At 47.9% G+C, this 71,455-nt stretch overlaps 3 protein-coding genes across 13 annotated transcripts in view; 1 reads left to right on the forward strand and 2 right to left on the reverse strand.

Annotated features, from left to right (window-relative positions):
- Nucleotides 1–2,578, forward strand: part of grh (grainy head) — a 182,089-nt gene extending 179,511 nt beyond the window's left edge. For all 5 annotated transcript variants that reach the window (XM_089552267.1, XM_089552271.1, XM_089552269.1 and 2 more), the window contains one exon: nt 1–2,578. This exon is cut by the window's left edge and continues 2,325 nt beyond it. The gene's annotated coding sequence lies outside the window, so the exon portion shown is untranslated.
- Nucleotides 2,579–4,248: 1,670 nt separating this feature from the next.
- LOC149335686 (uncharacterized) lies at nt 4,249–20,334 on the reverse strand. Of its 7 annotated transcripts, XM_089552276.1 has the most exons (6): nt 20,182–20,334; nt 16,967–17,890; nt 6,686–6,735; nt 5,685–5,729; nt 4,684–4,709; nt 4,249–4,378 (listed from the first exon to the last, which is right to left on the reverse strand). In XM_089552276.1, exons 1-5 carry the CDS (start codon nt 20,325–20,327, stop codon nt 4,699–4,701), a joined length of 1,176 nt encoding a protein of 391 aa, XP_089408402.1. In that variant the 5' UTR covers nt 20,328–20,334; the 3' UTR covers nt 4,249–4,378; nt 4,684–4,698. The 7 variants fall into 7 exon arrangements, with proteins under 7 accessions (XP_089408402.1, XP_089408404.1, XP_089408399.1 ...); XM_089552278.1 differs by lacking the exon at nt 5,685–5,729; XM_089552273.1 differs by lacking the exon at nt 4,684–4,709.
- A 14,792-nt stretch (nt 20,335–35,126) lies between these two features.
- Nucleotides 35,127–45,586, reverse strand: LOC149335687 (uncharacterized). Its single transcript, XM_089553859.1, has 3 exons — nt 45,328–45,586; nt 42,384–43,938; nt 35,127–35,568 (listed from the first exon to the last, which is right to left on the reverse strand). The coding sequence occupies exons 1-3, from the start codon at nt 45,584–45,586 to the stop codon at nt 35,208–35,210; spliced, it is 2,175 nt and encodes a 724-aa protein (XP_089409985.1). The 3' UTR covers nt 35,127–35,207.
- Nucleotides 45,587–71,455: the final 25,869 nt, after the last annotated feature.

Raw genomic sequence — 71,455 nt, forward strand, 5'->3', positions numbered from 1 at the left:
AGAAAACAAAATTTTTCATGACGGCTCTCCTGTGAGCTTGTTTCAGTTTTGTAGAGAGAACCATCATCTGTTGGCCAGCGCACAAGATTTGTACTACTGCAGAAACATTGGCTCACATGGGGACACCTTGACAGCAAAACATATATTGCTGGCTCAGAAACAAAGCTTAAAATTCTTTTTGAAGAACGGTACTAAGAGGGAAGCACTTACCCACTGTGGTAAATGAGAACGAATGAGTGAACAACAACCAATGAGTGGAACCAGTGAAATGAATATAACCTGCTACACCTTATACATCCCACATATCACTGTTGCGTACCAATGCAAACGCATGCCATCTTCTTGCCTCCGCTCGTTTCACGCGGGCCAAGCTACACCTGCTTTGACACAGTGTCTTCTTTCTTGAGCTTTCTCGCACCAGCGTGCCTTCCGCTTTGACTGCTTAGCCACAGCTCATTATTTGAGTGCAACTTATGCATTTCCTGTTATGCTCGCATATGTGCCCTTATATTCTTTATGTTATAATATGTACCCCCCCTCCCTTTGAGCCAAATCACTATAGGATCGTTGAGTCTAGTTCACGTTTATGAGTCTTGAAAAGGTCTTGCGCGTTTGTCGCGTCTTGTTTTTATAGGATGCTATATATTATATATATCCTACACACACAGCCACACCCACATATACACACGGCTTATACATTCCGCCACTGCATTGCAAGCCTGCATGAATGTCTCGAGCGTGCTGCACTCTGCTGCACTGCTTGGCTTTGCACTGGTTTTACGCTAGCGGCTGCTTTTGCAAGCTACTCTGGTTGACCGAGAACTGCTACTGCACAGCATGTAAACGTTGCATCAGGGTATTGAAGAGTAATGCTGGCTGCACTGAGGCATGAACTACTTAATGCCGATTCTACTTACAAAATTTCAACTTTTCACCCAGACAATGTCCCATGTTGTATCGTTGCCAACACCTTTCTGAAATGCACGTCGTGCTGAAGCAATACTCAGCCCCGGCCAAAGACGCACAAGTACTTAAGCTCATTAGTGTATGATAACTCTGATTCCCATGAACAATGTGTGCTCTCAAACCGCATCAGCACCAAGCATTCTAGAGGGAGTGCTTCACATTGCTTAAGAAGTGCGCAAAATGTTGCAAAGTGTTCGTCGCTGTCATCGAAAAGTTCTTGCATATCCAAAGTCATCATAGCAATAAGTGCGTCATAAGTTATTCATTTGCTAAGATACCGAAATGCTCTAAATCTGTGCCAGTAGCAGCTCTGCAGACTGTTTAGAGGTGTGGTTCGTTCACAGAATGCTCATATGTCTCTGCTGGGCAAAACACACACTGCTTCAACCAGTACCTCAAAGGTCAACAACAGACAAAACATAAATGTGCAATATATATACCCCTCTGCGCAATGGTCCATGCTGCTTATTACAGCTCCGATCATTGGCAGCAGGAAACAAGGCAGCTCTGTGGAGCTCCAGCGTATGTCAGCTACGGTGAAAAAGAGAGATTCCAATCAGGCCTTCTCATTTTTTTTATTTCTGAAAAACTGATGTTTCGGGAGCCGGCTTTTTAGTATCATGACCCAAGACTTGAAGGCAGGCTAACAGTAACAACACGTTTTACAACTCTCTTATGCAACCTATGTCTAGTTTCGCAAATCTGCAGGCTCCTTCATTACCTGTGATACAAGTGTCAATTTTTTTTTTTTATGGTGAGCACCGCACACCCAATCATAACTGTTTCCCCCAAAAGGAGACAAAAAACGAGTATTACTCAGAGCCAAGGTCCCACATTCAGCTTGCCTTGTCCTCATTAGTTTCCGTTTTTTTTTTTTTACAAGCATTGACATGTAGAGCCTGTTGCATTTTTTACATGAATGAGTTCTGTCTATTATGTGTCTTTTGTGGTGTTTATGTGGTGGCATGCCTTGCCGGGGGGATTTCATGTCACTTTGAGGCGATCCAGCTGGCGAAAAGAGAAAATGTTGATTAGCATGACCTGTCTCCGCGACTGGTGAAAAAGCACCATGGTTTGGATGGAGCAGGCTGCGATGCATGGCAATGTGTATCGTACATCTCAAAGGGTAGGAATAAAAAAAAAAACGGGGGGAAAATGAAAACCCTTTGTTTATATATAAGTGCCATATTTCCACCCAGACATTTTATTTCGTTTCTAGCGTGTGTACTTGACTCCACAGTCTCGCAGGCCCTTCTTAATGTGTGCAGCGCAAGACAGTCGTGCATTGCATCTTGACGTGTTCGCTGCTTGTCGAGTTTTGTGTCATGTGGTACATGGCATGTTGTCATGTTCTGCTGAATTTTGTTAAAAACGATGACAGTGGGGCTGTGACAGCTGGGCCTTTAAGAAAAAAAAGTACTTTCCCAAAGTCCTGGCATGCCGCAAGTGTTGTGTTTTATATATAAAACTTGGTGTACTCCACCATGTGACGTCCTTGCTCTTGAGGATCTCTTGCCCCCGCATTGTATTCATTCGTCTGTGGGAACGAGTATATCTCTACTTACATTATCATGCAAACCAATAAAGCTTTCCACACCTTGTTGCTCTCAAAGGCCTTCTGTGCTTGTTTCAATTTTGTGACAACCTTTTGACAGCATCATTGCTCAAAATTAGCAAGCAAATGCCAGTCCCGCATGGTTGGCGGTGGAGATAGGGACAAGTTCCTTTTGCCTTAATTTTCTTGATTTTTCTTAGCGCATTTCTGCTTTGGAATTATGCACAAGACATTAGTGTACACAGATCACATGAAAATGGCCTATGCTTAGTAAATAATCCATCATTGAATTTCTTCTCCCAAACAGTTTCGGTAGCGAAGTTGCAGCGTCACGAATAAGAGATTAAGCGAGACACCCCTAACTGGAACACAATAGCTCGTCCAGTCTCAATCAATCTGGCTCCTAAAGTAGTTTAGCATACGAGTTAATGGGAATAAAAAACAAAGCAGCGATTATATTGCAGCTTTTGCATGTCTCGCGTGATTTGTACTTGCAACACCGCAACTATCATTTGGCAACCTGAAACTAAAACTACAGAGTAAAAAAAATTCAATTACAGATTATTTATCCAGTAAACATGATCCATGGTTACTAATGCCATACGTATCATTACTATGCAAACACATACGGGGAAAAACAAACTGTCTCCACCCCTTCAAGTAATGATGTGGACCTTCCACAAGCTATGTCATCACAAAGGTGCAGTGGTCTCAACATTCATAGCTCACCTACCACTGTAGACGTACAATCTATACTCCGTTTCATACATAGCAGGCAACACTGCCAAAGCTAGCACGCCTGTTCGCTCAGGCTAAGTCTGCACGCAAAAACACAAACATATTTTGTAGCAACAAATCTTAAGTGCTGTGACTGGCATCTCCTGGACTTCGTTTTACCTCTTGCCCCATTTTCGTCCTGTGACTAGAGATTTCGATAAGCAAAAAGTCCACGTGGCGGTATGATACGCGGTTGGTAGGGCGAATGCTTCTACTAAATCCGCGCCCAAAAAGTACTTCACAATCTGTTAAAATTATGGCCAGAGAGCCCGAACATTGAGTGCCTCACAGCTTTGACCACGATTTTCATTGCTACTACATCATTTTACACCGCTCTTTGCATTCGTCCAAACAATGACTGGAGTTTCGAGAATAACAAATGATACTTGGCGGCGTAATATAGTTTCGCGGACGCACTACTTCAGCAACCTCCGCAGCGTTGCCTGCTATGTATGAAATGGAGTATAGCACTGCAGAACACTATACACATTAGGCGAGGTTCCTTATGATGCCATGTTGCTAAGCAACAAAAGCATAAGGATCCAAGATCAGTGGGTTATCTCATATAAAGATGCTTGACTAGCAAAATAGTGTTACCACAAGGAACATGGCACAGGCACCGTGCACAGTTGCCTAAACCAAGCCTTGGTATATTTTGTTTACTGCAGCAGTGTGTCAGTCATGACACCACCTCTTCAGTTTACACTAACGAGGTCAACAACCTACCAGAAAGATGTCCATTTGACAATACGATGTGAAAAAAAAAAAAGAGATCGAAAACCACCATTCAGCTTCATTGCTGAAACAACAAACTGAAGGCCTCGTACAACATGCCAGACACTGAAATGTAACATTTCATTGCATCTTACGCAGGGATGGGAACAGCCAACGAAGACGGTCACTCCCAATATTCCATTCATTCTATATACTCCTGTAATAAGGTCACACAGTTTCACAGGATGAGGAGGAGTTTATTTCAGGAAAAAAGGTGCACACCATACACAGAGCTTGGATTAATCCCAGAGTGCAAGTGGTGAGAGATGAAATGGCATGTCTGTATTCATTTCCAGGTGTATGAGCCTGCAGCAGAGCCATGAAGAAAAAAAATCAAATTTAGTTAGACTTCAGGGAGCAAATTAATCTTGCAAATATAGGAGACGCAAAACAGCATAGACACGAACAGTCTTGAAAATTAACCCAACATTTAATTATAAGTGACGAGTGTTTGATAATCAAAATTCCCATGCTAGATGGGTGAGAGAGTTGGTAGATCTGCAGTTTCTGCAGTCATCATTTCAATAAATGGGTTATAGCTTGCAAGTTTTCGACAACACTAGAATGGCCCCAACAGTCGTTCAGAAGTGACCAGAGAGATGCCTACGTACTTGACAGGGCCTGCATCACACCACAGCTGAAAAGGTGAACACTCATGCAGTGTATTGTAAAGCACAGCAGTAGTGCACAGAATGCTTGTCAAGTGCTTGAGCAGGGTATCTTACAAGCCCCTTTCCAGGATCCCCAAGGCCACCATGCTAGTGCTTCAAACACGTCTCAGTCAGTTTTCAAAAATATCCACCTGAGGGCCATAATCACGCACTTTAACACCGTGATTTACTTTTCATTTCTACATCACACCAGAGCTGCATTTACTTGCTCGCTAATTAAGTATGCGAAACAGTTTTGGTGCTGTTATGTCGAAGACTGCAGTGGGAAGTTGACGATTTGACAATCTACATAAACACTACTGCCATTTTCCTTTTGTCTTGATATGGGTTACTATCCATACGTGTTGCCATGAAGGCGTCAAAAACATTTCAAAACTGAAAAACCTGCAGTACAAATGAGTAAGCCAATTTTATTATCTAAAAATTCACGGGGACACCTCATGTGCTGGCAATGAGATAGCATCGGAATATGTTGATGCCTTTACATCTGAGTTTTGTGTCATTCTTTCACGGCTGCGTTTGCGGACCCCTACATGCCTGAGTGCACACAGTGAGATATCTCTGTGGATCCTCAAGCTGATGGTTAGATGTTTCCCTGAAAGTGTCTAAAGGTGGCAACACGGACACAATAAAGACTCATCAAAACATACAGCTGTAACTTCCGGTCCTGGGAATTATGTGACGGACAAATGCCGTTTTTTTTATCGCCGATGGGGCTTCTGATGCTCTCGCATTACTGCAAATGGACCAACTTCACCGTTAGTTTCAATGTGCCGACACTGCCACGTTAGCTAACATCAGATGGTGATCACACAAACAAGCAAGGGCATGAATTGACACTGCAGACAGAACTGCTTCTGGTACATTCCAATAGGAGGGCTAAATATGAACCCTTGAAACATGACACACAGCACTTGACCCAAAAACAGAACAATCCTTACGTTGACCTTGTCTTCGCACCTCAGTGACCCTGCCACCCATCTTAGCTGCAATGGTGATACAGAGATGGACACTTATGTCACAACTTCTGGAGAAAGTAGAGTTGACTCAGAGTTGACCTCAGAGCACTACCGAATAATCCTGCAGTTTTCTATGTCTTTCCAATGATCACTACTGCCCTCCCCACCATAGCATACATGTGTGCTGAACCCAGCAGCTGAGCAAGGTGCCAATGCAATCTATTCTACACACAAGTGACTCAACTTATCCGTAATTTTACTGCTTTACCTTAATGGTACTGTGGACAGTAATTTATGCGGTGCACCGTTGTGGTGGCTCAGTGGTTATGGCGCTCGGCTGCTGAACGGAAATACATGGGTTCAATCCCGGCCGCAGCGGTCAGTTTGGTGGAGGCAAAATGCTAGAGGCTCGTGTACTGTGCGATGTCAGTGCACTATAAAGCCCAAGGAGGTCGAAATTTCCGGAGCCCTTCACTACAGCATCTCTCACAGCCCGAGTCGCTTTGGGACGTTTGGGAACGAAACCAAACCAATTTATGCAGTGCTATCTTCAGGCAATACTTAAAACAGTGATAGTAACTATTGGTTTTTTGTCTGAGCAGAAAGCTCCCTTTGAAACTTTACATAAGGAAAATAATGGAGCGCAGAATATACACTGAAGAAAATTTATTGGTTGCTGCAATAAATTATGATACATAGTTCCCATCATCCTATTCTACAGGCCACAGCACCAGATTTCCTTCTACAAATCTGTTGCACTACGGAACTCAACAGCAGGAAGCACGCACATGTGCGGCACGTTTGGCGATACTGGTCCAATTTTGCAAGTTAAAAAGCTTTCAGGTGAGTCCCTAGTACGGAGACCTGCAGTTGATCTCTTAAAAAGTTCTCTCTCATTACCGCGATAACCAGGCTCCATTGCTCTGCCTTTTAAGAACAGCACGTTCACTTCACTTAGTTCCATGAAAATGATGGGCACGTACCAGAATTGTAGCGGCCAAACCCACGTGACTGTTCACCGAGGAAGCGCTGCCTGCAAGAAAAAAAAACAAAGGCAGTGCGACATGAAGCAGTGGGAGAGAGACAACCCGGTTCTCGCCTGAAAGCTGTTGCACCAGAGGCCACGGCTGGCAGACCAAGACAAGCTTGCACAGATGGTGCATTGGTAGGCACACTTGGGAAGGCATGCAAACGCCGTTGCAGGGGACAGGGGGAGAAAAACCAGTCCCCATTTTCGACGAACTTGTTGTCGACGTCCCAGGCATGCAATGGAAGCGCTTGATGCCCAGACAACGTTGCAGCAGCTTGTCACAATATGGCACATATCTTGTCGTATGAATGACGTCATGTGCCGATAAATGTTTACATGACGCAACCGTGTCAGCAACTGCCGACACATGGTTGCCCTCGAATTCCACATCCATTCGGGCACCAGGAAGAGAATTCAGGACAGGCCGTTTTCTATATCAGCACAGCTTCTGTGCCTACATGTATGAGCGAACCTAGCTAAAGGCACATCATGTACCTCGCCAGGCCAGTGCAAGCAGGACGCTTGCTCAGCACTTGCTTTAGACTTCAGCGTAGGCCCAAGTAAAAAAGAGATTAGAGTTTTCCACGCTTCAACCGAAGTCGAGCCCTCCTTTGGGATATTTTCACCCATATCCTACTTGCCATATTACCTATTTATCAATGGTCCTTGCATCTGAAAGCCAGCTAGAAATTGACGTTCACTGCAGCACTGCTCAACAGTGCTTCCAAAGTTAACAGAATGTGGCCAGGAGAACAACGCTCAACAGAATACTAATCCAAAAGTCAACTGCTCCAACACTGTACTGGATTGTGTAGGCCAGCTCCGTTATAGCCGGAGAACTCTAAACACAAAGGGGAAACGGCCACTTCCACTGGCTCCTTCCACTTGCACCAGGATTGAATATTAAGACGAGGTAGTGACACGAGCTTCCACTGAACAGACCAAACGAGAGAGCCTTGCCTGGAAAAAAAAAGGTGCAGTGAGACAGTCCTGCAGCTTGAGGAGTGCAGCATGACGCATAAAAGAGCAGCAAAGGCGAAAGCTTTGTCTTCAGCTGAGAAGTTGTAATGTCCCTCACAGGATAGGGCTACAGCTGGAAAGCTACGGGGCACGTTGAACAGCGGATGTATTTCTTGTAACGGTGCATACTCCTCCCCAGGTTCCAGTTGCTGGATTGAAGTTTGGCAGCCTGAACACCTTCTGGGCATCCCAAAACCTGCTTGTGGCCGCAAAAGAAAATGTACGAAAGAAGCTTCGTGTCGACTGACCTCGCCAACATGAGGAGACTGCTGAAACTTTCAAAAGAAGTTGCACTTGCTTGCCAAATCCCTTCCATTTCCTCTTGATGCCACTTCCACTGGCCTGAGCCACTGAAAGTGTTGGGCAATTAAACTGTTGTTCCACCCAATGAAAATATCCAGTAACATACGAGTGTTGCCAAACCCAGGACTTGCCCTGCAAAAAAACAGTCTTGGTTGTAGATGCCAGCCATGTACGGCAAATTATGGGCTGCTGCTCCTGCGACCCGTTCAGAATTGACCACAGCTCCGATGTTCAATGTGGTTGCAGTGTGCCCTCAAAAAGCAAGACGCCTTCATCCTGTTGAGAAACAGAAGTCCTTGAAGTCATTCCACGGCCTGTTTTTGCCAAAATTTTTCCGCCCCGTCTTGACCCTACGTCCATGGCTTGTTTTGGCTGCTGAAATAAAAAATGCAGACCTGCTGCTGCTCGGAAAATGAGCTAGGGTTGGAATTCCAATGTCTTCGGTGATGCCAGGCTACACACTATCCTCGCAGAATTTCAACATCCGCAATAAGTTTGGCTTTTTTTTTCAAGTTTCTTCAGTGCCTGTTTAGGAAGTGATACACAACGCTTGCTTGCAATACCTCCCCAGCAAGCTGCAGACGTGAGACGCCGTTAGCTTGATCTCACTATCCGCAAAGATGACAGTGGCTCCTTGTAAACTAACGCTGCGTGAGCACAGCAGAGCCTCCAACACAAGTGTGAGACCCAGAGCGCTGAGGTGTTCCGTAAAGTTGGGCTTCGAAGCACATTGACAATAGGTGTAAGCTCCGTCATTCCAGTGAATTATTGGCATATCCATCTTGCACAGACCACGGCCTCAGTGCTCAACACACAGAATTATTTTACAGAATTATTTGTTCTCACAACACTGCTATTCACAAATGCCCACAAACTCAAAGGAAAGCCATCAGCAGTGCTAACGTTTCCAATACTGTTAGCTCTGCTACTTTGACTCCTTTGCTATCAATGGCTCTGGGTTATCAGCTGAAAATCAGCCTTAGTTGCTGAAGGGCAACTTGCAGTTTGTGATGGCCAAGGTCCGCACACTCACTTTTTCTTCAAATAAATCTCAAGGTAACGACTTCGAGGGATGATGGTAGGGTTCTGTTCTTCGAGAATGTGGTCGACTTCTGAGTGGTGGTCGATGACTGCAAGGCGCCGAGGAAGTTCATGCTCAAGGTGACGTCATGAAAGAAAGGCCTGTGGCTCTACGAAGACTGCACGGTACGCGTGACCTATGACCAGTGCTCTCGCTGTGCATCGCCCTCATAGCATGGTAATGTGACCCTCCAGATGTGTGCAACGGCGGACCATGCACGTTGCTGCCACTTTCGGAGCTTAGCACTGAAATATCCATCAATGACCAAGTAATCTGCCGGCACCACAATCTAGCGGGCGTTAGAAGCTTGACCAGAGAGTTGACTCACATCTATGTCATGCAGTCAGATTGGGGTTCTGTCATGTCAAGCTTGAATTGTGCAGTGCAGTGCAGTGCTCAAGCTGGTCTTCGCAAGATGTAGCTATTCCGATGAGATGTTTCTCAGTTGTTGCTTGTGGGTCATTGTGTCATCATCAATGGTGGATAGCTGTTGCTTCGCCAGGAAGCAACTCCATTTCCTAAGGTTGCTCCTTATAGTTCCATTTTTGGTGGCTTAGGAAGACGTTGAGAGACCGCAAGTGGGCAGAGTGGATGAGGGAACAAACGCGGATTAATGACATCCTAGTCGAAATCATGAGCAAGAAATGGGCTTGGGCAGGGCATGTAATGTGAAGGAAAAATAATTGCTGGTCCTTAAGGGTGCCGGAGTGGATTCCAAGAGAAGGCAAGCGTAGCAGGGGACGTCAGGAAGTTAGGTGGGTGGATGAGATTAAGAAGTTTGCAGGGATATGGTGGCCGCAACTGGTTAAAGACAGGGTTAATTGGAGAGACATAGGAGAGGCCTTTTCCCTGCAGTGGGCGTGGTCAGGCTGATGATGATGATGACGCAGTGTCCTCCAATGGCATCTACATAGGTGCACTGAGGCATTGAGAAACAGAGGCTTGACCGCAATGCCGAATGTGAAGAATGGGTTGGCATGCATACCTCACGGCAGAGGTAGTCTTTGGTCTCTTGCAGGTGATGTCCATTGTGCAGCTGAGGTGTGCCGATGAAAAGGTCAAAAAAGCTCGCATGCTTATATGGGCACTGTCGAAAGGCATGGCTGGCCCCCCTAGTGGACGCATATGGGGCAGCTGTTTAGAGCTCTCAAAGGTCAGCTTTTTTGCAGAGTGTCAAAATAACTATGAACGGGTGGGTGGGTGACTACGGTCACCGGGAAGTACATACAGCTCACAATGCAGGCTGAAGAAGTGCCTTTGACTGTGTCTTGCAGTGGGGCCAGCCATGGCCTGAAGTTCTTTTGTTGATGTTATAAAAAGCCTGTAGGATGCTCCACATCTGCTGGATTTGACTTCCACTAGTGCTGTGAGGTGAGCCAGCTGTTAAGGATCACAGCAGATGGCGTAACTCTTCATGGGCAATTTTGCAGATAATCTTGCACAAGTTGATGTCAGCAGCAGCCGAGGTTTGAACAGGATGTTCACACTGATGAGTCCTGGTGCCCAAGGTTGTGGGGACGCCTTCGTCCCCTGCGTTCACTTTCCCGCATTGCACCCCCTACGGTAGTTAGCTCCTCCGCAACGCATTCTTCTCAGTTGGGTTACTGTAACAGGGGAGGACGCTCGCGTCGCAGCGACACCAGCGCCACGGATGGCGTTTTGCTGCGCGCTCGCGGGGAGCTACGGGGTCTCTTCTCCCTGGGCCCGGGAAGCGTGTTGGACGTTCACGCGCAAAGCTCCGCTCTTCGCCGCGGGCGTCCTCGTGTGGAAACGTGTTCCCCTCAGCTCGTCCCATCCGGCCTCGGAGATATTCCCTTTGCCCTAGCGTGGGCGAACGTTCGCTCGTAGCCGTGCTGGTGAGTCGGACACCCTCGATTCCTCAGTGTATTTTGTTGCTAGCTGGCGTTATTGTTGTTATAGCAATAAATGCCTTGTTTGTGTCAGCCAGTGTGTCGTTCCTTTGTTCCCGCAGAGCAAGGCCCGCCGTGGTCGGCGTGCGCTCGGTAGCGTACGCGACCATGGGGTGGGGTCCGCGCGGTTTTGAACTGAGTCAGCCGCGCTTAAACGGGGAGAACGGATTTATCTCCCCAAGTTTAAACCCCACAAGGTCTATCCAGTGACAAAGGGCTCCTTCTTGATGCCACACATCAAAAATTTGATCCCTCTATCAGCCACATCGGGGCTGGTGTACCACCGAAACACATTGTGTTTCTTTGGCATACACAACGATTGCCTTGTTTAGATGCTGGCAAGTCTGAAGCAGCAAACTGGCTCTTTCTTTGCGGACGATTCCTGTGAATGCGTACCACAGTTTTTCCTTGAAGTTCTCCCTGTTTAGCAAAAAAAAAAAAATTGGCTGTGACTGAACTCAGTTATGCCTGGATGTGCGTAGTGAGAGGTACGGTTAATCTTATTGTTTAACTTGGTTATCTGTACAGTTGCATCTTTATCGTTTATCTTGGTACGTCTCAGTGTTTAGGTTTTGTTGTTACCTATAGTTAAGTTATGGTTACATTACAGACTAGACATTTTTAAAGTGTAACGCATTCATTTTCAAAGTCTTCATCTCCTTGTTTCACAATTGCCACAAAGATGGCCTGGTGAAGTAGCAAGCAGCCTTCTCAATGGCTCCGACACAGTACTGCGTCGGTCCTGGACGACATGGTGAACTAGACGACGAACCATCCTCATCTGAATCCACTCGCCCGGCCGCTTAGTACTAAGACGCTTCTCGAGACGTGCGGCTCGTTCTTCCTCCGTCTCCTCGGCTCACTGCCTCATCTTGGTTTCGTTCTGACGATGAAGCCTGGCATTTTTCAGTGCCTACGACTCACTTTCCATATCTACTGACGAATCCCACCGCGTTGCCCCTTCCAAATATACAATGCAATGCCGGCTTCTCCTTTATTGTTGCAACGCGATTTCACCTGCTCCTCCTCCGACGTCATGCCAGATGGCGCGGCAAGCGGCGCTGCCAGCTGCGGTGGCTGCTAGGCAACGGCTCAGCTCGCGGTGCGGCCACCGGCCATAGCAAAACGGCGAGAATACGGCCAATGTAGCTCTCGCTACAAAAATTCATGGCTTCTGTGCCAAGTGCACGCTAGGCCTTCTGAAGCACAAAGATCATCAGCTCTGCAGAGCTGTATCAGTTCAGCGCTGACATATAGCTGAAAAGGTTCAACCAACCTTAGGCAGCTTCACGGGGCCAAAGCCTAATGTTGAATTTCAATGGCAGATCTGGATCAAGTTTTTCTGCTCTGCTTGGAGCAACTGTATTCCAGTGGCGAAATGGGAGTGTGAGTTGTCTGTTCCAATTGCAGATGGAGGTCAGGCACCGATCCCGGATCGCTCCGTGGAGCAGCGATATTTTCCCCATCGAAATCTGCAGATTTGACCGAAACCTTGCGTGATGTTTTCTTTTCCCTCTGCGTCTGCTTCCCGTCATGACCGACTGTGGCGGCTTCCTTCCAGTCGTCGCTATGCGGTGATCCGGGCAACATACAAGGAAGGTTTTTGATGTTTTTTTTTTAATTGTTAGCCACGTGCAGCGCCATCTCAGTCGAAATGCGCCAGGTAGTTCTCCCCAATTAAATTATTTCTCATTTTGTTCGTGTCCGCACAATAAAAAAACTACTGTCTTAACAGAATGTCAACTCTTTGCGACCACTTTCTAGACCAAAATCGTTGACCAGTTCGAACCTCCCGCACTCTGTGAAGTCACACATGTACTTGCTAAGCCTAGTAGCTCTGTAAATATGGAAGCAGTCTGAAAATTTATCGCTAAAATTTTGCGTTGCGGGCATCTTCAGACAAAGCAGAAGCTTTGTGCGCCTTTCATTTGCCATGAACGCGAGAGACAGAGTGGTGGCGACGACGAATCGGTGGTGAAGCGACGGGCGTCTCCATATTGCCTGAACGTGGCGCTTTTCTTGTACTAGTGTCCCTGCAGGAGCACATGAATTCCATTCGTGAAATAGGAGGGAGCAATCTCCGCCAGAGCTACTCGCTCTGTTTGTGATCTAGAGGAGCGCTCGCAATCTGCCATTGGAATTCATAAGTAAGCAGCACGTTCCATCTCTGGAGCTTAACAGGTCCACAGCTCGTCCACCAGATGTCACGTGGCAGCAACAGAACAAAAGCAAGCAGACATGACTGCCCAACAACAGCAGTTCTTTGGCAAGGAGCTTGGGTAGAAATTCTGTTGACGCAGAAATCGCCTCGAAAATCCTTGTAGGGAGACCGGAGCAAAGCCACCGCTTTCTTGCATACTGCCATGCAGAATGCAGGAGATGCTTGATGATGCACTGCACCAGAGAAGCAGGGGTTCGTCTAGGGTGGCACTGTACCCTGGCAATGAGAACTGCTCATTTGCAGTAAGAAGTCATAAGAAAAGATGGCAGCTCATGGCATTTCACTGGTGAGTGTCGAGGCATGGTCAGGTGGTATATGCCTCCAGCATTGGAGTGTAACTGCATGATCCCAGCCTCCAGTCACAGAATCCAGACTAGAGGGAACTGCGGGGGAAAACTGAGGCCGCAGCAGGGCTATGATGCAGCAGGTGGCCTCCTGGTGTGCCACTGACTTGCGGTCCTCAATGTTCACCGAGGCCATGACGTCTCCTCCTCAAAGCCATCATGGTTCTGGCTTGGCTTTCATAAGCCACCACTACACTTTAGCTCACAAGTTGTTAGCAGCACTGTGAAAGGTAGAGCTCTCTTGTCCAACCAGGACCACAAAAAGACAACAAATACTCCCTCGAATATCTGAGTAGTGTTGTGACTATTTTTCAAGCAATTACAGTAACTGAAAAGGCAGTTCAGAACGGCCTTATGAAAGTACAGCGAGCGATTCACCTGCTGGATAAATTAGCAAGAACGTCCGCACGAACACACCACTTCCGAGGCCTATGAAAAGGTGCGCCATCAGTCGTAAACATGGCATCTGCAGAGTCTCCTGTTCGCAGCAGCTCGACACTGGTGCTCTTTCCTTCCGAGTGATGGAGCCACCAGTCGCAGGGTGAGAGGCACGGAGGAACACGTCTTGAAGCACGCGCCATTCTGATTGGCTCAGATCGCCGCAGCTTTCACAGCACTGCAAACTACTTGTGAGATGAAGGAGAGGAGCACCGGAATCATGTAGACCTGGTCAGCCATGGTACAGTTGGTGAAACAGGACATCCAGGGGGTCTCACACGGGTCCTTCCTGTTGGCTACTTCAGGATGAAGGAGAACTTCGAGTGAGCAGTAATCTCCGAAAACTTTGTGAATTTTTCATTCACAAACTTGGGGAAGTGGGATGTTTGGACTCTGAGCAAGGTTGCGGTAACTGAAAAGTTGCTGTTGCGAGGCCTCCGGCTACTTGTCATGCGCAGTTTCCCGCTGATCCTGAAGCTTGATGAATCAGCAACCACAGTGACTCCTAGCTATGCAGCATAGCTCCGGCTACGGTTTCCAGCAGCTGTGGAAGTGCACCAGCATCTGACGGTTGCAAGGACGACGGCCAGCACACATGTTGAAGAGAGCCCAGGCAAACACTCATCTTACTTCGTTCAAACTGGAGCTCCAAAGAGGGCCGCACCTATGGCATGGTTTCGAGGGTAGGGAGAGATGCCAGGATTTCTGCAGTGTCCGGTGTGTCACAAGTAAGAAAGAGCCACAGAGCTAGGTAATGCTGACACACCACTGCGGTCAGGGCACGTAGAGAGAGTAGATGCAGCACGTGTATCAGGAGGCTTTTCTAGCCAAGGAAGCGACAAATACTTGGAGAAGGACCTAAAAAGCAGCCGGTGCTAAGCTTTGCTGTTTAGTGCATAAATTTCCGCCGACAGCCGTTTTACTGCGTGCTGTGCTCCTCTAGGCTGGGTTTGTCTGACATCGCAGCTCAGACTGGTTCTGGCGCCAATCGGTTTCCTGCTCAGCAGCGTGCATGGCAGATTCTGCGCAGTGACAATGAATTTCACGCTACTGAACACGGCAAAAGCACCTTCGTCAGCCGTAACACTCGCAGTACAGCTAGAGCGCGCTCCATGCCGGTTTATGTGCAATAGCATAAGGAACTCGTCGGCTCGTTACTGCATGTATTTACATGCAGTACATGTTGGAGTGGATGATGTCACATGACCAAGCATAATGCATGGTCACGCAGAGTCCCCATCTAGACTCAGCAAAAAGACTGAGAGAGGGTAACATCATGTACCATGTGACATCACCGAAATGGGAGTGACGTTACCAAAGCTGAAGTGATGTCAACAAACCGGAAGCATTTCAAAAACATGTCTTTGTGGGTGCCGTGATGTCTAGGAAACGCTGAGTAAATGCTAAGTCATGCTAAGAGATGCCGACGAGACCTTTGTACTATTGCAAGCCAGGCTGGGCACTGCATAGGCATCTGCTAAATTTTTTATGGCATGGCTGTGACATCACGCTGAGTGCGGCCCCATCACCTTCTTCTCCTTAGTTCTATCTTAGGCCGTGCGATGGCTCCGGCATCGTGTCCAGCTGTGCCGGATTACTGATGAAGTTCGGCTCAGGAGGGTGGGGACTCCACAAAACCATTCATAGATGCGCTGCTCAGCTTTTGTCAACATCAATCTGCAGCAAAGAGTTCTTTCAGCCACAGAAGACTACCCACCCTAGTCCATTCCATGCACCGAGCAAACTGGTGAGTGCATGGAGCATAGCAGGCAAAATTAGGCAAGTTCCAGTTATTAAAACCAATGTCTTGCAACCAAACTAACCACAAAGCCTGCCATAAAAACCAAGCAGAGCCAGTGACATACAGCACTGGCAGCACTTTGAGAGAACACACATGCAGCTAAAAGCAGTCGTAGTGCCGTCACATTGGCCGTGCAAGCTTCTTCAAGCTTGAGAGCGATTTCATCATTCTCCTTAAGAAATACACACCAGCCGTGGTGGCTTCGTGGCTGTGGCATACGGGTACTGAGCATGAGATCATGGATTCGAATCCCGGCCATGGCAGCCCAATTGTACGGGGGCAAAATGCAATAACGCCTGCATGCTGTGCAATGTTAGCACCAGGTGAAGAACACCAGGCGACCTGAGGTTATTCCCAAGCCCCTCACTACAGCAACTATCTCCCTCCCTTAACCCCCTTTCCCTCACGCCGTGGTTCACGGCATGGTTCCGTAGTCCAGCCACCCCGAGTGACGCACAGCGTGCCTTCCCATGGAAGCAGCCCACCTCACCCAGGAATTCAACGTGAGCACCCCTGCAAACTCCACCCTTCCACGGAGGAGTGAAGCGGCGGCCCCTGAAAATGAGCTGTCGCTGACAAATCAGCTTACTGCAGATAGTCGCAGCTAGCATCGATGATCTTCCTGCATACGTTATGCTTTTCTAGAACCATTGTACCAAATAGGTAAGCCACTAGCCCTGTGCGAGTTTACGTTACATCTTCCCAGAAAGGCTCAGGCTAGCACCAAATGCACTACAGGCCAGGTTTCCTGCAAACGAGTTGCCCGTGCAGCATTTGGAAGCCTTCCAAGGGCTTTCGCCGATTCATTTCTTGTTTTGAAGAATGAGTGGAGTGGGTTGATGCAGAGACAACACACACTGCAATCCAGGCCATTTGGCTCGTAACCTTGCATGAATGAACCATAAAACCCCACTCTCTAGGAAATTTTCCAGGAAATGTTCACGTTCACCAGACAGGTTCCGCAAACGAGCAGGCTACCAGAGGATCTAGAATCATCGCGTTAAACAGCCAAAGAGGCAACAGCAATCCATATTTCCAGATATGCAGCTGAAACTTCCATCAACACAGCAGCATCCTGAAAGCACTGAAAGGTAAAATGCAAACTGTGAGCCTCACGTTGCAGCAGCGGAAGCCCTGACAGCTTCATTGGCGATGGCAGCCCTAGCCGCAGCGTGGGCAGCGTCTCCGTAGCGCTCGCCACCATTCTGTGGATTCCACCGGCTGGTGTGGCGCTTCCGATCGGGTGAAGGGCTCCTCGACCGGCCAGCCCGCCGAGTCCTCTCGACAGGTGGCGGTGCACTGCCAGCGGCCGCACTTACTGACAGCAAATTTGGCGCCGCAGCTGCCAGGGATGCAGCAATGATGTCAGGTCGTGTGGCATGAAGCACGCGGAGCGCAGCGATGACATCCTGCTGAGTAGGTCCTGCTGCACTTGCTACCTGGCCAGCATCGCGGGCCTTGACCCGATCCCGATGCAGCTTTCCCTCCTTGTGTGTTCTCCAGTGGATCACCAGTGTTCCACATACCGAGCAGAGACTTTTCATCTCTTCTTCAGTGTATGTGGCCTTGGGCTCGTTAGGGTGTCGGTCGTCCAGGGTGCAGCCTTGGAATGGCTCCTGGATCGCATCCGGTGGCATACCTTTCTCAGGGCGGGCTTGATCACGCCACTTTTCTCGTGACACGTACGAGATGGGCACCTCGCCGATCTGCACCGTCCATGTGCTGACCGAATGCATGGCAGGCTTATCCCTTGATCCTCCTTCGCTACCCGTAGCAACGGGAGCAGCAGCGGGCCGGCGTACTGCTGCTGCAGCCCTTGCTGCAAGCATATCCCTCGATGGATAGTTGTTTTCCGGGCCAACCGAAGATGGCGCTGCCCTGAAAGAGGCCTGGGCCACAGGCCTGGATGTGGGTCCAAAGCTACCATGTCTGCCAGCAGGTCCCGCTGCATTCCTGAATCCAGAGGGCCCACGGTTGTTGAATGACCCACGCACTGGGTACCCGCCGCGGCCCGGATTAGCATACCTCCGGCTTGCCATCCTGCGCAGATGCAAAACGAGGCAATAGTTGCAGAGCTTGGCATAAAACTACTAAACTGGCACTCAACTTATACAGGCCTTGCAGTGTAATGCCAACATCCCTTTTTTTTTTGTTTGTACAGTAAGACCTCATTCATTCAACCCTCAATAATTTGGGAAAATAGATTATTCAGACACTTTGTCGTTCAACAGGGCTTTTTGGCAAGCTAGTTGGTCCATGAAGTCAAGAATGGAAACAGCGCAAGAGAAAAGGATGTGACATGACAAAGACATGACAAAGACGTGACAGCGCCTGTGTCGTCGTGCCACATTCTTGTCTTTTGCGCTGTTTCCTTCACTTGACCCTGCCGTTCTCCCTAGAGGTGTTTAGTTTTACAGCAGGAAGCTGATCATTTCTGAGGAATTTGGCCACGCTTTGGTTATTTCAGACACATGGCAGAGCTTGTATGTGCACAGGGTGATGGATGCGAGTGATGATGGGTGAGCGACCCATTAGTCCGGCCACTATAGTCCCTTTCCCTGGCAGGGGGATGTTAGCACTCCACAACACCTAGTGCTGCCAACCGGCCAAGTTGAATGCATGGTGGAGGCCTTTGCACACGGTGACAGCCCGCGAAGTGAACCGCATCTACTGTTTCGTGGCCTCACAGGAACGGAAAATGGCAACGAATGTTTAAAAAAATCGGTTTGTAGCATCGTAGGGTAGCATACTAGTTTAATCACACCCATGGCTAACATTGAAGATGCACATATCTTTGATACTATCTTTCAATACACTTTGTGTATCGTTAGTAAGTATCGCTTGCCAAAAATGAAAGTATCAGAGTGTCAGTATCGGAAATATATTTTTAGAGCATCGTGTGTTTTAACAATACTTGATACTCAAAAAAGGAAGTGTGCCGCAGATAGAGGAACTGGAAACTGGAGATAATTTCCTGAATAGAGTGAGAAAGGCTTAACAAACCGATGCAGTTTGCAAAGCCCTTCGATTGTTGTGTCGCAAAGGCTGGCCAGAAAAACCGAGGCTTCCTTCCCATCTCGCCCCTTATTGGCAAGAGTGCGCCTTTATAGTTGAAGGCAACGGGTTGCTTTTAAAAGGAACCAGACTCGTAGTGCCTCAGTCCCTGAGAAAAGAAGTGCTAGAAGTTTAAGTGTTTTCCCGGAACATAGACTACCTCAAAATGACAGCGCATGAGCCGCAATCTGAACCGCTGAATTCTTGGCGGGACCATATCAACGGACATTTTTCCTAGTAAGGAAACAAGAGGCTTAGGGTCCGTTTCGAAGAGTATGTCCAGACCTCTGAGGTATACATCGAATCTTTCGGCAGCCCAAGTCAAGGCTAACGTCTCCTTTTCTATCTGCGCATAGCGCTCCTCAGTTTTCGTGAGGGAACGCGAGGCGAACGCTACTGGGCGTCGCTCACCGTTCCGTTGCGTTTGAGAAAGGACTGCGCCCAGGCCGAAAGACGAAGCGTCTGCCGATACAATAGTTGGAAGGCAAGGGTCGTACAAAGCCATGCATTTCGCGGAGCAGATAAGAGATCGAACGCAGCGTTCTGCGCTGGGCCCCATATCCAGGCCCTATCTTTACTCAAACAATCAAGCGTCTTATACTTAAATCGAAATACCCCTGTCCGTTTATTGCAGCCAAATATATACAGGCAATGACGTCACGGTTCTCACGTGACTCGAACGCAGACGCATATCAGCACAGTCACCAAATTAAACAATGCGCAGTGAGGAACACAGGCACCTCGACAGTCCGAAACATTTTACATACCTGTGCGCGAGCTCGGGCATGGCCGCTTTTACGGTGCTCGAAATGCTAACATCAGCCCCTGCGCGTGTTCAACAGCTGGTTCGCATTTAACGCAACGATCTACACGGCCTCCAGCTGTTCCTTTTATTCGCTTTGCCATCAAAGAAACAACACGATACAAAAGACAGATAAGAGCCCAACGACCGCCAAGCCCAACGATGGTGTACAGACAAACGTTGGTGTGCGCAAACAGAAAAGTCGGAAAAGCGCATGCATCGGCCTAACAATTGAAATTTAGCTCAGACTGACGGGCAAAAGGCATTGTATGCATCTTTTTAAAACAGGCACCACAGTAGGCAGCCACTGAAGAGGCACTGATACACCGAACACAATAGCCGAGCATGATCGCTGTGCAGGTGTTCCGATCAGTCCATTACATACTAACAATTAGCAGCGTAGCGAAGAGGCCAAATGAGAAAAGAGGCTTTGTACTTACACTGCTAACGTGCAGACGTTCGCGCCTGCGCTTACCTGACTTCTTTCCCAATGGCGACGGATTTCGTTGGCTTTGGCTTTGTTTTCGAACGAGTCAATGCGGATGAGCTGTGCTGGAGAGAAAGTGAGGTGAGTGCCGCGAGAGCACGCAACCCATGACGCAACCCTTGTATGCGCTTCATGCTAAAGATCCGCCAGATATCTCCAGTCCATTTTGATTTAGCATAGAGTTTCTTAATATTCCGAAACTCTAGATTCTAAACGTTTCTTGTTACGTAAAAAAGAAGCTTAGCACAAGAAAAAAGTTACGAGCTCTACAGTTCTGATACGTGGATTGTTTGATATAATCAAGCATTAAAAAATTGATTTCGTTTACAGGTACGATTCACCAGCGGAGTAATACAAGACGCCGCGGACCGCGGCCCAGTGTTAGCAACTGCTCTTTTTATAAGTTACCCTTCATGCTGCCTGCTACGCGTACAGCATTTGCTCAGCCTTCGCGACTCTTGAAGAGCTGCTAAGAGAAGCTCCAAAATAGACCTTGGAAGCTCGCCTAATCTTACATCTTCACGTTCCCACAAATGACGCAGATCGACGTCTTTATGCACAGCTGCGCGCTGCGAGCACTGCTGTCACTCGCAATGCAAGCGACCGCGCAGGCGACGTGACCATAAGCAGCGATGTAGCAGCAATGCGCATTCGCTGATGCCTTCGTTTAGCACTTAATGAACAGACCCGTAATCTGTCACTTCAATCTACCTATTATTTAAGCAGTGGGCTGTCGCTACATAGCACTTGCGCCGTCTGCGCTTCTGCACCTACATCTGAAGCGCGGGCGTGTTGCTCAAATAAACGTACGCCGTAGAATGCTTCTCATAGCTTAACGGGCGCATTGTTCGAGCTCAAATTTAGCACAGAAATGGCATTCGGTCGGCAGAATTGTTTCATGCTGCATCTGTTTGGCTTGCTTGCCTGAATCGATCAAAAAAAAAGTCGCATATTCGCATTGTCTGCGGCGACAGCGAATGAAATCATACTGTGCTGTCAGCAATCACACCAGTGGCCCATCTCGTTTGTTGGCCGTGGAGATTAAGCATGAGATTAACAAATTAAGCCTCCTCCATGAGATTAAGCCACTGATCTCCACTAGGGGAGCTGGATGCCGCATCGGGCACCCGAAAGATATTAACTCTATGCCCGATCGAAAGTGAAGCCACCGGAAGTAAGCGGCCTTGTCCCGGAAGTCAGCCTTTCGCAGTGCATGAAATCGGACCTCAGCACGGTTTTTCAGTTCCAGCTTTGTTTTCCCACTTAGCATTTCGTCTTTTCGTCGTTCTCGTCTTTTAACATAACAATGCCTACCTGTTGCGCCGTCAACTGAGCGAAGAGACCAGCGAAGTCTTCGGGAAAGACGTTTCAAAAATAAGGGTCCATTGCATCGCAATGGGACGACACTAGCAGACGACAGGACGTCGCTGCACGCAGCAAGTATGGAGCCTCGTCTACTCGGCTCGGTGTCGTCTCGTTTGCCTAGCTTCGCCAACTCTGCTCTTTGCTGTGATGCTTGTTCCCACGCTCAAGCCCAAGTTATGCTATCAATGGGGGATAAATATAAGAAAGAATAGGTGGAAACATTCACCAGGCATCTGACTTTGCAGCGACCATTTTCCGAATTATGTGTAGACCGAACCGGAGCAAGGGCTAGGTTACTATCTGGTGAGGTGTCGAAGGTGTTCGGTTGGTTCACGTTAGCGCCTCCATAAGGTATGGTACTGCTTTTTCGACGGAGCGTGTCATGTACTGCTTCGTATTGTAGCAAGTTAAGCCTGAATTGGCTTTAATTCGTAGTGCTTGGTGCAGTTGACTTCTAACAGCGCTTCTCACGCGCACTGCAGCATTCGTCTTTCTTGTCAGTCGTTCCTCTCGCGCCATAGAGTTTCTTACTACTACCTAGAGGGAAAGCTGGCGGCGCTGCACTTCAGCCAACATGGACGCTCAAAGCATCATGGGGCGGTGAGCTACTTGTTGCGGCACAGTCGTAGTTTTTCGGGAACACAGTGTGGCAGTACTAAGGCGTTTCATTCCGAAAACGTAGTTCGTGTGTGCGCAGACGACTTTCGCGCGAACGCAGTGTGCAAAAGCCATAGTAGTGAAGACGCGACGACACACGACGCCAATAAAAGGTTTTACTCTTCCGAAATGCCATTAAAAAACCTCTTAAAGTATCTAAACAACAACATTTTTTTAAAAAACATATTTAATTTTAAAAGTGCGCCTGTTAATTACGAAATATTAGTTTTTTTAGTGTTCATCACTTGGCCAATAGGAAAGCTAGTCATGTCTTATTTTAGGCAAACTTTGCACTTAAATGCTTTTCTGCTCGTTTGTTGCAATCATTAGACAAGATATTGAATGTTAGGACGTTTGTAGCTATCAAACAGCTTTATTTTTTTATTAATTTTTGGCCAAAAGTTACAGTTCCGCAACAAGTAGCTCACCGCCCCATGATGCTTTGAGCGCCCATGGTGGCTGAGGTGGTCACGTGGGGTCTCCATGCAAACTCCCATAGACGGCTTGCCAGCTTTCCCTCTAGGTAATAGTAAGAAACTCTATGTCTCGCGCTGTGCTGGATGGATGGATGGATGGATAGGAGCGCCCCCTTTGAAACGGGGTGGTGGCAATTGCCACCATGCTCAGCTTTTCTTTATTTATTATTTTTTTTGTTTACTGTGTTGGCAATTCTTATTAATATTCTCCATCAACTTTGCCTACGGTTTCCTACTATTCTAACCTTATGCCACATCTCTGCTTTTCAGCCACCAATCCTCCAATCGCTTTTTGCTGACTTCCACTGCAGATTTATTTACATGACCATTGTTATCTTTAAACCCTAGGGCCTCAGAAAGAGTGACTGTGCCTGCATCGACATCCGGATGGATACCATCACATTTGATTATGAGGTGTTCAATTGTTTCCACAGATCTACCACACACTGCACATGTGTCATCTTCTTCGTTAAATTTCTTTTTGTAGCTGCGCGTTCTAAGACACCCTGATCTAGCTTCAAAAAGTAGGGCACTGCCTCTTGAGTTATCATAGAAAAATTCTTTCCTGATCTGCCTTTTCCAGAATCGATATAGCTCTACACTATGTTTCTTTTCCATTGAATTCATCCAATTTTTAACTTCCGCGTTTTTAACCTGTCGTTTAATGCTCTTTCTTTCTCCGTCCTCATGACCGGCATACTTACTGGTTAGTTTTCTAGTTCTTTTCCGCCACTGTGAGTCAACGTTCTTTCTGTATAAATATTTAAATACCTTAGCTGCCCATCTGTTATCGTCCAATTTCCTCAGGCGTTCTTCATATAGTATTTTACTCTTAGCTTCCCGTGCCTCGAACGATGCCCAGCCCATATCCCCTTGTACTGCCTCGTTTGTGGTTTTGCCGTGGGCACCTAGTGCTAATCTTCCAACAGCTCTCTGATTTACGTCTAATCTCGACTGAACTTCTGCCCTTAAAGGGACTATGAAACAAATTTATTGAGATTATGTAAAGATAGGCAATCCATCACTCGTCACTCCAGCGCAAGAATTTTTGAGCTAGCATCAATAACAACGAAGTTACAGGCGATTAAAAATCACCCTCCTCCTCTCCCCCCTCAACTCGTACGCGCGGGGCACCGTAAAAAAATAAAGAAAACAGCTCCGGGACTGGGCTCCGCCCATGAAAACGTCATTTGCTGACGTTCGGTTTACAACTTCCGGTTGTCGCACTCGCGAGGAGCAGCGTGCGTCGGCAGCGTCTCTCCGGTCTCGGCGCTTTCTTGGATTGCGGCGCGCGTCGGGTTTCTTTGCTAGTTGGCAGAATGGACCCGGACCTGTTCCCGGCTCACACAATGTTTTATTTTTTTGTGCGCTGGTTCGGCCGTCACACCGATGCTGCCAAGTCTTGGTGTGAAACACCGTGCATATACTGAGCCTAGCTCTCGAATGATGTTGGACACCCGGCTGCGGGATCGCAAAATCGCGCCGCCCGACTTAGAACACAAGGAACATACGGTATTACGGTCGTAAAACGGACGGGAGAGTCAAAGAAGGTCGGGACCGAGTCTGCATGTCGAAGCAGCAGCCGAATGTGAACAGCAGCAGTACGTAGCCGTCAGGCCAAGGCCCTCCGCGACAGCTAACGCTTCGAATTCGTCCTGTGCCCTAAGTAAATGCGGCACCTTTTTTTAAGTTCTCGTAGATAAAATTGTCTTCCATCGCAGATCATATCGTGTAAACGTCCATACCGATCGCTGTAAGCTGGAAACTCATCTTCCCGGCGGGAAGAAACAGTGTCGGCAGCGACTTCGGTCGAAGCTTCAGCTGCTTGACATTCATGCCTGACTATCGAACGAGCGCTGGGTAATAGTAGTAAGCGTCAGGTGCGAAGTGTCGACCGCAAACGCGGAGTCTTCGGCGTACGTGCGACGCTGGCAGTCCGATGCGCTCCATCCAGGCTGCTCGCTCACGCACGTCTCTAGGAGTAACATGCCTGTGTTCAACACCTCGCCAGTCACTGGGTTTGCAGCCGACGACACAGCAAGGCGTATTCATCTTGGGCGGTCGAAAAAGGCACTGCTAGTGGCTCCCGAACTCGCGACAGAAAGAGGCGGCAGAGGTAAATTAAAACCATATGCGCGAAGGCAATGCCCTCGCTCGCGCTTGCCCCAGGGGGTCGCGCGGCAGCTCGAGCAGCACCGCTACCGGAAGTGTGCCCGTGACGTCGAAGCTGCGGCGGCTCTAGCGAATGACAGCGTGTGGTGGCCTGCCGACGTCATGGGACTAGTGACGTCTATCTTCCCGGTTTTGGTTTCAGAATTGCTCCCTACGAAGACACCAAGCGGCCCGCGAATTTTGAAAAACACGGTTTTTAAAAATTCATAATAAATTGCCGGCTGAGTTCCGAAGACTCATACTTGGTGTCAATGCTTCTGAGCATCACTTCTAACATTTGCAAGCGGCTTTTAATTCTTTTCATGGTCCCTTTAAGCACAGAACCGCATTGCCGAAAGTAAGTCCCGGCACCATTATTCCTTTCCAAATACCTCTTAGTACTTCATATTTGTTGTACCCCCATAATGCCCTATGTTTCATTATCCCGGCGTCTCTTCGTCCTTTTGCCCTAAGAGCCTGTTCATGCTTTTCCGTGTATATCTGCCCTTCGTTTAGCCATATCCCGAGGTATTTGTATTCGGTCACTTTGGGTATTTCGTGGCCTTGTATTGTAAGCACCTGATCAGTTGTATCGTTAAAAATCATCACACCTGATTTAGTTGCGCTAAAACTGAATCCTAGAGCGTCTCCTTCGTCTCCACAGCAATTAACCAAAGTTTGTAAATCTTCCTGGCTATCTGCTAACAGTACAATATCGTCCGCATACATTAATCCCGGGAGTCGCTGCTCAACTACATTTCCGCCTAATCTGTACGATAGATTATAACCCAGATTACTTTCTTCTAGCCTTCTTTCCATATTTATCACGTAAAGCATGAACAGCAGCGGTGATAGAGGGCAACCTTGCCTTAATCCTTTGTGCACCCCTACAGTTGTGGTACTTTTTTTCCCTTCCCATGTAATTTCAACTTCATTATCTCGGTAGATTTCCTGTAGAAAATCAATTACCTCATCACCAATACCTAAATCTTTCAATATGCTCCACAGGAGTTCCCTGTTCACGTTATCGTATGCACCGCTTATGTCTAGAAAGGCTATAAACAGAGGTCTATTTTCCGCCTTAGCTATTTCTATGCATTGGGTAAGCACGAACAGGCTATCATCTAACCGCCTACCCCTTCTGAACCCATTCTGAAGTTCTCCGAGTATCCTATTCCCTTCTACCCATGACTGCATTTTTAATTTCACCGCCTGCATTGCCAGCCTGTACATAACAGATGTTATCGTAATCGGACGGAAGGATTTTATGTTCATCTTATCTCCTTTCCCTTTATAAATCAAATTCATTTTACTCTGTCTCCAGCTGTGCGGAATTTGCTGATTTGTTATGACTGCCTCCAATGCTTTTATCAGCGCGTCCTTGCTTCTTGGGCCAAGTTCATTAATCAGCTTAATTGGAATTTCGTCTATCCCTGCGGATGTGGTTTTAGGAATATTCGCTTCCGCCTTTTCCCAGTTAAGACTAGTCAGTTCTAAGCTGTTCTCTTTTGTGCTGTCCTGTGTTGCCGCCTCACTTGGGGAGATTACCCCATTGGCGTCGCTAAAAGACGCAGCTATAAATGACGTAATGTAGTCCACAGCATCGTCTCCCTCCAAACATTTTCCCTCAGCATCTATAATCTGTTCCTGCTTTCTTTGATTTGTTTTTCCCAACCAGCTTATATGGTTCCAGAATTTTCTTGGCCCCCCTTTATTTGCCTCGCGAACTTCAGCCAGCCATTTATCAGAGGACTGCTTTATTTTAGCCTGGACTAGGACCTGAACTTGCTGTTTCTTTTGTCGATAAGATTCCCATTTTTTTTCCTATTTCCTCTACAGATAACTGCGCCCTCTTTGCTTCTCTGTGTTCCCTTGAAGCCACCCGTCGTTGTTCGATGGCCTCCTTAATTTCCATATTCCACCAGCTTCGTGGCTTCCTCTTTCCTCTCCAGCGGTTAACTCCTTTCACTTGTTTCATTTTTGTAGCGATGAGCAGTTCCAACTGATTATAATCCCAATTTTCCATGTGGCGTTTCTCAATTATTTCTTCTATATCGGCTGATATTAGCGCTATTTGTTCATCATTTAATTTGCCTGGATGCCTGGATGAGGCATCCAGCCACCTAGTGGAGATCAGTGGATTAAGCAGTGTGAGGTAGTGGCTCCTCTGAAACACACAGTTCGCCACTACCTCACAGATGGCGCCACCTTCCCAGCGACGACGCCTTCCCCCCCATGCCTTCCCCGCTGCCGCTCGGAGCTGGGGAGACGACGAGTGTGTTGTTGTGTAGTTGCCCGCCCGCCATGCGGTGCGCTCTCCTAGCCCCTCTCAAGCCACATGCCCGTGTAATTATTGTAAATAAGAATTGGCCGCAATAAAGGCTGACTTCTGTAGTACGCAAGCCTGGCACGTGATCGTCAAGCCCCAGCAACGCCCTCACATTTGGCGCAGTCGACGACAGAACCTGCAGCCTCGCCGTTCGTGCACGCCGCTCCTGCCATGCCTGACTAGACGCAGCCTTTGTTTCTCAGCCCCCGCCATGTTCGCCATGCTGCTCTAGAGGACGCCTTTGTCTACTCGTACGAAGTAAGCGCCATGCCGGGCATCAATTGGGCCGAAGTCGACGCCGCTACAGTCGCGTGCTTCAGCTCTGACTTTATTCAGAGAGAGCTCATGCGCCGCGGAATCGACGCTACTGGGTCAAGAGAAGAATTAGTTCAGCGCTTCACAGCGTGCCTGGAAGACGCCCGTGCAGCCTTGCCCATGCAAGCGCCCAGACCTGCCTCTGCGCCAGTTGCTTCGAACAGTTTGTCTTATGAACATTATATGTACGCTTCGCCTGGAGTGCAGTTTAGTGCCTCTCCTCCTACTACGAAGGTTCAAGCAGCCCCAAATGCAGCCTCGTGCGTCATGCCTCCGCCATTGTATCTTCCCGCGCAGCCGCTCGTTGACAATGCCGCAGCCATGCCAGCGCAAGAACTTTTCTCGCCGCCGCGGCAACCGCAGCCTTTCGTAACAACACCTGGACTTGCAACGGAGCCACAGTACTCCCAAACGCCATTTGGAATGCCATTTTCTTCAACGTCGTCACCGCAATACCAAGTTCCTTACATGCCGCAGATACACGTGACAACCATGCCTGACGTATCGTCTACCTTGCCATTGTTCGAGAACTGCCACAAGCAAAATGCGCGTATGTGGATCGAAGAAATTCAACGAACGCAGCAGCTTGCTTCATGGACGCCAGAAACAACCCGCCTCATCGCCGCAAGTAAGTTGAGAGGGACAGCAAAAAATTGGCACCTGACTCTTGGCGCGCATGTCCCGACTTGGGATGCGTGGCGTAAAGCTTTTCTCGACGCATTTGCCGACGAACTGACGCTACTGCAATGGCAGCAACAAGTTATGTCCCAGGTGCAGACCAGCCCTCAGTCTCTCCGCGACTATGCCTACGCAAAACTTCGCGTCATCGAAAAATGTCCAGCGCCGCTGACCGAGCCTCAAAAAATTGAATATCTCTTGCAAGGTATTTTGAGCCCAGGCACAGCGACAAGCATAGCAGCGCAACGTCCGTCGTCAGTGGCGACCTTCATTGACATATGCACACAGCTTGACCGGGCAATACAACATATGGAGATCGCAAGGAGCCCTGCTCATCGTCCCGGGCAGACCGTTCACAGTCACAATAACGGCAGCCCGCCTTCCAGACAAGTCTCTTCGATGCCATTTATATCTGAAGTGACACCTCCAGCTGTCTCCAATCCCAAGCCCAGCCGTGCGCCTACATCCCGTGCTGCCAGTCCTCCAAATCGTCCTCGTATAGCGGATCTGTCGCCTTCTGAAAAGGAAGCTCGGTACTCAGCCCTGTCAGAACGTTATGGTGTTCCAGCCTTTCGTCCAGGACAGTCATTGAGTGAAGCTGTTTGCTTCAAGTGTCATGAAAAAGGCCACCTAGCATCAAAGTGCCCCACAAAACAAAAGACTGTCTCACAACAGCCGGCCACAGCCGCCACATTACTTCAAGCAGCAGCCCCTGCATTGCACGCTAGCCCGTCCGAAGACATCTATGGCTCTCAGCTGGAATGCTCATTCTTCACAGCTAGCATCGGACTCTTGGGATCCTACGATGCATTTCCGGATACAGGGTCCAAGGTAACTATAATTACCAAGTCAGCAGTCAAAGATCTTCCTCTGATGCCTTGGACACACAAGCCCTTAGCAGTCGTTGGTGGATCAAGTGTGTATCCTGAAGGTACAGTCTGCCTGAAGATTACAGTGGGCCCCATCACAGCTCTAGTGGAAGCCGCCGTCATCAGCAACAATGTCTTGCCTGTGATACTGGGTGAAGATTGGTTTCGTGCCAGCAACACACGACTCGTGTTCGAGCCTCCAAATCCAGCCGAACTTCACCATCCTGCCTCGGGTACTGTCATAAAGGCGCAGCTGAAGCTCTATCCACGTGCCTCATGTGCAGTGATCCTTCGGCAGTCCTTCCTGGCTCAATGCACTGAAGTGCCATCTTCACTGGCTCTCCAGGACGTGCCCCTCCCAGGAATGGAGCCAGTTTGGAAACCCTTGTGCAAGAACCTGCCAGAACAAGGTACTACTGCACCGGATGGTACAGTAGCTGTAACAGTTCATCCTGACCTGCCTCCTGCCTTAGTTGCAAAGGATCTCTCAGAGACACAGAAAATAACTCTGGCTACTGCTCTTTCTGATCATCATCTCACATTTGCTCGTGATGAGGATGACATTGGCCATTTCCAAGGTGTGGAACATTGCATCGACCTAGTGCCCAATGCTGTGCCTTACAGCAGAAGCCCATACCGATACTGTGCAGAGGACCGCCAGTTCTTAGATGAACAAACAACCAAGCTCTTGCGTAAAGGCATCATCCTGCCTGCCACTGGGCCGTGGGCCTTTCCAGTCATCGTTGTGTCAAGAGGAGCGAAGAAGCGCCTCTGCGTCAATTATGTTCCACTGAACAAACTCACCATAACTGTTGCACACCCGTTGCCCCATGCTGATGATATCATGCAAGACGCCGCTGGAGCATCTTATTTTGCATGTTTGGATCTGAAATCTGCCTACTGGCAAGTCAGCCTACGACCGGCAGACTACTCCAAGACAGCGTTTATCACACATAGTGGGACATAAATGTGGACACGCATGCCCTTTGGACTAAAGAACGCCCCTTCAACGTTTCAACGTGCCATGCAACTCATCTTTCAAGACCTTCAACCTCCTGCAAGGTCGGGTGTCAGAGTGTATTTGGACGACATCCTCGTGTTCGCATCGTCCTTCACAGACTTTTTGGAACTGCTCATCCAAGTACTTCAGCTTCTACAGCAAAATGGCCTAAAAGTTTCCCTTGACAAGTGCCGGTTTGGTCTTCCCTCCATCAGTTTCTTGGGTTTCATATTGTGTAGTGAGGGCAAGCTGCCAGACCCAGCTAAAGTCAGAGCTATGTTGTGCATTCCAAAACCCCAGACCCAGAAGGAACTGTTGTCGTGGGTGCAAACTGCCAATTTTTATCGCCGCTTCATCAAGAACTTTTCCAAGATTGTGGCGCCTCTCTTCTCCTTGGTCAAGGCACCACAGTGGTACTGGGATGAGTCATGTGAACACGCTTTCCAGGCTGTTAGATCAGCACTTACCGAAGCCCCTCTCCTAGGTCATTTTTGTGAGAATGCACCAACAACTGTGTCCACCGATGCATCTGCTGCCGCCCTGGGTGCTGTGCTGTCTCAGCTTCAGAATGGCCGTGAAGTAGTCATAGAATATGCCAGCCGGGCACTCACCCAAGATGAAAAGAAACTCCACAGCAATGTATGGGAGTGCATCGCCGTGCATTGGGCAGTGACACAACGGTTTCGCCATTACCTCTTGGGGAAGAAGTTTCGTCTTATCACTGACAACTGGACGGTTGCCTGTCTCACCGCAAACGTCCGACCGTCACGCCGCTTCACATCCATGCTTATGGACCTGATAGAGTTTGAGTTCACCGTGGAGCACAGGCCTGGTCGGCAAAATACTGTTGCTGACCACCTCTCACGATTGTCACTTGCTGTCTTCTCTGACAATCGGTCATTAGCTGAATTGCAACAAGACGATCCCCAGTGTGCAGAAGCACGGCAGCGCATAGCTGAAGGCCTTTCAGAAGACATAGTGGATATAGATGGAGTTCTGTACAAGCAGTCATCCACAGGACCTACCACTATATTTGTTCCTGCAAAGATGCGTCCAGCAATTCTCCATTCAATGCATGACTGTGCAGGTCACTTGGGCACTGACCGCACACTGCGTAAACTGGCAGACCGATACTGGTGGCCAGGACTAGCGACCGATGTGAAAGAGTATGTTTCATCTTGCCAAACATGTCAGATGTATAACCGCCCTGTGTCAAAGAATGTTGGTCTTCTGGGACTAATGCCTTCATCAGATGTGCCCTTTTCGATTATTGCGATAGACCACATCATGATGCCGCCCACAGAGACTGCTCACTACATCCTTAATGTCATAGACTTTGCAACACGGTACGTGGTGCCTGCTGCTGTTCGCTCCACAAGTGCAAAAGAAGTTATTGAACATCTACATTCGGTCTTTAATCGCTTTGGCTCACCTGACCACTGCCTTTCGGATCATGGTGCTGCTTTTGAATCTTCTCAGTTCGTCCGCTTCATGCACCTTCATGGGGTTGAAATACACTACTCTGCAGCATACAGAGCAGAAGGCAATGGACTCGTCGAGCGCAGCAATGGCTCATTATTATCAGTCCTCCGCAAGGTCTCCCCAGAAAATAAGCCATCATGGGAAACTACATTAGAGGAAGCAGCATTCGCTGTAAACACTGCATTCAATGCCAGCACTGGCTTCAGTCCATTTGAATTACTCTTTGGGTACATACCCAGACTACCAGCGGAACGCCACCGTCCAGTGAGCAACTCTTCCTTCACGGATCGCCTTCTGGATGTCCAAGCACTTCGTGCTGAAGCCATGGCCAATTCTGAAGAAGCTCAACATCGTAGAAAGAGCATCTACGATAGAACACACCGCCCACATACATTCAGTGTTGGTGATTTCGTGTGGATCCGCCGCCAACAACCTGTGCTACAGGGACTTGAGAAACTGTCCCCTCGCTTCAAAGGCATCTACCGACTAGTGGAATGTCTTACGCCTGCCACATTTAGAGCCATCCCTGTTTCCAGCCCATCCACGAAGCACTCAGCTCAGCCAAGAACAGTGCATGTGTCGCAAATGAAACGTTATGTACCACCCCTGCCTACAAGAGGCCTAGAGGACACATTGCCGGCCTTGCCTTCGTCCACTGGAGAAGATGTGCTTGCGGGCCCTCAGCAGTGCGATTCGCCCAACTTGCAGCAGTCGACCAGCAGTTCGACAATTAACTCTGCAGCCGAAAGTACTTCAGTGCTGAGCACTCAGCGTCCCGTAAGACAGTGCCGTCGGCCCACCTATCTCCAGGACTATGAAGTGGACCTTTGAAAGTGCTGTGCTTGTACTTTTTGGCTTTGTTTTGTGTTATTCTTGCCCGTCTTTGACTTTGCCTTTAATTTGTAGTGCTTTTGTGAACCTGCCAGGCCTATTGTTAGTTGCCATTTGCCACATTGCCATTCCCACATTGCCCAGGGTTACTTTCCTTTTTGCGCTCATCAAAAGGGACTTTGATGAAAAAGTGGGGCCGGATGTGAGGTAGTGGCTCCTCTGAAACACACAGTTCGCCACTACCTCACAGATGGCGCCACCTTCCCAGCGACGACGCCTTCCCCGCTGCCGCTCGGAGCTGGGGAGACGACGAGTGTGTTGTGTAGTTGCCCGCCCGCCATGCGGTGCGCTCTCCTAGCCCCTCTCAAGCCACATGCCCGTGTAATTATTGTAAATGAGAATTGGCCGCAATAAAGGCTGACTTCTGTAGTACGCAAGCCTGGCACGTGATCGTCAAGCCCCAGCAACGCCCTCACAGCAGATGAGGTGGGGATCGGGGTTCGGGAGGTTTGAAGACGCTGAAAATTTAGACTGAAAACTTAGTTTGGCCAAACTAAGTTTTCTGTGACCATTCAAAAACCAGCTGAAAGAGCGTCTTCAAACTATTCAAAACCCCCGAACCTCCCTCCCTTGCTGAATCTTCACGGCCAACAAACGAGATGGCGCCACTGGTGCGATTGCTGACAGCACAGCATGATTTCCTTCGCTGTCGCCGCAGACGATCAATGCAGGCAAGTAACCAAAACAGATGTAGAATGAAACAATTCTGGCGACCAAATGCCATTTCTGTACGAAATTTGAGCTCGAACAATGAGCACGTTCAGCTGGACGAAGCATTCTATGGCGTGCGTTTATTTCCGCAACACGCGAGATCGAGCGTGCTTAATCGGCGCAACACGCACCTCACCGTGCTTTCTTCAGACACAAGATGCGTTCGACGTTAGTATACATACCAAGATAACCCCATGGCATTCACCTATGACCGCTAAACCGCTTATAAATGAATTTTTCTTTATGCCATTTCGGTTCCGGTTTCATAGCGCGCTGATACGTCTCATTCGAAATCTTGAAGCAGGCTGGTTTAAGTGCGGTAGTGAATTAAAACTACGTAACAACAATTATATTTCAGTTTTTTTAGTGTCTCATGTGACCTAAACGCCAACCTAGGTAACATCGAAACATTACAATAATGTTACATTAATATTTTTGTTACGGTCAAATGTTATTGCAGCGTGCTGAATGCTCTTCTTTTCCTGTTTTAGCAATGTTATATGTAAACATTAGCACAACCTTCTTCGAACATTAATGAAACATGTAAACAACATAACTTTAACATTCTTTGCAAGAACCAGCAACAAGGGCGACACTTCGGCTCCACTGCAGCACAACGTGCAACTCGTATTCACCCACCTCCGAGCGGCTATCATAGTCAAGCATATATACCCATTATTGAGGGATCTCCCCAAGAGTGATAGTGGCGAGTTGGTATCACAAAATTTTCTGACAAAATAATGGGGCTGTGCATACAATCTCTGGCGAGTAGTTGCAATATTCCGCTATTTGAAAAACATCTTTACTGTAAAAACAGTGGGGAAAAGTTCTGGAAATCACTCCTCGAAATATATTCGTAATGTTGTCTCATAGTTACGACTCTAGCGTAATAATAACGTTTAGAAGACTGTATTACAACAGTTTTTTTAGAGTGTTCAAATAGCGATTTCTATATAACTTACAAAGTTATACGTTAATTCTTAACGTTAATGTAGCATTACAATGAAACCTGTAATCTTGTTTACTATATTTTTACTTTTTATGACTGGCTGCGACTTTTGGCTGTCGTCCGACGCTCCCTCATTTTTTTTTTCCTCCATTGTGGCCGCCTCCGCCACACCGGCGCCATTTGCCAGTCTATGGTTTTAACGGGACTTGTCGCCACTGCAGCCGCGTGACTACTAATGTTTGCGACGGGACTTCTCAACCGCGAACTTTATTGCCCCCAGACTGCAGTTTCTCCATTTATGTGAACGACATGCCGAAAACTGAGAGCACGTTACTTGTTCAGTACGCAGACGGCACCTCTATCTTGACTCACCCAAGCTCTCTATCATCTGCATCCAGTCTTCGAGACCACGTGACACAGGTTGGTAATTGGTCTTCGGCAAACTGCCTCTAGATAACCGATGGTCGTTAAGGGTAACGGGCTGGATTCCAAGAGAAAGCAAGCGTTGCAGAGGGTGGCAGAAAGCTAGGCGGGCTTGTGGGGATAAGGTGGCCGCGGCTGAAACAGGGCAGGGTTAATTGGAGAGATACGGGAGAGTCTGAAGTGTGCGTAGTCAGGCTAGCTGATGATGATCATGAAAAATCCAGGCGCTAACGAACGACGACACAGAGGGGACACAGCGCTTACTCGCAACTACAAGAATTTTTGTTCAGAAGCTTCTATATATACACAACAAAACCAACACAAACCCAGAGTATTATTTTATTTATTTATTTAGTACATACTGCTAGCCTCATGCCGAGGCTGTTGCAGGATTGGGGCATAATATACAAGGGGAGAAAACAACAGTAAGAAAAGTACACTTAAATTATTGTTATACAGTTCTAGTTGGCACAGTGGAACAAAAGAAAAAAAAAACTAGTCAGAGATCATAAGTCACAAAAAAAAAAAATCGGTCAGCATGTGGAGTAATCACACTCCACATGCTGACCGATGTGCAGGAAAAGTTTAACTCGCTGTTTTCAATGATGATAATGCTGATGATGATATGATGAAAAAAGAAAATGAGGAGAAAGCTCTATCCCGTCTACACTGAAAGCGAAGCTTAGCGTCCTCCTAATTTTTTTCGCTCTGTTTATTTTCACCAAAAGTCGCAGCGACCTCTGGATGACATCCCACCCCCGCAGCTGAAGGCTGCGGCAAACTCTGGAGAATGGCGGGCCATCTGGTTGCACCGGTGGATGGAGAAGGGTGCGTCCGCCGTGGCATCATCGTGAGGGTCGCCGCACGCGACCAGGCAGCGGCTCACATGGAAGAGCTGCTCCCCGCTCAGTTCTTCGAAGCCCCGGAGTCTGCGGCCGCGCAGCTCCGCCGCTCTCTTGTACGCCCGGAAGAGCGCGTGAGCGCCCACGGACACTCCTGGCCGACGGCCGCTGTCGTGCAGATGAGTGGCCACCGCACGGGAGCGCCGATAGCTGCGTGGCTGCTTGAAGGCCTTGTTCCTGCGACCATACCATCATCATCATCATCATAATCATCATCACTGTGGCTGCGGCCAAAGGCTGAGCTTCCAGAACAACCCAAGCGGACGAGGCAGCCATTGTGGTCGCAATACCAACACAGAGAGAGAGAAAAAAGAAAAAAAATTGCGAGGACACTGGCAACTAAAGTGTTGAGAGGTGAAAGCCGAGGACACCATGTGCCGTGACGACTTCCGGTGGATGTAACGTCACACCGTTCCCGTGGAAATATCGACGTCCGCGCTATTTCGACGCAATTTCGCCATTTTTGCCTATAATTCATTTACAGTTATCAAACTTGGCTTCTAGGCTCATTTTTTCCTCCTCTATCTGAATCAACCATTGGTTTTCTTCAATATTTTTTAGTTCCCGAGTTAAACGCGTGCGTCCCGCTTTGTTAACGGACGGATGACAGTATCAGCCGTTAAAGGCTTTCGTCTTCATATAATCACGGATTCGCAAGATGTGTTAGACCAGGGGCAGGATATGGCAGGCAGCCATTAGCATCCTGTAGGACGTACAGCGCATCAATATGTAGAGGGGAACGAAGGCACGCACGCCACCGCCCGAGCACTAACCCCGGTAACCTTGACACACGGACAAGCACCACTGCTCAAAGTTGCCGACCCCATGAAATCCTAGAACATTACAGGCTAGGAAAAAGGGAATAAGCGCCAGCGGATGAAGAACTATAAAAGGAGCAGGGAAAAACACTGAGAATTCAAACATATACAGGGTGTTTTCTTTTAACCGTTTACATATTAAAAAAAAAAAAGGCGCTGACAGTATCGTGAATGCCGCCTTCACGGAACGTATAATCGGCTCTGCGGACACAAGATAGGGACATAGCGGTCAAATTTATTTAATTAGCCAAATTTCGTTAATAATCTTTCTAACTCTTCACTTTACGCTGCATATTGCAGTCGCAATATTGAACACTGCAAAGATTCAAAGCTAATGCAGTTTGCAGCATGTGCCTAAGTGCAACAGATATTGAGATATTCCCGACTGATTTTTCAGCTTTTCGGATCCGATTCGGGAACGGAACGCTCAGAGTGCCCCGGAAATCCCACCCGTGATACTACGTAAGAGATTGACGAAATGATGACGACAACCGACGGCACCAAGGCTATAGCTGCGTTATCACCGTGCTGCTTTTTCGAAGCCTCTGATGGCAGGAAGCGTGCCTCCAAGTTCAATGCCAGTGACGAAAAAAGAGAGCGTGCTGCTCACGGAAGCAGTGGCTATGCGCTCTTCTCGAGCGCCTGCTTGTCGCAGTTGCGGTGATGATGGTGTAAAACATTTATACTATTTACAAAAGAGGTACTGCTTGGAACGGGCCTGAAGCAATACCTCTTTTGTAAATAGTATAAATAAATGTTTTACACCATCATGACCACAGGCAGTCACTCGAGAAGAGCGCATAGTCATGATTCCGTGAGCAGCACGCGCTCTTTTTTTGTCATTGGCATTGAATTTGGAGGCACGTTTCCAGCCATCAGCGGCTTCGAATAAGCAGCATGGTGATAACGCGTAAAATTTCCCTTTCCGCTCTGGCTCGGCCAAGACAGGAATGGTGTGCAAGTTGTTTGCTCGTGCTTTATAATTTTTTATGCAAAGCAATTTCAAAAGACATGAACTGATGACTGTCAATTGCCCCGTCGTATCTCTGTGGCTAGGTTTTATGCATCAGTAATGCTCAAAGTGCTTGCCTTCAACCGCCACGCATGCCATGAATATCTCCTTCATGGACTGCAGCACTCGTTTAACAACCTGCGGGGGTATATTCGCACATGCCTTGATGCTTCTTTGTTTGAGGTCTGGCATGTCTTCGGGTTCAGTTGCGTAGACTTCATTCTCGACGTAATCACGATTAAAGGAGACTAATAAAGTTAGGTCGGATGACGTGACCAGAACATGATTCGACAGCGCCCTATCCACTGACCGGGGAAGTTGCTGTCGAGCCAATCCCTTGCACGCGACGAGAAGTGCGCAGGCGCCCCGTCTTGCTGAAACCACGAGCCGTGGACTTAACGGGATCTCGGACATGAAATCGCTGACAGCCACTTAGAATGCTCGTTGTGCATGACTTTGCTGTTAGATTTTCTTCTAGAAAGTATACGGCCCCACTACTCGATTTGAGTAAATGCCACACCAGCCATTCACTGACCACCGGACTTGGTGGTGGTGTTCCCGGAGCCATTGCGGGTTCTGATCAGACGACCAGTAGTGGGCTTTGTGTACATTTTCTTCCCCATTACGGCAAAAGAGGGCCTCGTCTCTACACAGAACTTTCCGAAAAAAACGTCTTGTGTCTTCGTCACACTTGATCAACGCCCAGTTCCTGAATTCATACCGCTTTTTATAATCGTGTTCACTGAGATCGTGATGCGTGATAAGTGGTAAGGATAAAAACTATGCTTCTTGAGCCCTCTCCCGTCTCAATAGCGGGAGGATCCAATGGCCTCGACGATTTGACGGATGTTGGCTTTGGGGTACTCACGAACGTAGGCGAGAGCATTTATCTCGAATTCTTCACTCAGGATATAACTCCCTTTGCTTTCCTTGAATGAAGCACAGATCCTGTAGTCCGGAACAGTTTGTGCACTTTAGCGAACATCGTATGCTACGGAATCGGGCGGCCAGGATTCTCGGAGGCGTAGAGTCTGGTGGCGAGGCGAGCGTTGCCATTCGTTTTTACACAGGCGACAACCATGTGCATTCTCGGTCAACGAGTATCGCGGTTGCAGCTGCCCTGCTATTCCAACGCGCATTCAGAGTTCATATGTATAGTATTGCAGCAGCCTTGTTCGTTTTGTGGACCAGTGGAGATTCTAGTGAAAAATAATAAATCGGAAGCCGATAAACCGCCGGTCCTTTCTTTTCCAAGCCGGAGCGCAAAGGGAAATCTCGCGCGTCATCACCGTGCTGCTTTTTCGAAGCCGCTCACGGCAGGAAACGTGCCTCTAAGTTCAAATGCAGATGACAAAAAAAGAGCGTGTGCTGCTCACGCAAGCAGTGGCTATGCGCTCTTCTCGAGTGCCTGCCTGCATGCCGCAGTCGCAGCTATAGCCTTGGTGCCGTCGGTTGTCGTCAGCATTTCGTCAATCTCTTACGTAATATCGTGGGCGGGATTTCCGGCGCACTCTGAGCGTTCAGTTCCCGAACGGGATCCGAAAGTTGAAAAATCAATTGCGAATATTTATTATCTGTTGCACTTAGGGACATGCTGCAAATTGAATTAGCTTTGAATATTTACAGCCTTCAAAATTACGATTTCACTATGCAGCGTAAAGTGAAGAGTTAAAAGGATAATTAACAAAATTAGGATAATTAATTAAATAAATTTGACCGCTATCTCCTTATGTTGTGTCCGTCGAGCCGAATATACATTACGTGAAGGCGGCGTTCACGATACTATCAGCGCCTTTGTTTTTTTTAAATCTGTAAACGGTTAAAAAAACGCCCTGTAAGATCAAGCCCAAAACGACCTCGCATAATCTGCACAGAAGAGCGGCTGCAAGATCCAATGGACTACCGGAAAACTGAAACTGACCATCTATTTTAGTTACAATTGAAATGTTCTCATCATTCTCATCAGAGGAAAGCTCTGGCTGGAGAGCACTAGTACAAACTTAACAGAAGATTCCTCTACCGCATGACGCCGCACACATTACAGCTAACAGACGAGGATCATCAGACATGTTCGAGAATCCGACACCGTTCCCGTGCGCACATCTCACCGTTAATGAATCATGAAACGAATAAGCAGCGCGTATTGTTCCAACTGCATGCCAGAACCGCTTGGCAATGCGGGACAAACCTTTATGCATTATAAAGTCCCCCTTCGACCCCATCTTCAGCTGGGAAGTCTGGCTCAGGAAGTTTGGCCGTCTTTCTATGCCTTAGGGCAAGCTGCACGACAAAAAAAAAAAAAAAAGTCTGGCTCACCGAACGTGATACGTGATTCGGATCTCCAGAACCTTATCATGTATCCCGTCCTTCATTGTCTGGTGACCCTTCAAGCGTTGTCGTTTATCTATTTCTCTTGTGCCTTGTGCACTGAAGAGGAATCTGAACTCGTATTTTTGCCGCAGGAACAGCTACACGTTCCCAGCATTCTTAGAAACTTCGATTTACTGCCCTGTGCGGCCGATTTCTCTAATTTAAATCGGATTAACGCCCGGCTCCCGCCTATTCTTTTTTTTTAAATTCCCTACATACGGTGGGAGGAGTCGACCAACGCATGGAGTGCCTTTCAGGCAGTCGCGTGGCGACTTTGCTTTCGCTTTTATTTTGTTTCTTTTAGGTTTCCGTGAATAAATACGTAGTCAGAGACTACACAGCTGCAAATTAGGCCCACGGAAATAAAAATACGCGTGGACTCTGCTCGCCGATCACTACATATCACGCCGCCGATGGCAGAGCGGCAAGCCGCCACGGGACTGGGTGAAAGGATGGTAGACTCTTCCCACCGTTTGCGGGGAATTAAGAAAGAGGATAGAGCTCGACGTTAATCCGATTTAAATTAAGGAAATCGGTCGCACAGGGCAATGATTCGAAGTTCCCAAAAACACTCGGAATGTGTAGATCGAGTTCCAGCGGCAAAAAGACGAGTTCAAATTCCTCTTCAGAGCACCTTCAAGCCCTCAATGGAGAGAGCGCCACCATAGTTAAACGAGGGCAAATGCTCATTCCTTTGGGGATACAGAGCTACCTATACACGATTTCATGAGGAGGTCGAAGGGCCGCAACCATATTCGATGTTGGAGACCTGCCAGCACTGGTTTGTAGCCCTGAGGATAATTCATGCGAAGCATCACGCACGCTCTTCCCGCCGTCCAAAAAGCCACATGCCTCTACACTCCAGACATGGACTACCCTATAAAAAAAGTAAAAGAGGAGTAAGCCGTCTAGTAGCGCACTTTCTTTTAGGGTCAGGGTACGTCGCCCAAGTACGGGGTATACTTCGATCACTAAATGTAGGAATGCTTACTTCCCAATGGGCACTGAAGCTACCTTGGATGTCCTGGGGACGTGTGGGACGTCCTGTGGACGTCCACTGAACGTCCAGTGGAGTTTCATTGTCCATTGGGTTTTGGCAACGAAAGCATATCTCGGCCACTTTAAAGGACAGTAACGCGATGCAATTAGGAATGGAGTGGATATCTTGAGTTAGTGATTAGAGGAGATTGAAACCTCATTTAAAATCTTGGTAACTGCAAAAACTTCGCATCTGCTTCCGTAGCCAACGGGAAGTATTACGTATTTTTAGTGACAGAAGTCTACACCCTGGCTGGACAGTATACCCTGCCCCTATTGGCCAGTTTGCTGGAGGAGCGTGTTCCCTCTTTATTCCCCTATATCATAGTTCGTGTTTACACTGTATGGTCTTGAAAAGGGCGTCATATGACTTCAGGGCACCATTACGGACAATATCGACCCGATGCCCACACTTCGAACCTGCTTTTCATTTCGCAGCCCACTTTAGCGCCCTCTAAGATATGAAACTTCATAGCTTCATATTTTAATGGAGGCAAGAACACAGGCGTAACACAAGGCAGCGGCTGTGTTAAGTATATGCTCTGCTCTCCGTTTTCTTGGTGCTGCTAAAGTATGTATCGACGTACTCTAACTCGACCAATTTTCTAATAAGGTGCAAGCCTTTAATGGCTCATAGTGTCGTCCGTTAACAAAGCGTGTCACACGCGTTTAACTCGGGAACTAAAAAAGATAGAAGAAAACCAATGGTTGCTTCAGATAGAGGAGGAAAAAATGAACCTAGAAGCAATGTTTGATCACTGTAGGTTAATTAGGTAATTAATTATATGCAAAAATGTCCAAATTGCGTCGAAATAACGCGGACGTCGATAAAGCCACAGGAACGGTGAGACGTCACATCCACCAGAAGTCGTCACGGCATAGTGAAAATTGTCACAGAATAGTCGGAAAAACGTCGGATTTGTGTCAAATTAGATGCAGAAATGTGTGATTAAGCACAATTAACACTTAAGATCCCCGAAATATGTACAACTTGGGTATCGATATAGCCACGGTAACGGTGTGACGTCACATCCACCGGAAGTCGTGACGGCATAGTGTCCTCGACTTTCGCCTTTCAACGCTTTAGTTGCGAAAGTGTCCACGAAATTTTTCTTCTATACTAAAAGCAGACTGCAAAAATTATTGCAGACTACGCATATTAGTAGTTAGCAATAATTTTATCGTAGCATGCTTATGAAAATCGGACCATATGCTGTATAGATTTGTAATAAAGGCTCAATTCACAGCAAATTAGATACCAACTCCACTTAAGCGATTCTTCGAAGCACTTTAGACTTACGTCCATCTGACTTCGAGTTTTTAATGGAATAAATCTTGCCCTGCCGTATGCCGACAATTATGGTATAGTCTCAAGTAATATCCTCTAGCCAGGCTCTTAATAACTGTGTACATTTGAGAAAATATTGCAGTATTCCTTTTTATAATCGTCGTACTGCGAAACAAAGGTAGTCGTCTGCGTTGTTCAGAATGACGCCCGATGGGCTACCGCTTAATGCGAGCAGTCAACACGCTGTGAAGTGACTCTCTAGCTTCCCTCAAAATGGCCTGGGATTTCAACAAAGCGCTCTACGAGCCCGTTATCGCAGAATATGGCATAGCCTTGACGCCAGGCATTCAGACTTCATTAGCAAGCTGATCGAGTATTCGATCTCGCGCAACAGCTCCGATATATTACTTCATGAGGAGCCTGTCAACAAATTCACAGGTTCATTTTGGACAATAGTAGTACTCACAACATATGCGGGCCTTTCTGGGTGTCGCCGCACTGATACTTCTTCTGGAAGAGCTCTCGGCCTTCTCTGGACCACGAAATCGATGAGCCTTGGTCGTCGACCATCATATTATCATGGCCGAAGGCGTGCATCATGCCTTCGACCAGCAGTGACCCCAGAAGGCCGTAGTTGAACTCCGGCGCCCCGCGATAGTAGAACAGTGGCCACACCAAGGCAACGGCCGGGACGTTGACTGTGTTCATTGGGCCATATGTAATGCCCGGCACATCGTGGAGGAACTCCGCTTCCTTCATGTCGGTGCCTTTTCTGAGCGCCGCAAACAATTTGCGCATTCGAGACTTGCGCGAGCCCAGGTAGTGCTCAACGAAAGTACCGTTGGGCTTAGGGTGTCCAGCGTAAAATCTGTCGACGCCTGCCCAATCACTGAGACCGGCCGGGTATCCAAGCCTCCACTTTATACGTCTCACCTTCCTTTCTAGCTTCATCTTAATGTACGCCGGCATCCACAAAGTATGCATGATGCTTTTCTGTACCTCCATTGTAATAGAACGCACCATCTTCCTAACCTCTTCCACCCTGCTGTCGTTGACGACCTTGAAGAGGTACGGGGCCAGGATGGCATGCTTGTACTCCCCGTACGCTTGGTCGTAGCAGTAAGCCTTAGGGTCGACCCGGTTGCTGACAGGCCCGGGTATTAATAAGTTTGCCACGCGCACGATGTGTCGGGCAACGTGCCAGCTCAGGTAGACCGAAGACTGACTATCATCCAGGGCGTGAGCCACACCGTGGAAGTAACGGTACGCGTTCGAACTCTCGAGGTCCAGCTTGTAGCTATCGGCTTGAACACGTGAAGAGTAGACGTCTAGGAAACGACTGTACGTGTCACCCGTCGCGTCATAGGGTCTCCCAGCGACGTGGTCTCTAATGAGCCGATCTTCCGTTACCACTATAGTGTCTGTGAGGTCGGTGATCCGTTCCTCACCCACACCGCAGAGAGAGAGAATGTCCTTCACAAACTTCACGAAAGCGGCGCTGGACAGTGCGGTTCTTCTCTCTTTCCACTCTTCGAACGCCGGGCTGGCTACCACGCGTACTAGTCGCTTGTTCGAACTCGTCCACGGGGACAGCTGGATGTCGAGGCCGAAGAAGACACTCAAGTCATACCGCATCAGCAACTCCAGCGCCTTGTCTACAAGGTCAAAGGCCATGCCGCTTTGTTCAAACCGGAGACTGTTTTTGTCCAGAAAGTTGGCCAGAGCTTTCGCGTTGGCGGCAGTGTCAGCGCCCCGTACGCTTTCCAGACAGCTCTGGTAGAAGGCCACCGCCTTGGTCACGGCGTCGTGGCTCTGATTGGCGCCAAGGTGGGCGGCGCTTAGGAAATGAGCTTTCACAGACGCCATAGTGTTGGCAGCGACGAACTTCTCGAGCGAGCCGCCCACGGCTCCGGAGTAGCCGCTGCAAACGTAAGCGCGGAAGTCGAGGCAGGCGTTCATCGCTGGGTTCACGGAGCGAGTCAGCAACCACGAACCACGGTTGCTGTCTTCATCCTCGTACACTGCAAACAGAAAGTTGGGGTATAGAATGAAACTTCCGCATAGGCCTCAGCGACGCCTGTATCGAGTGAAACGATGAGGAAGAGAATGCGCTGAATTCGTAAGTTCGCGACCGTTCATGTATGTATGCCAGCGGACGTGTGTTGCTATTGCATAGATGACGGAGCTACCATATGATGTCTGGTGCATGTAATCGACAAGGGAGTTGGCACCATGGAAAGTGTCAATGAAATTATTTCAAATATATCAATGCAATTTCCCGCTACCCAACGCGGCACTGAGCATCAGCTCATGGGTCGAGAGACAGATAGCCTCCTGATGAATTATCGGTACAAAAGTGAGTCTTACGGAAACTAGGGAAGAGAAACCTAAGTCTCATAAGCTCCACGGGTGGCTGTGTTTGCAACAGCCGCCTGCCGGGGCAGTGGCTAATCGCTTAACCGCTTAACCACTGCATCAGTGATCCTGTAGTGGTATGAGGTCTCCCCCGGTCAATGAATCTATGAAAGAGAAGTAGTACCTGCATGGGAGGGATCTGTAATGCTATGGAATTTTATACTCTTAATGGCACGATAAACGTCGTCTAAGTTTTTTTTCCCTTGCTTCCTACTATGCGGTAGGCAGGGAATGCCCCGATGCTAGCGTCCCTGTCTCTTTATCGGGGTGATGGCACCCAGAGTTCGCTTTGCAGATGTCATTTTCAGGCGCAAGTGCAGCGCTGACTGCTGTAATGGACTGAATTAAAGGTTCTAAATTTTTATCTGAAATAGGTTTTCAGTTTTATGGGGTATAACGTCGCAAATCGACTGTGGCTATGAGGGACGGCAGATTGGGCGAGTTGGTAATCCATAACAAGCCTTTTCAACAGCGCAGGACCAATTACAAGACCAGACAATCCGGATCTCTCCATTACGGCGTCCCTCAAAGCGAGCTTTTCAACAGCGCAGGACAGCTGGACAAAGAACAACAAGAGACAAACACCGCGATGAGGGACGCCGTAATGGAAGGCTCCGTATAATACCGACCACCTGGGGTTCTTTAACGTGCATTGACATCGCACAGTACACGGGTCTCTGGCATTTCGCCTCCATCGAAATGCGACCGCCATGGCCGGGATCGAACCCGCGTCTTTTGGGCTAGTTAACAGTTGAGCACCGTAACCAGTGAGCCACCAAGGCGGCTTGATCTGGAATAAGGCTGTTGTCAGGCAGCAGTACTGAACGGTCTTAAAGACGTACAAATTCGACTTTTCGCTACTGATATTTTGGTGTTGAGCAAATTTAGTCGGGTCCTACAATGGAATTCAAGTCGCCACCCTGGAAAGAGACGCTAGCATCGACGAACCCTAGTAAAAAACCGCGCTCAGCGATCATCACGCCAACGGCGCATACCGAGTAGAGGCGGCACGGGCTGCGACAGCTGAACCGCGTTCGGTATCCAAGCTGGTGGCGGCGGCATCGAGAGCAGTTCGGACTCGTGACGCCACGTGTTCTCTTCGTTGACCAGCGAGACGGCGACGATGACCATGAGCAGCAGGGCGGTGACCACGAAGACCCATAACATGGGCTTCCGCGGCTGGCCCGCCACTCCGCCGTCCAGGCTCTTCTCACACATCTCCAGGGTCTGCGCGGAGTGACGCCTTTCGGCCATGGCTTCGGTACCGGTGGCGACACTGCTAAAGCTGCTGTTGTTATGCTCGTACAAACTAGCCGGGTATGTGGTTGGGCTCGCGACGTACTTCTTCGCTCAGCGTGGCACGCGAGGTGCTGCTGCTGATGATGATGTTCTCGGTTAGCTTGACAGTGCCGCCTGTCGTATTCCCACTAAAAATGAAAACTGCCAGGAGCGGAGGCAGCTATTACAGGGATAGTAGTGTGAAGAGCTTTTCCAGAGGTTGCGATGGGGTTGTCGTTGTGGTGGTGGTGAAAAACATTTATTTAGGCTATTTACAGGAGAGAGTGGAGACTGGCCATAAGGGCCAGCCCCTTACAAATTCTAGGAGAGGTTCCTAGTCCGGGACCCCTGTGGCTTCCGTGGCAGCTCGGGCCCTAGCAAGGAGGGCTCTTTGGCTCTCTAACGTAGAGCAGCCGAGCAGGGAAGCCTCCCAGCTCTCTCTCGGGTAGGTGAGGGGAAAGGGGGTAAGCAGGGTTAGAGGGTCATGCCCACACCATTTCGTACACGCCCGAGAACGTGCAGGAGTCGCAGTATGTATGTCGTAAGTGAAAATTCATTGATGCCGGCCTTGAGGCCTCACGTCATCTTCTTCTGACCACTGAGAGAGAGAGAGAGAGAGAGAGAGAGAGAGAGAGAGAGAGAGAGGCTTCAAATGACGAGGAAGTTATGCGCAAGTCTAGATGGTAGGTGCGGGCCGTTGGAATGAAGAAATGCATAATATTGATATGGCAAGCTCCCAGAGCCGATTCCTTTGTTCACAAGAATATTTTTTTTTGCAATCAACAACACGTCCGATTTCCTAATTTCACCCGCCCACCTAACTCTCTGCAACGCCGGACATCATTGCCGATGAGCCATGCATATAATGCCTCAGCATTCATAACCACGAAAGAAATAGCTGACGCCCTCCACAAAAGCGATTAAATTTACATAAGATGCGCCATATTTCTGATAGTTCGAAGCTGGCCAGGCCTGCCGTGTGAGAAAAAGCTGTCGCAGTTGACTATCGCACACGACATCCTTGGCGCATAGTGATCTGTCACATTTAAGTTTTTTCTGATTCTCTCTACGCTCCATTTTTCATTAACATGAATGTACATGGAGAAGTCAGTGCATGGCATAAAGTACAGCGCTGTGGATATGTTCTAGGTGGCGGTGAAAAACATTTATCAACCATTAAAAAATTGCAGAGAGGTCGTTAGGGTAGGGCCCTATCGGCCCTTTCCCCTCACAATACTAAATAGAGCCCCTAGTCCGGGGCCCCATTGGCATGCAACGCCGCCCGCGTCCGTTGAACCAATTGAACAAAGGCGCCGCTAGACATTGTGCAGGTAGCATAACCTGCTACTTCTTACCACAGAAGTGGACAAAGAAAAACAGGGACTGACAGATTAACTCGTAAAACTCAGGGCAATACTGCGGACCGTACAATACACAATACCATAGACGGAATTCATTTGGGACGCGAATTAACGCCAGGGTGCCTTCATACTTGAAGTAACGGTTTACTAACAAGGTTAAGTTGAGAGTGAATGCAAGTGTTCGTACACACATACGCACGCACGCCCGCCCGCCCGCCCGCACGCACGCACGCCCGCCCGCCCGCCCGCACGCACGCACGACGCACGCACGCACGCACGCACGCACGCACGCACGGACGACACTGAAAGCGACATGCAGCCAGTTTTCAGGTGCAAGGAGATCGCACTGGTGTCGGTAAATAATGTAGGCCTTTATTAACGCTATACGCCGCCGGGGCGGGGGGGGGGGGGGTAGTTTTATTTAAAAGGAAAGACAGAAAGGTCGACCTCAGGGAAGATTCTCTGACCTGCTTCTCTGCATTGAGGAAGGCAGAAGAAGGGAAGAAAGAAGGCTATATACGACGGGTGATAACGATGATAGAAGTGCTTATCACCAATTTTTTGGATTACAGCCGGGTGACAAGACCTGCGCTGCTCAAAAGACCGCAAACCACAATCCTGCTGTACGGACAGCCGCAGAATTGTTATGAAAAAAAGCAACGCCCACTTCGACGTGCTCTGACGGGGGGCCCTCGTGTCGGAGTGAACTTTTCGCTACGACCAATGGCTGTAAATGGCTCATAGGTTTGGTTTGGTTTTATGGGGTTTAACGTCCCAAAGCGACTCAGGCTATAGGCCTCCTTTAACAAAGCGGATGACCGATATACTTGCCATATTTTTTTATTTTGTTAAACGGCTCGAAAATTCTTAGACCTAATGAGAGACGTCGGTTTAGTAAAACGGTTCCATTTATAAAAAAAATTATAGGGGACACTCAAGCTCCGCCTTAAGGGCATGACGCGATAACGTAATGAGCTAATTCCCATATATGCAGAAGGTCATTTTCTACTTCACCTTCACAGGTCCCTGGGAGTCTTCATGCCCCTACTGGCGCAGTGGTGCAGCGGTTAAGCGATGCACCACTGCCCTGCGATGGCAGGCACTGCCACCGGTGGGGCTTGTGCGGCCCGGGTTGCCCTTCCCGAACAACCAATAATTAATTGCCAGGGTGGGCAGTTTGCTGACTATCCGATGGGCAGGTTGCGAAGACGCCGCAAGGTCACGTGTCCTAGGTTGGTCTCTGGGCACCGCGTACCAGAATCATGATCGTGATTTTTCGCTCACAACGCCGACAACGCCGACGCCGGATTTTTTGGGTAAGGGGGCCTTTAACGATATCGCGTTAAAACGTTCACTGAGAAGCCTTCTCAGGTGTTTGGGTGGAACCACGGTGGGTGGAACCTCTAGGACTCCAGGGCCTACGGAGACTGAAGCAGCTCTCTCCAGTTCCACCAGGCGCCGCTGGTATCCTAGGTTCGAACTGGACAAGACCTCCTCCCACTGCTCCTGGGATTGGTATTTGTATGCTGGGGGACTGCCGTATTGCGACTGCAGCGCCACGAGGTGTGAGATAGCGTGGCGCCATCTGTCCGTAAAGCCAGCATGCGGCCCAAGAGGCTCCGGAGTGAATTGTGCCTTCGAGCGCTTGCCTATTTTGGCCGCGAGGGGGAGTTAGGACTGTCCTTCACCTCGATGTTGTTCCAAGATACAGCTATAAGTTGGAACCACTGGTCTTTGTTCTAGCGGGTACCTTTGAAACATCCACCTATATATAGTACAGGTAAAGCGGTGTATGGCACCCATGGACGACCGGATTGATCCCTGGTCACAGACTCAGAGATGGAAGGCAGCGGGACCTGAGTGAAGTGGGGGAGGACACCCAGTGTTCTCTTGTGGCTAAGGTTGGCTGCCGGTAGGATCGTCTACCTTGAGGGAAGGCGCTCTCCAACGGGTATGGCAGCACTCTTTATTATTAATCTCAGAGATGGAGTGGGCTCCAGGATCTACTTTAAGTCTACGCAGTACTGCATTTTCGCAACACAAATGGCGAAGCTGTCATTTTCACTTCTGCGACTCCATAGCTGTGCAAAAAGTTTAGAATTACGTTTTCTTTTTCGAGCCTTCGAAAAGGATCCTTTGAGAAATTCCTTTGCTGTCAATAAAAAGAGATAAAGAATTCTTAAAGAAACACTAAAGGAAAGAAAAGAAAGGAAAATAGGAAGCCATGTTGGACTGATAGGTCAGGGTCACCTGATAGCAAATATATCATTTTTCGACGAAAACAACGCTTTCATATAAACCATAGAATTGCATAAAAGCGAGGTACACTTGGCGCCGCTATTTGAAGATTCGTGCAGCTTCCACGAGTGACGTATTCGTGTCCTCTCTAGAGAAATGCTATTTCGCCGTCTCGATGGGCAATTACCGTCGAATTATATACGTGGAAAGCAGCGCAGCGACCATAGCCGACAATGCCAAGAGTTTCCTGGTTAAAACAGCACAGGACAGTCGAAGGTGGGAGATGATAGTCATGAACACGAACGCCGAACCTTTCGCCTCGCATTATGTGCACTCAGGCTTCATGTAGCCGTTATGTTCAGAACCGCAAAGTTCTCAACGGCACTCACACTGTGTGATGTGCTTGCTACGCTGCCGGCGAAGCGGTTGCGTTCCCATCTCAGCCACCGAATAGGCGACTTTGTGCAGGCTGCGGGCTTTATGAAATTGCGAAGTGTTTGTTTTTTTATTTTTAGTATTTTAGTACAAATACGCCTACATGGGTGTAAAAAGGGAGTAAGCTGTACTCCAGCGCACTACTTTTTCGAGCTCGCACAGCGCTTCACACATTGACTACGTGCATCACTCTATACAGAAAGGAGTAAAAAATAAAGAATAAACACTCTAGGTATTTTGTAAAAAGGAGTGCGCTAAAGTATTGTTTACTCCCTTTTTACTCCTTTCTGTCTAGAGTGATGCACGTAGTCAATGCGTGAAGCGCTGTGCGAGCTCGTGGTCTTCCATGTTTTCTGCTCAGTGGAAAGCTCACGAATACGCTTTTAGTTGTGTTGAAAAATATCTGAGAATTACCAAATGCTTGCAACTCAGGCTATGAGAGACGCTCTAGTGGAGGGCTGCGGAAATTTCGACCACCTAGAGCACGTTCAAGAACCCCATGTGGTCGAAATTTCCGGAGCCCTCCACTACGGCGTCTCTCATAGCCTTAGTCGCTTTGGGACGTTAAACCCCTATAAACCAATCAAATAAACCAGCAACATCACCTCTCATTTGGCTCATAAGTTTTCCAGCGCGGGTCATCATGCACGCAGTATACGCGAAACGCCGGCACACGAGGCAAAGTTTTCCTCGAGAGAAAGCATTCAAGCAGCTGATGCGCGTTCAAGGTCACACGTGCGTCCCCTGCCCACAGCTACAGCCGGTAGGCGGCAGAGTATACAGTTGGGCGGAACGTTTGCCGATTCGTTTCCACTTACAACTCACAGGCAACAATTAACGAACGAATAAATCGCAACGCCACAGCAGAGTCAATCATAAGCGTTGTTTGCGATCATTCTTACTGCGTAGAGCGCGACCGTTGCTCGCATGGTTTTGAGGATCCCTCGAAGCTTACGTATACTACACGAGGAAATAACAGCGCACTTCTTGCACTTCCGTATACTACACTTTATGACAGCACACATTGCACCGAAGGCCATACGTTCGCGTTATCGTCGCCGATGCATACACGCGTAAGCGCGATCAGCAGTGCCCGGCACAACAAGCATCTCACTGTGCGAACAGTAATCCGTAAGAAATGTTATGCCAGCTCTTCTTTACTGGCAACCAGAGCAAATATGAGGTTAATCATTAAAATGTATAGATTCTATCTCGCAGCCATGGTAAAATAGGTCTAATCTATTTGGAGCCAATGCTGGTAAAGTGGCGATGACCAGGCCGGCGAGTCTTCCGAGGCGAAGACCGGCTCCACCGCAATGTAGGGTGGAATAACCGCAAAGCCGGAAAAGTGAACGATCTGCTTCCCGGTAAATAGGGGAAAACCTCTAATGACCAGCTCAGTATTTCAAACTGATATGTGCGTGCCTACGGGACCGGACATTAGGCATGAGCGCTGTCATTGTTTTCCACGTTCATGGGTGGAAAACTCTCGGTGACTTTATTAGCAAAACTCGAAAGCACAGCGTATGTTACAGAGCACCACCGATCTACAACGATCAAGCCCACCACGCCACCTGTCGGCTGAACTCCGGCCAGACGTCCTGCTTGGAATTACCAACTTTCGGGTCGTTAAGTGGCCGGCTGCTATTTCACCGTCACCGCAGCGACCGGACGCCGCGCACACACGGGGAACCAGTTAAAAAAAGCCGCGAAAGGCGTCGAGGTCGTTGCATGCGTAGTGTCGCACACCTTGCACAAGCGAAGTCAAGAACGAAGCCCGACCCGTGTGGAGTAGCTCCGCAAATATGAGATTAAGTCGTGAATGGCAGGTATATATGTCACCAAATTAGAAACCATGCCCGAATATGGAAGCGGGTGCTCAGGTACGTGCTGGCACTCGTCAAAAATACGTCATTACAAACGGAAGGGCATGCCTCTCGGCGAGACTATTATCCGGTCCAGCCCAGTCGCGGACCGCTACACACGGAACGCGGGTAGTATGGAGAGCGTAGTGTATACGCTGGCAGAAGAGGAGAGAGAAATTAGAGAGTTATTTCTGGACCAAAGGCATGAGCGTGAATGCGGTAGCTTGCCCATTGGTTGCACGCGAGATATGTTTAGCTCGCCCTTGAATTATATACTACTACGGCGAGGGGGTCGCAGCGTACGTGAAGACGTAGTATACGCGTGGCGCACAGTGCGGCCGGGTTTGCTACGTACTTGCGTGCGTACAGAGTGGAGACGGGCACACCCTATTTGTGTGCAGGTTGTCCGTTTTTGAGGCAAGTGCAGGTCAATAGGAATGCGACGGGTGTGTTGCTTTGTCGTTTTGTGACGCACGCGTTGGGAACACGTTGTGATCGGCCACCGGGCGTCTAGAGTGCGCGTAAAGATGTGTACGTAGTATGAAAGCGTCCTGGATCCGTTCCCACGGATAGATGTAACCAACCGGAGGGACGACGCTTACAGCAGCATGGTCAGTGCAAGAATGAACCACTGTTTATTGAAGGCACAGCTTTTATAGGCACGACGCTTGCCGGCGTTCTGGGCCAGCCGAGTGGGACGCGCGCCGGCGTTCTGGGCAAGCCGAGCGGGACGCGCGCCGGCGTTCTGGGCGAGCCGAGCGGGACGCGTGCCGGCGTTCTGGGCGAGCCGAGCGGGACGCTGTAATTTACTGCGCATTACTGTTGCGCATCGGCACGATGCAATAACTGATGCGCGGCACTGATACGAACACGACACGTGTCCGTTACAATAGACACACTAGACGTAGTGTGTCTTCATTCATTCATTCATTCATTCATTCATTCATTCATTCATTCATTCATTCATTCATTCATTCATTCATTCATTCATAGTGAATACTATGAAAATGCAACCCATATTGTAACAAGCGAATAATTGAATGGGATTTAGAAACCTGTTTGATGAAAAGCTGCTGCGCTCACACACAAATGTCCGGGCGATTGTATGTAGTACGGGCTGACTCGGTAATGATGGCGACCCATCCGGGTGGCATCTGTGAGCGTAGTTCCGACAACAAAACGCCTGAAGCAGAAACTTTCGCATCTGTTTTTAGCTGCAGCGATACACGCTTGGTACCAGTCCATCTTGTGCGTAGCTTGAACATGGTGCAGAACGTACTGTATATTCCTACCAGCATATCAAGCCTTCTTAAGAAGGGTCAAAATTTCGGGCTGGAGCCTTCCGTTCCTCCCCGCGAGCTCACAGCCTTGAATAGAAGGATAGCAAAGAAGGCTCCTCATGAAAACCAGGAACGGTGTCCTTTGACAAGAATGTAAAAGAGACTGCACCTAATGGTGCTAAAGATCGTTTGCAGAAGGTGGTGACATTCTTTAAACAAAATGACCTTTGACTATTGCAGGCAGACGAGATGGGAGGCTTTGTTGCCTTGTCAAGGTCCATTTACAATGAAAAAGCTACATTGGCCGTCAACAAGAACTTCACTCGTGTGAAAAAAGGGCAAAGTAGAATTAGGACTAAAGCAGTCGAGTTTTGCAAGCGTTTATATCTCCAGAGGCTCGCAAGAGATATAACTGTCAGTGAAAGTGGTGCGTTGCATGTTTTCTTTGACGTTTAAGACGCATAAACTGGATACTCCATTCTGTACCATTGTGAATGAAGGTGGCACGTGGCAGCACTGTGTTAGTAAATTCATTTTAAAAGTTTTGAATGTCCTTGATACAAGTGACCCCTTCCTGGTAAAGAATTTAACTTACGTTGTTCGTTTCTTTCAAGATCGCAGTGATGTAGGTAGCGCTCGTGTTTATTTTTGGTTCTTTTCGTTCCTGTCCTGGTGGCGCTAAAAATATGTATAATTTGTCACGAATCCAACTAACCCAACGTCTAACTGTTTTAAAGTACCTTTAGTAGACTTTTGGCTACACACTCTATAGGCTGTGAATAAACAGAAGGAAATATCTATAGCAAGCCAATAGCGACTATAAGACGTCTGTAGACTGTCTATTGACCACTTTTATAGGAGGCGATTCCCACTAGATAGCAGACCACGCCCTGAGCATGATCTAAAGTGGCTGTTTGGGCTTGTTGGTGAGTGATCATTGTCAAAGAATGCAGCACGAAAAGACAAGGACAAATGAAGAAGTGGACAGCGCCTGTCCTGTCCACTTCCTCGTTTCTACTTGTTGCATTCTTTAACGATGAGCGTGATGGCTGCCACCATGGGCGTCCGGAAGGGGGGGCAGGGAGCGCCCCCCCCCCCCCCCCCTAGAGTTTCTTATATTTTTTATGCACTATCAGAAAGCAACTGCACAGCTTGATTAGCACGCTTAGGTGATAGTAACTTTTCGCATTTCCCTTATTAAGTTTAATTATTTGTTCATTAATAAAATCCAGTGTATGTTCTCCAAGCCTAGCATTAATTTGCTGTTTATAATTTTTGTTTCATGTGCATAGTTCAGACCACAAATAGTGCCTTTTTGGTGCTAACTTACCCCCCCCCCCCCCCCCCCCCCCCAAGTTCTGCGGACGCCCGTGGCTGCCAGTTGGTATCATGAACGAGCGGAAGCCGCCCTGTGACGTCATTAGCAATGCACGCACTTTAGAGTCGCGGTACACAGCTTCAACGATAAAGGGCACCATGCCACCTGTCGGCTGATTTCCGGGCAGACGTCCGTCTCGGAATCGCCCTCTCGATGACCGTCAAGAGGCCGGCTACGATTTCAGTCACTGCCGTGGCCGGACGTCACGCTCACATACACACACGCGGAACTCTTTTAAAAGCCGCGAAAGGCGTCGAGGTTGTTGCATGCGTAGTGTCGTACATCTTGCACAAGCGAAGTCAAGAACGAAGCACGACCCCTGTGGAGTAGCTTCGCACACATGCGATTAAGTCGTGAGTGGCAGGTATAGTATATACCACCAGATTAGAAACCATGCCCGAATATGGCAGTAGATGTGCAGATACATGCCGGCGAACGTCAAAAATACGTCACTGTGAACGGAAGGGCAAGCCTCTCGGCGAGACTGTCCGCTGATAGTATGGAGATCATAGTGTATACGCTGGCGGTGAACGGAAGGGGAGAGTGAAATTAGAGAGTTATTTCTGGACCAAATGCATGAGCGTGAATGCGGTAGCTTGCCCACTGGTTGCACGCGGGCTATGTTTAGCTCGCCCATGCATTATGTACTACAACGGCGAGGGGGTCGCAGCGTACGTGAAGACGAAGTATACGCGTGGCGTACAACTTGTGCCCGGGTTTGCAACGTACTTGCGTGCGTACAGAGTGGAGACGGGCACACCCTATTTGTGTGCAGGTTGTCCGTTTTTGAGGCAAGTGCTTCTCAATGGGAATGCGACGTGTGTGGCGTGGTCGTTTTGTGACGCACATGTTGGGAACACGTTGGGATCCGCCACCGGGTGTGCGCGTAAAGATGTGTGCGTAGGATGAAAGCGTCCTGGATCCGTTCCCACGGATAGACACGCTAGATGTAGCTGTCATTCATTCATTCATTCATTCATTCATTCATTCATTCATTCATTCATTCATTCATTCATTCATTCATTCATTCATTCATTCATTCATTCATTCATTCATTCATTCATTCATTCATTCATTAAATGTGAAAACTGTAAAAGTTCGTCTTATATTCTTCGCTTTATGTGGGTTTAACGTCCCAAAGCGACTAAGCCTATGAGGGACGCCGTAGTGGAGGGCTCCGGAAATTTGGACCACCTGGGGTTCTTTAACGTGCACTGACATCGCACAGTACACGGGCCTCTAGAATTTCGTCTCCATCGAAATGCGACCGTCGCGGCCGGAGTCTAACTCGCGTCTTCGCGTCAGCAGCTGAGCGCCATAACCAGTCAGCCACCGCGGCGGCATGGCGTATATTGTGAGAACCTGCTAATTAACGACCTTGAGGCCATGATGAATGACAATTTTCTCAATATTCCAAAAATTTCAGCCACAGCATGACATTCTGACTTCACAGCAAGTGACAAAACAGGAGGCGTCAGCGGTGCTTCGAGCAGTCAGGAAAATTATGTGGAGCAGCCACCCCCCCCCCCCCCCCTCCTAAAAAAAAACAAACTGAAAGATGTCAAATTAAAGAACACTATTTCGGTACAAAAACCTGGAAACTGTAGAAGCACCCGTCTGCGGTGCCGACTTGTTTATTATCTTTTTTCTTACGTGCAGGTGTGAGCACATGGAGGCATCTAAAACTTTATCAGTGGTAGATTCCCTTGTGCTGCGCCCAAGCAGGCTCTCAACGACTGCTTATCAATGGCGACTACTCCTTCTTTTGCAGCCTAAAGGTTGAGTTAGAAATATTTATTACTTTTAATCTGTATACCTACGCGAACATTGACGTAGCAGTAGCTTCGCTGTGTTATCGAGGTCGAGGCTCGCTTTGAAAGCGTTTATCTCGAACAGTTCAACTAATTATTGGATGAAATGCCTTCCAGTTAAAAGGGTTGTTAACTGATTAGTTGTTTGCAGGGTGGTTGCAGTAGAATTCGTTGAGCGATCACAAAAATCCGAAGGAACGAACAGGCACACGCTGACGAAGCTGCTCCTTGGTAACTCCTTCCAGTTATTGCTGTTAGTAAAAATTCATTTTCTGGTGTTGTTTAGGTACGTTAGATATTTATATGTGTGCATCACCGCGTGATATTTTAATATTTGACTTCGACACTAGATTCGGCTATTGGTCCAACTTTTGCATGTATGTATGTGCATATTCAGTGAAATAGATCGAATGAAATTAAAAATGAAAATGTTTAAGACAGTTTCTTCACTGCGCTCACTACGGTCCCATCAATCAAACGATGGTTGTGACGTGCAGTCAACTTTTAGGCAACTTGAGCAGCAAAAACAAAACTACGTAACCGCATTTATATTGCAGGTTTTTTTGTGAATCAAGTGACCCAAAAACCGACTACACGTCACAACCATCGTTCTGCTTATGAAACCGGAATCGAAACAGCATGAGAGAAGAAATTCAATTACAAAGTGTATAGCAGTCGTAGGTGAATACCACGCAGTGAGTCATGTACAGTAATGTCTAATGACTCGCCGCAGTAGCTCAGTGGCTACGGCGCTTGGCTGCTGACCCAAAATACGCGGGTGCGATCCCGGCCGCGGCGGCAGAATTTCGATGAAGGCGAAATTATAGAGGCCCGTGTGCTCTGCGATGTCAGTGCACGTTAAAGAACCTCAGGTGGTCGAAATTTCCGGAACCCTTCACTACGGCGTCCCTCATGGCCTGAGTTGCTCGGGACGTTAAACCCCAATAAACTAAAACTGTAATGTCTAATCTATCATTTGATGGGAGAAAACAGGCAGCTACAATTATGTGTCTGTAGTCCTTTAAGTGTTTATGTGTTTTGTAGCTTACAGAAGCTCCGTTTACAGTGAAAGTAGTTCATTCGTCATTAGAACGCGGTAATCTGTCCACACATGCCAACTTCAATTAGGCCTCAGTGTCCTTTTCGAGTTAGGCCTTAACTTGTTTCATTGAGTAAAACTCGTACTCTATTGGTAGCCGCTCAACGGTCGACATTTTTGCGTTGAAAATTTCCTTCCCTAATACGTACTTTCGGCATGCACCGGTGTGTAGAATATTAGGCGTGTATATCTGAACCATTCGTAAAGTCGGCAGCGAATGCTTCTCGCGGTGATGACCTTGAGCGTACGAGCTCCGCGACAGACGCAGCGAGCGCATTACTTCCTGCTGCCTTCCGGGATGTTGAACCCGCCGTGGAAAGCACAGCCCCGTACTTTCTGCACCCTCCCCCGCTTGAAATGTATAAAAAAAAAACAGATCCATCTTACGCCCAGATCCTTGTCACGCTCATCGCATGCTTGATATATATATATATACAGGGTGTTTCACCTAAGACTTTCTGCAATTTTTAAAAATAAGCTATTTGAATTAGATGCGCGCTTCTTCTGGCATAGCATTGTCAGTGGTGTAGTACATCATAATGCTGCTAAGACGTGCTAACTAGCAGGCTTGTTAACCAATATTTAATAGTTAACTTTTAAACTATTGCCGTTGGGCTCCTAAATTATTGAGATACATGTAGCACAGCGTAAGTAATGTCCATATCCGTTTTTAGAATTTCGAGAACGCGATTATTCTCGGCGCTGTGGCCCAACAAATTTTGGCTATCTGGACGAATTAGGTTCACTGGAGAGGTTGCTTTGCCTGCAAGCTTCTCAAACCACATGTATTTTGGCGCGATGTAGGTGAAATTTGTTGGGCCACAGCGCCGAGGATAATCGCGTTCTCGAAATTCTAAAACCGGATATGGACATTACTTACGGTGGGCTACATGCCTCTCAATAATTAAGGAGCCCAACGGTAATAGTTTAAAAGTTAACTATTAAATATTGGTTAACAAGCCTGCTAGTTAGCACGTCTTAGCTGCATTATGATGTACTACACCACTGACAATGCTATGCCAGAAAAAGCGCGCATCTAATTCAAATAGCTTATTTTTAAAAATTGCAGAAAGTCTTAGGTGAAACACCCTGTATATATATGTATATATATATATATATATATATGATATATATATATGACAGAAGCCAACAGCCACAGAAACCAAGGGGCACAGGGGATTTTTTTTTTAAATTAATTTATTTATTTTGTGGTGTTGATCAATTTAGAACATTACTGAATATGTTATCGCTTAAAACTAATTGATTAGAACAGCAGAAGAAAAAAAAAATATATATATATAGCCACCTGGTGTTCTCAGGTGGCGTTGAAGTGTCTTAAGGTGGCGCTGAAGGTCGTAGGTGGTAGACCGCCGCAAGAGCATCTTCTCCATCGCGACCGCTTCCGTGAGAAACTCAGCAACAGTCCCAGGTGGACTGCGCACGAGGCCAGCGAAAAGTTGCTCCTTAACGCCGCGCATGAGTTGGCGCACCTTTTTATCTTCGGGCATGGCCGGGTCAGCTCGCCGGAAGAGCCGAGTCATATCCTCCTCCACGTACATGCTTACAGTCTCATTAGGCATCTGATTGCGAGACTGCAAAGCCCTTTCAGCCCGTTCTCGACGATCCGTGCTGGTGTAGGATATCCTTCCGATCCGGTGTAGGATGGTGTAGGATATCCTCCGCGCCGATATCCTTCTTGCTTGTCACGATGAGCCGACCTCCGGCCACTTGGGCTTTGCCCGCACACTTGCACGCGTGCGCCAGGCGTATTATTGGCCCAAACTTTCTCACGCCGTCCAGCGTTACGTCAGAGGCTGCCGCGATTGCCAACGTCGTAAGGCGCTTCCTCTCAAGCCAGCGGGCTTGCTCCAACCTATTGAACCGCCTCGGACGCCGTTTGATCAAGTCGGCATCGATCTTCTGGGCCAATTCCCTGTGTCATCGGCCGGTCATAAATGGATCATAGTCGCGACCGACTATTTAACAAGGTATGCGGAAACTAAGGCGGTGCAGCGCAGTACGTCATCTGAGATCGCCCAGTTTTTTATGCAACAAATCGTGCTGCGTCATGGCGCACCGTTCCACGTAATCACTGATCGAGGTACGGCGTTTACGGCACAGCTCATGCGCGACGTGTTCGAGCTCAGTCACACGAACCATCGCAAAACCACTGCCTATCACCCACAGACGAACGGGCTTACAGAGAGACTCAACAGAACGATCGCCGACATGATCGTAATGTACATAGACTCGCAGCACAAAACCTGGGACGAGATTCTCCCGTACGTCACATACGCTTACAACACGGCCACCCAGGAGACGACCCGATTTACACCATTTCGTCTGGTCTACGGACGTGACGTTCAGACGATGCTGGATGCAATGCTTCCATGCTGCACTGATGACCACCCACTCACGCCAGACGCCGAGCAGTTCGCGCAGCGCGCCGAGGAAGCACGTCAACTTGCCCGTATTCACATTCAGCGGCAGCAGAGCACGGATGCGCGCCGCTACAACCTCCGTCATCGGCACGTCGAATACCATCCGGGTGACCAAGTTCGGGTGTGGACCCCGGTACGCCGCCCAGGCTTGTCTGAAAAACTGATGTGCCGTTACTTTGGACCGTACCGAGTTTTGCGCCGCGTCACCGAAGTGACCTACGAAGTTCTTCCTGACGGGACTGTGCAGCCTCAGCGTCGTCCACCCCGCTCTGAGGTTGTGCACGTTGTCCGCATGAAACCCTACTTCACGCGGTAATGGATATTACGCTCAGTGTTCCGCTAGTTTTCGCGTGGGACACCTTCGCCCACCTCCCTTGTACATTTTTATGTGCTTGTGCTGTTTTTTTTCTCTTTCCACTGCCCGTACTGCAACCCCGCTTTTATGTTTTTTCTTTTTTTTTTGGGAGGGGGAGTAATGCCACCTGGTGTTCTCAGGTGGCGCTGAAGTGTCTTCGAAGACGTTGAAGTGTCTCGCGCTGGCTGGCTGCCTGCTTGCTGTATTCTGCCGGTTAGCGTCCTGTCGCCCTATTTTCCGTTACAATATAGTATATATATAGTGATAGATATGTTGATTCCATTGGTTTCGATGACATGCATTTGACATCCTTCAACGATGAAAGGTTGCCAAGTGCACACGTAAATGTAGGCAGCATGACAATATACAGACTGAACATCATTATATTGTAGTAAATAAATAAATATAAATGTATACTGAGTTTCCTAAAGGCGACAGTGGGATTTGATATGGTAAATTTTGCGAGGCGAGTCAAACTCGCTTGTGGCTGTGTGAAAAAGAGAGCTTCGTTCTTTTTCTGTTGAACTTGTGAAGGAAAAGTTCACCTTCATACAGAAATGACACAAACATATAAATAAATGTATTGGGAATTAATGTAAAGCATGAGTAACACGGGCGAATGCAAAACCACATAAACATAACGACGAATGTGCTTCCACATTGGTGCGTGCACCACTGGCCATTCTTGCCTTTTCGACGGCTTAAATATCGGGGACATTCAGGTGTTGTGGCTAAATGGCTTTTGGCGTTCGGCTGCCGATACCAAGGTCATGTGTCCGATCCTGGTCACTGCTACCCTATATCTATGGTGGCGAAATGCGAAAGCGCTCGTGTTTTGTGCGATGCCAGCGCACGCGAAGCCAGAACACCAGGTTGTCTAATTTAACCCGGAGTCCTCCATTACGGCGTACCTCATAGCCCCTGTATATTTTCGGGACGTTAAACTCCACAACAACAATATCGATGGAAGTCTCCATGGCGCTTCAATGGCGCTTCAAAAGCGATCTGGGTCCACAGATGCGATGTGTGCGAACGATCGCCCAGGTAAGAGTAATGCGATGGTTATATTTTCTATTCTATTACTTTCCACCTTCGCCGAAGCCTCCTACGCTCTAAGCATTAATAAGCCTACACGGGAGTAAAAAGTGAATAAGCTGTCCTCTAGCGCACTCAGTATTATTAAATGGCACGCGCTAGAGAAAAACTTGAGCACTTTTTGCTCCTTTCTTTACACCAACCAGTCCGCGCGACGGATGACAGCACGGGAACAAGACAGATCGAAAAGTATATTATTATACCGTTCTGATTTCACTAAGGGACACATGAAAGCAATGTCTTCGACCTGATCAGGCCGCTACTCGGTCTGAACAAGCGTTATCTGCGCGGCGGAATGGCAGCGTGGCATCCCCTTACAAAATTTTTTTGAGTCTATAGACTGTCCATAGACTTCTGTCTATAAAGTCTATACACTCTAAGACAAATCCTAGAGAAGAGTCTACAGGCAAAACAAATGCTATTGGCAGTCTATAGACGATTTATAGATTTTATGGCCATACACTTTCAAAAGACTTTTGTCCATAGACAATCTATACACTTTGAATAGACAAAAAGAAATATCTATAGGAAGGCAATAGAGTCTATAAGATGACTACAGTCTGTCTATAGACCATTTTTATAAGGGGCCGCTCAGCGCTTCGCGCGGGCGGCTGCAGCAATCCCTGGTCGTGCGGCTTGCAAACTGCGCCCAACACGTGGCAGCTCGGGCTGTATACACGAAGGCCATGTCATAAAAACCAGGGCACTGTGTTCGAAGCTGCGTAGAGGTGATCGGCTGATCACACACGGACGGAGAAATTATTTTAGTTCCATGTTCGCTGAGCGCCGTTTCTGCTTTCATGAAAACATTTATTCCACTTCACTCTTTCTGGCAGTCGGCTGTGTACCGCTACCGTCCGAAAAAGAATAACCTGCTCGACCTCTCCAAAGAGCAGCCACTTTCGGCGAATTAAAGAGAGTTTAAGGCTCTGCGTTTAGAAACAGAAATTATATTTCTAAAATAAAGTCTTATCCTCACGTAATACAAGGACCTGAATTTAGATCCTAAAATACCCACTTCAGCTTTCCCTTCGCTTATACATAATCTCCTTTTCAAATTCTAGTACTTTGAGCGTTTTTTTATCGTTGTATATAGGCTCTGAGCGCACTGTGCCCAGGTGCTTTAGCGCATGAATGCTGACGTCACAAGTTAGCGAAGCGACGATAGGCGCCACTGTGCTGTGAACCTATAGCTTGAGGCTGCATACGCAGTTACGTTTACTCGGCATTCAAAACGTAATTTGTCTTTACAAATGAACAACTACAGAACATCGCGGTTGGTGTTGCGGTTTTCACCATGCCGTTGACCCATCATGTGCCACACTTAACATAATTATCAACATTGGTTCCACCGGAGGCCATTTAACAAGGTGATTATTAACTATTTCAAGTTCTACCCGGACAGCTCACATTCTCGGAAATGAAGATAGGTCTGCGCTCGGTAATTTTATAAATTTTAGAGCCTTTACATGCGGCTTAAATTAAACTTTAAATGTGGCTTAACTTCTGCAAGTGGCTCCACATGCATCCTCAACCCATCTTATTCATGTATCACACGACCGTATATAGCTTTTAAGAGCCAGTCTGCGCAGAGGCTAATACAAGACGAAGACCAAGACCAAGACCAAGACTCCAGCCCAGAAAATCTGGACAAACGATTATAGTTCCTGCGGCTACCACCACGTGCTGCATGGCGCTGAACAGAAAATACAAGCGGGGGAATTTAGAATGCTTGCTGCCCCCCATTGATTTCCTATGGCCGTCGGAACAAGCCGATGCGAACGGCAGATTTAAGGTTCTTCAGCGAGTAGAAAGAGTTGGTAATCAGTATAAACATCTTCACGCACCATCTCGCCGCACCCTTTAGTTTTCTCTCAATTTAAAATTAAAATATTCCCTTTAACCTACGCGATGCTCGCTACTGGCCGCTGACAGATGGCGCTAGTCGGTGACGTCAAGTACTGTTCCTGTATACAAGGACACCAAAGTCCTCGTAATTTTGGCACGGTCTGCGTGAGCGTTTCTCGAGTGCGTTCAGTGCAATGTAGTGGAGATTTTTGCTTTTATTTCTACTCTTATGTTCATAACTTTTGACAAGTGTCTGTTGCGCGCGTTACTTCCAGAAAAGGATAAGGGCAAGAGTGTTTCACTGTTTATGAACAATCTGAATCTGTGTTTTTATTGCATTCTTATTCCCTTGTGTTCCTATTCTCGCACTATGTTGTCCTTTGCTACATAGATGATAAACTAACCCAAATGCAGGCTCTTCTTGCATTTCATTGCATCTTCAGCGCCTCTAAAACAAAACGCTACTTCCTGTTTACTGCGTATTATCTTTACAGTGGCATCAGAGGCACTGTCATGCGCATACCTGCTTCACACTTTCGAAGCAGCTAGATAATCCGCTCTATCGCTTCACTGACGGATCCGTCCAATGGCGTTGAGTTCCAGCCATGCAGCAATTCAGCCTCCGCCAGCTAGGGGTGAGTCACGCGGAAAGGATCGCCGGACTCCGAATTTCCGCATTTCTTCGGGTTTTCCTGCCGAGCCATCCGCACCGCCGACTAGGGTATTTCACGCCAGGAAGCCAGTGAACGCTCTTAGTTCGTTCGTTTCTGGATACTCCGCAAGTTATCGGAAGTTTGGGGAGATACTGAAGCGCGCATTACGTTTAAGGGCTTGACCCTGGGCGTCAACGCGCCGCGCGCGTATAAAACTTTCTGGTGCAAGCTCGAACGGAAATAAAAACACTGCGTATGACTTGTGAGGAGGAGTCGCAGCTCGTCGTGTCGGGTCTGGCTTTGCGCTGTCGTGCCCTGCCGGCATCGAATGATCGTCCGTTTGAACCTTGAAAGCGTTGTGTCTAGTGGATGGCCCCGGAGACGAAATCAGTGTGGTACGTACTGCTCTCATATCGCTCGCTTTTCGGTCCCGAGATGTATTTAAATGTTATAAGTTGACTCGTATCGTACTGAAGTTGCAGCAGGAATAAGTGTGTTTGGGACTTTGGCAGACATTCGAAGCCTTGGCGCCACCCTTTTAAAAATGGCCTATAGACAGTCTATAGACTTCTTATAGACTCTATTGCCCTCCTATAGAAATTTATTTTTTCCATTCATAGTTTATAGACTGTCTATAAAAAGAGTCTACTAAAAGTGTAGGGCCATAAATGTATAGACTGTCTATAGCATTTATAATGCCTATATACTGTTCTCTAGGATTTGTCTACAGAGAGTATATAAAATTTATAGACAAAACTTTATGGACAATCTACAGATTGTGTAAAAAAATGTTGTAAGGGCAAACTTTATACATTATCGAATTTGATATTTTCTGTTTACGCGACTTTCCTGCCCATGGTGACCCGGATTTAACGTGACGCAGGCATAAACTGTAAGGTAATAAAACGCGACGAGATAAAGCTGACGCAGCCAAGTGCTCTAATAGCAAGAAATAGGCTTAATGAATAATGTCAAGCTGCCGTACATAGTTTACTATGCTGAAGTATAATGTTTATTAGCAAAACAAAAAAAAAACATTTATTTCGCTCTGTTTTTAGTTAGTTCTCGTTCTAGCGAAATCAACTCATTTTGTATTTAACTGAACTGTGCGCTTCGGGTTTCTGGTTGTTCCACTAAAGCGCCTTCCCTCTGTCCCAGAGCAGGTGTTTTAATGGGAAGTATCATGGGAAGAACAAGTCATTATTAATAATGGTTCGATGAAAAAAAATACAGAACATATCAGCTTGCTGCCCGCTTCTGGTAAGCTATTTATTGCTAAGATCACTGCTAATACACAATTAGAGCAACCTTAGCCTTAAGTAAATATACTGGAAGACACCTGTAACGGCTGCGCAGCCACCGTAGTCCTACGTAAAAACAGCAATGAAATTCTAATAAGGAACTGTGTCACGCCGGGAGACACGATATCTGAACTGCTATTTACCGCATGTTTACAGGAGATATTGAAGGACCTGGATTAGGGAGAGGTGGAAATGAAAGCTAACAGAGAATATCCTAGTAATCTTTTTTTTTTTGTGATGACATTGCTTTGTTGAGTAACTTAGGGAACGAATTGGAGAGAGTTATTTTTGCTCTAGACTGGCAAATGAGAACGGCTGGTACGACAATTTCTACGAAGAATACCGAATTGTTACGGTAATTTTTTATATCGCAAACGGAGGACGAAATCATAGATAGTTAGGGCGGGCACTGTGCACTAACCAGCTTTATTTGTGTGAATGAGCAACGAAGAAAAAGTTCTGCACATGCTCCGAAAGTTTGACGACGGAAATAACACCTGAATCGGACTTTACTCACGGCTAGCATCAAATCTTTGCTTTACGAATACCACCTCTCTTATCGTGCCTAGTAGATGCTTTTCACTATTGAAGAGATTCCGAGATGTCACGGATGCAAGGTAGCCAGTCTTTTTATAACTGAAAAACTTAGAGCAAACTGAAAAACTTAGTACCGAAGTTACTGCATCAACTAGAGTTGCACAGGTTTATAAATGATTCCCTTTGCGTATAGGTGGTGGACAGAGTCGTCATTTACACAGCATGAAACGAAAAGTAATAGCAGCTGAAGAAGTAGTGTAACCTTCAGATATAAAGAGGAAGAAACGCTGTAACAAATTGCGCAAATATCTTTTCAATGTTTTAAGCTTAATATTGGGTATTTTCTCATTCTTCTGGACTTCAGTATTGATTATAAGGATATAGAAATGCAAAATACAAATGATTATTTCCAGCCGCCGCGGTGGCTGAGTGGTTATGGTGCTCGGCTGCTGACCCGAAAGACGCGGGTTCAATCCCGGCCGCGGCGGAAGAATTTCGATGAAGGCGAAATTCTAGAGGCCCGTGTACTGTGCGATGTCAGTGCACGTTAAAGAACCCCAGGTGGTCGAAATTTCCGGAGCCCTCCACTACGGCTCCCCTCATAGCCTGAGTTGCTTTGGGACGTTAAACCCCAATAAACCAACCAAGTGATTACTTTTAGCACCAGATACAGAAGTACAGGATGGCAATGGGAGCACTTCTGGTAAAACAAAAGGGGGTCAGGCAAGACGGGACGTCAATAACTAAAGTTTTAGAATAAAAAAGAAACAAGATTACAAGTAAAAGCAGTTGAGACGAAAAACTAAAATTTCAAGAACAAGTGCGAAGCTACGCTTAGTAAAAACACCAAAAACAGACATCATTAAGCGAAAAAACACAAGAACCTATTCCTTATAGCGAGAATGAGCGAATAGAAATCAGTGCATTACTGTATCAGCACACAAATGTACGTAGTGAAAGCGGTAACTACGTGGCAGTTCCATGCGAATCAGACTGCCGATCAAAGGTGTATTCTAAACAACAATGCGCCTCCCATACGTCGGGATTGCCACTCTTGCCCTCGCGAACCATGCTGTCATTTGCTGCATTTCAATTTCAAATCCAGTTCTTTCTCTTCAGTTCCGGAAGGATCCTATCCTCGACTCGATTTGTTCCCTAATATACGTTGTTCTTTTCCCGTATCTTGCCGTTATTCCTAGCAAATTTCTTCCTATAACTAGCTGCATCGACACTAATCTAATTTCAAGTTTTCCTGTACATGAAGGAAGACACCAGTCACCGAAATCAAGAAGCATAGGAGAATTTTTTTAAGCATGAAATGCTTTTAGCCCCCGTTGTCGGCAGTGTGGTGACGTCACGCCGAGACCGAGAGCCATCATCCGGGCACTGAATTCCAGTCATCCGGGCTCTGAAACGAGAACATCCGGGCACCGTACGAGACAGCGAGATTTAACGAGACTCTGTAAGCCCTCCTACGCGACCGGCATGCAAGCGCTGGTTGGTCTCCAAAGGAGTCACAAAAAATAACTGCTGCCAGTGCCTTCTCAATGTTTATCAAGATCGCTGTGCGTTTGATAATGCACGGAATTATAATTTCCGATTTCTAATAACGCGTGCAAAAAGCACATAAATGCCACGATACACTTCGTTGTCATACGTGATCTCTTAGAGGCTTCGCGCATCGAAGCAAAGCCGCGCAGGCGCACAGGGGCCCGGGGGAGAAGCGCTGCGTTCAAAGGGCAAGACATCGCGCCGAACGGGTGGTGGCGTTCCTCCCTTCCATTACGGTGTGGTTCGGGTGTCCACCGAGATGGCAGAGAATTACTGCGCCATTTCCTTTCCTCAAAAAACCTTGCGTTCAAATGACAAGGCATCGCGCTGAACGGGTGGTGGCGTTCCTCCCTTCCTGTACGGTGCGGTTCGGGTGTCCACCGAGATGACATTAGGCCCGTAAACATTTCATGCTTACTCTACTCTCGGTTACGGGAGAGGCAGAGATTTTTTTAAATTCGTGGTGTTGATCAATGGGATATTAATAGCGCAATTACTTTATCGCTTAAAGCTAATTGATTACAGAACAGAAGAAAAAAACACTTTTTCAGAAGAAAAAGGTTTAAAGTCGGAAATTTTCTGTTAGGTCTTGTTTGGCCCTTTATATTAGTTTGCACAATACAATTGTTATGTGCTTTGCGTTCGAGGGATACCGGGCTGGGATACGTCGTATATAGGACGAACACATATTAATGGGCATTTCTCAGACAATTTTTTCTTCTCTCAGGAAAGGCTGAATCAAAATCCCAAAAGATATGGGGTGATATCGCTAACGCTCAGCAGGACCCGTTCAGTGCAAACAAACATTACGAGGAGCCCATAGAGTATTGCCTTTTGAGCCGCCAAGGTCACATCCGCTGTCCGGTGCGATGACGAAGATTGGAGCGCTCTCTCCTATTGCACGCTGGTTGCGAGGGCAAGCCACCTTCCACGACGCTGTTACCAGGGCTTCGGTTGTGTTTTACACCTGCTTAACGCCATGACGATCCTTCGCTATGTGATGCTATTCAAACTTCTTTATTTGATATGCTAGGAAACCTAGTTATGAGAAGGCGTATCTGCAGAGAAAAAAAATACACGAAATCCTAATAAGACTGCTCTTTATCAGGAAATATATTTTTGTCCTCGTGTTTCTAAAGAAGTGAAACAGTAACTTCCTTTTTCTCTTCTCTGTTACGGTCGAAAAGTGGAACACTCAAATTTCAGATTGCAATGAAAACAATTCAGACGCACATTTGGAGATTTTTTTAGAATATATTTTTAAAGAGTACATGATTACTGGAAATGTGCATTATTGGTGTTTAATGATCATTTGCCCTTTTAACGCCAGAGCTTTGATCTATGAACGAATATTTCGTTGTCTGGGATTTGTTCACCATGCTGTTAACTGTTTTGTTTTGCTTGCTTCAAGTTAATACTTGCAATATTTTCTACAGCATTTTTTCTCTCAAAGACTCCATCAGCGTTTGTAAGCGCTACATATAACTTTATATTCAGTACAACCAATACAGCGTACCCCGCACTGCGAGCAGCAAGTATATTCAGTATACTGGCGACTGTTATAGGAGTCTGGCCACCCTCATAACGAATGTCGCAAACATGCTGCTGTGTTCATCCCTTCAACCACAGAAGACCGCGGAGAGTCGAATATGAACACTGTGCTGTCCAAGAACTAGTATTCAGGCCGAGCTGTTCCTTCGTTTCGCGAACAAAACCCATGGGCACCCCCGTTTCACATGAGCCTCGACAAAAGGATCTTTCAAAACAGACAAGAACCCAAAACAAAGCGCCGCCGAGTGTGTCACACAAGGCGGGGTGTTTTCTTCTCGTGTTTGCCCACAGGCAACGGTTCACAATCTCCGGAGACCGACGAGCGGGACGGGGTAAAAATGTCGCTTGCGGATTTACCGCACACCGGACGCGCAAAAGGGCACGAACCGCGATCGCGACGATGTATCCGGCGCGGACAGTTATTCGCTCGTCAGTGTCGTGCTAAACATGCCGTGCGTGGGGCGACTCAAAATAGACAGGAACCGAGAGAGGGAGAACATTTCCCTCCACATTCACCGCGTCGCCGAAGCGCCGAGGCGCCGAGGCGCCGCACACGGCGGAAGTCAAAGAGTGACGTAGGGAGAGAACCCCGTGGGCGGCAAGATCCGACGTCCGCCTCGCTCTCCCACTTCCAGCAGTGTGCCGCCGAAGACGCGCCCTCAGCCAGACGCTTGTTTTGACGGCTCGGCAAAGGTGGTGGGAAGCCTGGTCCCCGCTGGAAGAGGTCATGCAGTCCGTGAGGCAACGACATCAGGACAGGCCCGGATCTCGAGCGATGAATCTTAGTCCTCTGGAGGAGACCCCTTGGGGTTTACCCCATTCGCTCTCACTTATAATGTTCGTCGAGGCAATGGCGGCTGTCAGAAGAAAAGCGCCGAGACAGATTGACAACAAGCCTGCTAAACGACTCTTCAGAAGCCTTCATCATGGTACTCGTCCTCATGGTCCACCGGTTCTTCGGCGTCGTCTTGGGTATGCGACGACGCGGCTTTCGGTTGTCAATCTTCTTTGGTGCCTTGGTGGCTTCAGCACTCCTGGCTGCTCAAGGAGCTCCGCAGCGCCGTGATGATAAGACGCTGATGGACTTGAAAAAGATCGTCAAGGATTTGCGAAGCTGCGAGTCTCGGACTCGTTCCAAAGGGGTTCCATCAGATGAGATCCACTCACGGGCTCTGTGTTCATCACGGTTCGGCTTCGACTACGACCGACTCCGAGTGCCCGAGAATCTGACCACGGTGGAGTGCAGCTGTCAGGACCGCTTGTGTCTCCCGATCGACGACTACCGCTGCACGACCATCAGCCACCGGTTCCCCGTGGAGTACAAGAACGGAACGCGAGCCGTCATCGAGCTGCCGGTAGCTTGCGTATGCGCCTCTGCCAGAACCAGTTCGGCCTACACGGGACTGGGAAGGAACAGCTAAGCACGATTGTGCCTGACGCCATGAACAGATCAACTAGACTTCTGATGTGTAGCGGCGACATCAAATATTTGGTCCAAGGCTTCCTATGACTTTGCAGATAATTTGAAGATGTTTCGTGCTCCTCGTGATGATTTGTTGTAAGGATCGGCAGATACTAGCACAGTGTACATACGTCTACACCATCCGCAGAGGTCTGCCAGAGAATTGATCCTACCGTCGCTTACCATGGAACGCACAAAAGGCAAGTGGGGCTAAGTCTGTCCACTCTACAAGCATAAGCGTTGACGTACAGGGACAACAGAAACTAAGTCAGCATGCATTGTCTGTGCCATAATTTTCATGCGTGTGATCACTGAGTGCATTGTGAGGCTCCTGCTGAGTCCTTCTGAGTCGAAACATCGGGGAACTATACATGGTGCTGAGAATATTCAGGCGAAAAAAACTTAGCCGATAGACCACATTGGTCCCCTAAGTCGTCCCTAATGTCATCCTTGTCACAAGTGACGCTCGCGTCACGCTTCTGTTTCGCTTCTCGTTTCCGAAGCGCAGTTTCTGTCGCCTATTATTGCCGTACAAAAAGTTCAGTTTGTCCGTGCGCTTTTCAAGAAGCTATTCATCGGTCATTGACATTGCCTCTGGAGACCCTCGTGCCTTCGTACAGATCCTTCACCACGGTTAGAATCTCACAACTTTCCTTGAGTTATGAAAGTGGCTTCATGTAGAGAGGTTTATTGTTGTGAATTGGAAGAATCACTTAGTGTGGAAAGTTTCCTGCCAAATCTAGCGCAGTGTGTTTACTGCCTTCGATGTTATTTCCAGGTCTACCACATAGAACTATTAAAAAGCTGCGAGTCCGACTAGTTAGACTGAAATGCATGGTCTGGAGCTGCTACTGAAGTTTTGTGCATAGCGGTGCATATCAGAGAGAGAACAGTGTAACCCACTCTACCTCCGTGTGGTAGATAGCTCTATAAAAAAAACACAAACTCTATGTTACGAGCTCAGTGATTCAGAAGGCGTTCTGCACAAACACTTAATGATAGCCCAAGTCATTCCAAGATGACGTCTGCAGAGGCAGACTTAAGCTCATACGTTTAGTACAAATTGATGTTCATTCCGTGTACGTCCATCTATGTGTTTCCATTTTCGTGCATGTGTGTGTCTAAAGGCGGAAATCGGCGAGGTCTAACCTCTCAGCGGGTGCAACTGTTTACGTTCACCAAAAGAAAAAAAAAGTGGATTTCACCTGTTGAGCCTAAGAAGGGTGTTTCCTGTTTCCTCGTACAGAAGTGCAGAAGTCCCTCTGCTCCTTTGACGTTCTTTCATGAGAGTCTCATCTTTGCCGCGCAGGCAGTTCCAAAGTAGGCAGGCGTTTAGCGTTACTAGTCAGCAGCCATTACTTGTAAGAGGTTTTCCAATCGTTTTTCACGGTCTGCAGGATTGTGCTGCAGTCCTCGATCGAGTGCCAACGCTGTTCCTCCCAATGATATCGTCCGAACGCGGCTACGCCCTGTTTACACATTGTCACCATTGTCCTGAACACTTTCATAAATGTCTTTTGTTTTTGTTGTGGTCGTTTTCTGTGTATGTACAAGTTATCGATTGTATAGTGTTGAGAGTGCGTT

Source organism: Amblyomma mixtum, chromosome 7 (genome assembly GCF_055824585.1).
Source record: "Amblyomma mixtum isolate Tamu chromosome 7, ASM5582458v1, whole genome shotgun sequence".
NCBI classification, from domain to species: domain Eukaryota; kingdom Metazoa; phylum Arthropoda; class Arachnida; order Ixodida; family Ixodidae; genus Amblyomma; species Amblyomma mixtum.

Excerpts from the sequence above, each read along its gene's own strand:
- LOC149335686 (XM_089552272.1), bottom strand. The coding sequence starts at position 20,327 with ATGAAGCGCATACAAGGGTTGCGTCATGGGTTGCGTGCTCTCGCGGCA. Across the intron at positions 17,891-20,181 it reads GCCATTGGGAAAGAAGTCAG|GATGGCAAGCCGGAGGTATG; the intron begins GTAAGCGCAGGC and ends GCATCTGCGCAG. Across the intron at positions 5,730-6,685 it reads GTTTGGCCGCTACAATTCTG|CTAAGATGGGTGGCAGGGTC; the intron begins GTACGTGCCCAT and ends TCACCATTGCAG.
- LOC149335687 (XM_089553859.1), bottom strand. The coding sequence starts at position 45,586 with ATGGCCGAAAGGCGTCACTCCGCGCAGACCCTGGAGATGTGTGAGAAG. Across the intron at positions 43,939-45,327 it reads GCCCGTGCCGCCTCTACTCG|TGTACGAGGATGAAGACAGC; the intron begins GTATGCGCCGTT and ends TTCTGTTTGCAG. Across the intron at positions 35,569-42,383 it reads CAGAAAGGCCCGCATATGTT|GAACAAGGCCTTCAAGCAGC; the intron begins GTGAGTACTACT and ends GTATGGTCGCAG.